Raw genomic sequence first — 72,089 nt, 5'->3', positions numbered from 1 at the left:
GCATGAAAACACCAAGGCCTCGGGGACCACAGAATATAATCAGGGACAAAGGGGAGGCAATATGCTGTGGCAGAACAAGGCTAGTCCATAAGTCAGGAGCAGTGGGGCCAGCTTGTTTCACCCATACTGAGCCTCTGTGGCATCAGAAAAAGATGTCCCTTTCTCCCGGCTGACACAGCTAGCACGCGGCTTAGTGAGCCTAGCACACAGCTTAGTGGCAGAGCACAGGCTGGATTTCAGGCCCTCCTCACCCTGTTGGCCGGGCACCTTTGTTTAATATACGAACTGTACTTCTGGACGCAGCCCTGCGGTGACCCCTTATCATTCTGGCCGGCTCGCCAAAGCCCTCTCTTTGAGGTTGCCGTCTCTGCTGGAAAGGAACACATGAGACTCTCTATCTACTTCCAGTAGCATCATTATAAGGATCAGTGTAACAAATATAAAAACATTTTGAGAATGGTAACTTCAGAAACTACAGAAGAAACATTTGAGAACTACACTTTTGAGTCCTACAGGGGGAAGTGTGCTATCACTCTCCGTGTGGAAACAAGACCTCCTTTCCGGGACTCAGTTTCCTCATCAGAGGACCAAATCCCATGTACCTTCTGGAGGTGGGAGAGGTAGCACTCCTGGCACCCAACGGGCCGCATGCTGTAAGCCCTGATTATAGACTTACTGCTGTGTGGTTTTTCCATATGGTTTTCCCAAACAAGAATCCTGAACATCCGATCTTCGTTCTCCCCATGTGCGTACTGAACAGCAGGGGTATAAGAAGTTGGGTTTAATGGTATTTAATCTAAGATTCCCGAGAGTCCTCTAAATCTGCCTCACCAGCCGGCACCCAAGTACAAAACGCATGGCCTCAATTAGCACCAGAACCTTCCACTACCCTCCAAGTGGGCCTCCTGTTCAGCCTGACCAAAAAAAAAAACCACACAACTCTGCAGTAAAAGAGAATGGCCTGAACCTTATCAAAGATATGGTGGGAATCTTCCCCCAAATCCCTATGTTGAGAAAGGCAGAGTGAGTACTGTGATGCTTCGGGGGCATGGGGAAGACAACATGAGAAGGGGTGGGATTCCAGCATGCTTGCTCGAGAGAATATTCGAGAACATCTCTATCTCAGGCAAACGGGGAGAACACAGCTCACTGAAAATCCTGGAATTTAAAAGTAGTAAAAACTGGAACACACTGGAGACAAACAGCCTCTCGGCTCCCCTTCCAAGCAGAGGCCGCCTGAATTCCTCCTCGGTGTCTCTGAGGCTGGCAAGAGTGCCTGTCTGTCTCCTTGAGGACATTTTAGAGTTGTGCCCCCTATATTTGACAGATACATCCGGGGTCCAGGGAGAGGAAAGAAGCATCACGGGGCTCTCAGCAACAATCCGCAGTCTGCAAGTTGGAGGCTCAGGTTTCCCTGGAGAGGCAGTGCTGAGATTCAGGTGCCCCCCACCCCAGACCACTGGCAGCAGGACATTAATGAAGGAAGCAGGCTTTCCTTCCTTCAGTGGAGGGAGGGAGAAGGTCACAGTGAAGGTGACCACAACCTGAGACAAGTGCTGCCTGGGATCACACCTGGGAATGAGGTTTACCTAATTCCTTCAGTAATATTTTCTGCTACCCTGATTAGAATCATAGTGGACAGAACAGAGTAGGGAAGAGGGGCCAGTCTTAAGCTGGGACTACCTTCTCTAAACTGGCTGGGCATCTTCTCCTGATACACAGCCACCTGGTGAGGAACCATCATGGAACAGGGAAATATAAGCTTTGAAGTCAGAAAAGTTAGGTTCATTTACACAAGCCTCAGTTTTATTTCTTCAATATGGGTAGAATTCTTACTTTGCAGAGTTACAATAAGGCATATGAGAAAGTAAAAGTCTATGTGCATGGCCAGGTATCTGGGGACATACACGTGTCCAATTAATGCTTCCTTTCCTTTCCTTCCTTCCTTCCTTGTAATGGTAAACCACTTCAGCTACCTTTTCTCTCTAAGAACTTTGTAAAAGAGCACTTTATCTTCTACTGGACATAAAAAACCTGCCCACTTGTCCCCAAATAATAATATTTGGGTCCGATTCTTACAGGAAACAGCTTCTGTTGCCTTAAATGGGAGAGGCAGAAGAGATGGGGTGTGCCTGCATCATTTCCATCAAGCCCCACCACAGTTCTGGGACCACGCTGCCACACTGCCCGTACAAACATAGAAGGAAGAGACAAAATGGCACATTCTAATGAATTCTGGGCTGTCACAAAGGTGGTTGTGTACTCTCTGGCCAGGTTCCTGCCACTGAGCAGGTTGGGAGCCCCAGGGAAGGTGCCAAGGACTGGACACAAAAGTGGCCAAGCCCTGGGGCCCAGCTGCACACGAAGCACAGTGGGGCACACTCCCAGTCCTGACCTCCCAGTCTCCAGGCTCTGCCTTCTCCACACCCCGGCAGGATGGGTCTTTGGAAAGCACAGCTCTGCTCCTGGCTCTCCCTCGCTCAGAAATCTTCCCTGGATCCCTGTGACCCACCAAAGGAAATGGAAGTTCTCCATCTGGCACCTGGGACCCTCTGCAACACCATCACATGGGTCTAATCGGCCTCTCCTCTGTGATCCCCAGACTGCAGTCAAGGGATTAGATCCACATTAACTGAAGTGCTCTCTGCCATCCCCCAAGGCCTGCTCCCCTCACCACCTCCTGCCTGACGCTTTCTCCCTGACCACTGGCTGCACCTCAATCAGATGAGATGACTGCGTCCTTGGTATTCCCACAGGAGAGGGTCTCTCGTGGCACTCCACAAACTTTTTAGGATAGTTATCTGTACGCTTACTCTCTTCTACCCCAAGCATGCATGCATGCACGCGCGCGCACACACACACACACACACACAAACACAACATCATTTGCCTTTTGAGGGCAGGGACTCCTATCTCTGTGCACACAGTAGAGACTCAATAAATACCTGCTGAGGCACACGCTCAGATACATAAGGACACCCAAAAAAACACTCAATTCTCTCCTATCAGTGGTAAACAGAACACTAAAAAAGTCAGGACATCTAAAGGAGGACATATGCCTCAACAGCGACTATAACTTAGTAATAATAACGGCCACCAACCACCAAGATAGCACTGATCCATAGTACTTCACAGGCACAATCCTATATACTTTCCCAATATTAACTTGCTTCATCCTCACGCAAACTAAATGAGGTTATCTATAATTACGGGCACCATATTACAGAAGGGGAAAATAGGCACAGAAATCTTAGGAACTGACCCAAGGTCGCATATCAAAGAATTGAGCTGGTACCAACCCTGGGCAGGCTGGCCCCAGAGCTGGCACACTGCACTGGCTGTTGTTAAGGCACTTGGTTACCAAATGGATACTAGTTAAAAATATCCCTTCTCTATATAAAACTCCTAAGTACCCTGCAGGCTCTTAAGGAGAAGGAAACATCACCAGGTAAAACCTCAAACTGTCCACACCCACTGCATAGCCAGTGAAGAATGGGACTGGTTTTTCCTGTTTAAACTCTTCTGGTAGAAATGGGGCAGCATCTTCCCTGGCCTAGGTCACTGCCTGCCTCAGATTTTCTCTTTGAAGATAATAGATCTGGTCAAGTTAAAAGGGCCAGAGGTGAGGTGAGAAACCAATAAACTCCTTAAAGTTTGGCTGCCTAACTAATCAGTGAATTATGTGCTCATCAATGAATCATAGAAATGAGAGATAACAGAGGCCCCCCTGGGTCACGTGCCCATCCCCCTGCATGAGGGATTTTCTCTGCAGCATTTTCTGTGAGTGCTTCTCCAGTCTAATTAGAAATGACCAAGCCATGGGGTTCCCACCACTGCCTCTTGGGGAACTGTTCAGCCGTCTTAGAGACCTAATTATTAGGAAATTGATCATTATATTCCTACTAAATTCTTCTCCGCACAGTTGTATCACATCACTTCTTAATTGTTCTCCTTTTGACCCTGCCTCTTCCTCCCGCAAACAAGTCCTCTTAAGCACTTCAATTACTTTTCCCTCTGCTGATTCCCAGCCAGCCCACAAGGGAATGAAGTTGAAAGAGAGAAATGAGCGATGGAGGAGGAAGGAAAAGAGGCCTGGCAGCCCAGGAGGGTCACTGAGTCCACTGGAAGGCCCTTCACATCACACACAGGCTTTCTCCTACCTGCCAGAAACCACAGCAGACAGCAGGATACTGAGCACTGGAATTCACTCCCATCTTTGACCACTTAGTGGATCCTCCCTTGGCCAGCTCCAGGCCTGCCAGTGTGTCCAGCACAGCAAAAGGCATGGCGCAGCATCTGGACCTTTTCTGGACATACTCCACTGCCACTACAGCAGCAGTAGGGTCCTAGACAGGCTGAGGTAAGTCAGGTAGAGCAAATGTATAGAGGGGAGGGGTAGCAGGAAGGAGGGTTCCATTACGAGATCATCCCCTTTGGCATAAGAATCCTGGCCTGAAATCAACAAGTCCCACAATCTCACTTAAGGCAGGAGGGAAGGAAAAGTCAAGAAAAAATGAACTAAGCTCCCAGCGACCCTTGCACAGGTTTGGCCAGCACAGTGTGATTAAATCAAGATCGTGGAGGCCAGCCCCCTGGCAAGTGATCCTCATGGAGCACCTGGGCATTACTGTGTCAATGGCTCTCATGTCCTCTCTCTAGACCCTGGCTTGGGTCTTCCCTGGAGAGGGAAGATAGGAGCAGCACCTCCACACAGTTTTGTTGGTTTTGCCCTGTACAGGCCTGGTCAGTGGGAGTGGAGATGGGAAGTCTAATCCACACTCCATTAACCAAGCCAGGGGAAGGGGCATGATTTTGTACTCCACACAAGAGGACTATATGTGCTACTGACTGCCCTGTCCATCTGTCCCCCAAAGACTGTGTTTCTTCTCACCTTAGATAATATCTTACACTCACTTATGCGTCCTTGTAATCATCATTTTATATACCTATAGCCCTCACAAACTTAAGCACAAGCTCACTGAGGGCAGCGATCATGTCTTAAACTTGTACTGTGCTCCTCACAGCAAACAGGACTATGGCCTTCACACACAGCAGATACATCAGAAATGTTTACCAATGAACAACAAGGTTCTGAAGGCGTGAGATTCGGCAGACCACTTATCCTTTCTTTCTGAATGCTTTTCTCATTTTATCTTCCCTTTTACTTGCCTTGCCTCTTCCTTGCTTTCCCCACAAGTTGCTTCTGTGTAGTGCTTCAACAGACTTTTGATATAAGCTTCATCTACATGTCCCCTAGCGGCCTCTCAGGCAGATCCAAAATCCAAGAGATGCCAGCACAGAATCACAGAAATGTCAGACCCTTTAGTCCAATTCATTTCTCTTACAGAGGAGCAAACTGGGGCCAAGCAAGAGAAGCAACTGACCGAAGTCACCCATTAAATTAGCTTCAGAGCAGGAACAATTATTTTTTCAAGAAACATGTTGGAATACCTACTATATGTAAAGTTCCATGTTAGACGCAGGGGTTACTAATGTGACTAAGGCTTGATTCCCAAAATTAAGTTCATAGCTTAGTGGAACAGACTGAGATATATGTACCACTACCTCCAATGCAATAAATACATGCTTTAATAGAAGATTGGGTAAAGTTATTATAAGACAGGGGAAAGAGAGAGAGAAAGACAAAGGAAGCCTCTTGAGAGAGGTGACACTTGAACCAGGTCTTGAAGAATAAATAGGAGTTGACCAGAAAGCGAAGGTTAGAGAGACATTCTAGGACATGAAAACATGTTCAGAAAGCAGCTAGTAAGCAGGATGGCTGGAGTCCCAGAGGGTATGTGGTTAAAAGGGAAGATGCAGAAAAGGAGCCTAGAGAGGTAAACTGTGAGAGATGTTGAATATCACATTGAGGAATCTGGATCTGAGTTTCACATGGTCAATGGGGAGTCACCAAAGGTTTTGATCAGGGGAATGACAACACCAAACTTGGTATTTCAGAACGATATAAAGGGAAGTGACTGAAGTCAAGGTCAAGGGACCAGTTAGGGCTTACTGAATTTGTTCACTCAAGAAATAATAGGGCTTCCCTGGTGGCGCAGTTGTTGAGAGTCCGCCTGCCGATGCAGGGGACGCGGGTTCGTGCCCCGGTCTGGGAAGATCCCACATGCCGCGGAGCGGCTGGGCCCGTGAGCCGTGGCCGCTGAGCCTGCGCGTCCGGAGCCTGTGCTCCGCAACGGGAGAGGCCACAACAGTGAGAGGCCCGCGTACCGAAAAAAAAAAAAAAAAAAAGAAATAATAAACTAAGATGTTAACAGAGGGTATAAAGAGGGTCAATGTGAAGGAACATTTTGATGATTGACTCAACTGATTTGCTATAAGGAGGATGAAAAAGAAAAATTCAAAACTGATTTTGAAACTTCTAACTTGGTTAACTAGGTGATAACTATGCCTTAATGAAGAAAAAAATAAAAAAGAGGACAGGTTTGGGGCAAAAGATAGTTTGGTTTTGGAAATACTGAGCTTGAAGAACTGGATCAGGAGTTCAATGGGGAAGTGTCAGTTAGAAACTATGATATGGGTTTCATCAAGGAATGTATAGGTGAGTAGCTGAAGCCACAGAGTGGGTAGTCACTCAGAGGAAGAGTGTGGTGTAAGCTGAGAAGAGCCAGTATGAGACTTAAGGATCAGACAAGTGAGAGATGCCAGAAAAGGGGACTGAGGAAGAGGCACCAGAGAGGTGAGCGGGGAACCAGAATGGAATGCCTCAGACACAGGGAGAGCAGGGTCAAGGTGACAGTACAGAGAGGATGGATAAGATGAAGACTCAGAAGAATCAATGAACCAATGGACACTGGGGGATCACCAGGAACTCCAAGAGAGTAGACGGTATAATGATGGGAGCAGAAGTCAGATAAAAAATTAGATTGTACTGCCTGGGTACTGCCTGAGGATAAGGAAGAGTGCAGAACATTTTTCACACCCACTGGAGATGAGGACTAACTCAAAAGGAAGGCAAGGTTGAGAAAAGAGGTTTACAAAAAATAGGTTTCCTCTATTTTTAGTAAAGGAGAGACTCAATATTTACAAGGTATCAATGCAAGAGAGGGAGAGGATAATTGATGGGTGAGGATTCTAGAGAGTTTAAGTGATGCGACCAAGAGCAAACGTGGGAGAACGTGGAACATCTCTTAAGGCAAAGAGAACGGAAGAAGGTAAAGCATTAGGTATGTTTGGTGGCAGGATGGAAGCTGAGGAAATTCAAATCTGATGACAAGTATTTTTTCACTGAAATAGATAAAGTCATCGTCTATGTATGGTTTACAGGTAGATTGAGGACAGGGATAAAGATGAGAATGGCTACCTCGAGCGACCCATGAAAGAGGCAACTAGAGATGAGTAAATGTCTGGGTCAAGCCCAGAGTGCGGCTAGTGGGGCACCTAGGGCACACAACTTAAGAAGGCACTCATTCTCAGGATCCAGCAAATGCAGAGTTGGCTCCAGGAGTGAGTGTCTCTTTAAATTTTGCATTCTTGGCACCTCACTCACCCCACCCTGGGCCCTGCCCTGGAACTACTAAACAGCTTCACCATTGAGATAAGGTTGAAAATCAAGGTTTTTAATGAGGTAGATCATTCTGGTTAGGAAATTGTCTTCCATAGTGCCTAGAAGCCTAGGACAAGAAATGAAGAGAGAGAGAGAGAGAGAGAGAGAGAAGAGAAGGAGAAAGGTAGATGGGGAGAAGGGGAGAAGGGGAGGATGAGGGAGGAGGGAGAGAGAAATCATTAGCCTGAGACTGGAATGAAAGATAAAACAAAAAGTCAAAGGAGTGAGAACTGAATGCTTGTGAGAGTACAGCTGAAATGGCTGTACAAACAGGGCAGGACTAGGGATGGAGTTGGGGAGGGAGGGAGGGACTGCTAACATAAGGAGAGGTCAAGAGACCAAGAGTCCCAATGAGACCAAAGAACATATTTCAAGGGCATGAAAGAGTGGGGACTGATAGAAGGATCAGAGGTTGTGGTCAGAAAGGAGGATTTCAGAGTTCAGGATTTCAAACATGGAGCAACTCCAGTTGACGACAAGGGCTAGGAGTTGCTATGAGAGCAGCTGCTAAAGTGAAGTTGTGGTGGAGATTGGTGGAGAAAGAGGCATCAGGAGCTGTGAGGCTGAAGCCCTGGATGAGGCACTCCATGAGAACGTAGCTGCAACAGCTGAAGGAAAAAAAAATCACTCGAATGTCCAAACACATTGTTTTAACATAACCAAAGGGGATAATGATAATTCTTCACATCCACCATCTGTCCTTTTTGCTTAAGTCAAAGTAGTTTTACTAGCATAAAATATAGTGGACTCCTCCTCCCATATTGGTTTGTGGCTTTCTAGATCAACTCTTCTATGTGATGCATTTACTGCACATCGTTATATATCTTGGGATGATGTTAGATGAAACCATGCAGTAAGGTAGGTATAATTAAGTGCTATTGTAATATCATCAAGAACAAAGCTTCTTCTATCTTCCATAGCTAAAAACTTTTTTTTGAGGCTGTGGTAGGTAAAACTTGTGTGTGGAAGAGGAACATTTCTATTTCCTATATTTTCTGCTCTAGTGTGTGAAAAGGTTTGCTTCTGTCTTGAGCCCTATTTCCTATCAATGAGTCAATTCACATTGAACTCCTTAATGAATAAAGAAAACCACCTGGTCTAGCAGAACTTAACTTTTAAAAAGATAACAGGTAAGTTCTAGCCATTTTTACTGGAACAAAAACACAGTCCAGCATTCAAAGACCTAAAGACCTGGGTCTGAAGCAAGCACACCTGACTTAAGAGTTTTGATGGAGGTCATTTTATTTAATGATGACCCAGCTGAAGCTAATGAACACTTTTACAAGACTACATCCATTAAGGAGCTGGTGTCAGTGCTGGCCCTATGCATTTTGGCTACTCTGCTCCAAGGGAAAAATCCCCTGGAACATCTCAAAATTAATTTCTATAGACTCCACAAAGCTCTTTACATAGAAGAACGCCAAAAGTTAAAAAGTACCACCAAACACTGGGGCACGCAGGCATGCAACTGCTGCCGCATAAAGGATACGCAACGTGTCCCAATCTCTACCACTGAAGTGTTCAGCAGACACTGAATAATTGTGACTATTGGTATGAGCTCAGTTGGCTCCCTCTCCCTCCATATAGAAAACACTAAGAATATTTTAACTAAATGTCGACATTTTGGAGGGTCTGGATTAAGGGAACACATCTTTGTAACAGTGGAGAAATCCATGATAGACTTCAAGTCTCCTAAGAACAATGACATTTAATAAGTCCTCTAGGACCCCATCTCTGAGCTAGTTTTTCCTACTATCTTTCCCAAAGAGACATACAAGAATCTTTCCTTTGCCCCAAACAAGCATCTGTCCTTCAAGTACCAAGACAAGTGCCACCTCCTCCAGGAAGCATTCCTCAAATATTTAAGCCCTCGACATTTCTCCTTTCTGTAGCAAAGGAGTTTGAATGGCTTGGGGACCCATGTCTGAAGTGAGCAGCATTTATTCAGACTGTTAACATACCCATGTAAATAATTTAACATTTCCCAATTCCAGCCTAGACCTGGATGTGAATAACGAGTCTATGAGAATCTATACTTCCTTTTGATTTTAGCCAAAAACTCTAACACTTGATTACATATTCTTTTTTATGATATTTACCTATATTAACCTTGAGGGAAAGACATCATATACATACTTCTCTGTATGTCCAACAGGACATAATGGTGTACATATAAAAGGTGGATTTTAGAAAATGGAAAGTCATGCCTAGCACCTAGATCCTAAAAACCAAAGTTTCTAACACCATTCTCTAATAAAAGGAACCAGGGTTCCTTGGAGAAATGGTTGATTGCAGGGCCAAGGCAGGGAATACACATGATGAGCCTAAAGCATCATGCAGTGACAGAAAGTATAGAAGTGCTCACAAAACAAAATGATGAGGGCATGTCTAAAGTTACACAGAATCCAACTTGAAAGAGCTCCTAACGTCCAAAACTGTTAACAATTTGAAGAACAAAATAAGGCACAACAGTTCCTTATTTTGGCTTATTTGGCTTATAATCTAACATTTAAAATATATATTCACATTACATGTTGTTTATATCTCAATAAAACTGGAAAAATAAAACATATATCCACAAGTCCACACTGATAATAAATAAATGATTGAATAAATACATGGGGAGAAGAGATCAAACTCCCTTACAGAAGTGTTCCAAATAATTTATGTAAATACTCTCCCACCGGGAGGTGGAACTTATCTCCTCTACCCACCCACCTTGCATGTGGGCTGCACTTAGTGACTTGTTTCCAAAGAGTAGAGTATGGAAGAAGAGTGGGGAGGCTTTACAGTGGAGAAATCTGGCAAACACTACCTTGGCCAGGTGATCAAGGATAACATTATCAGCTAAAAGCATGTACCACTCATATGATGTAATGAGAAAGGTACTTTACCTCTACGGTCTTCCCCCCCAAACCCAAAAACCCCTGTCTAACCATGAGAGAAACATCAGACAAACCCAAATTGAGACATTCTACCTGACAAGTATTCTTCAGAACTGTCAAAGTCAGCAGAAACAAGAAAAATCTGAGAAACTGTCACAGACCAGAGGAGGCTAAGGAAACAACTAAATGGTATCCTGGATGAGATTCTGAAACAGAAAAAGGACATTATAAGACTAGTAAAATCTGAGTAAAAAGTAGACTTTAGTTAATAGTAATGCATCAAAGCTGGTTCCTTAGTTATGACAAACGTAAAATGTTATTCATAGGGGAAAGCATGAGGGACTTACACGGACACTCTACTGTCTTTGCAAATTTTGTAAATCTACAGCTATTCTAAAATAGTTTGTTTTAAAATGGAAAGACTGGGAAAAGAATGGTACCAGAAAGGTTTGATGATGTGGTCAAGGTCATACAGCTAGAAGAAGAACTAGACTGAAGCCAGATCTCTTCAATCCAGTGCAAGATGCTCCTGGTTACCATGTTAAGAAAGGACAGGAGATGAACGTGACCTCTGGACGGCAAGGTCCCCCTCTGAATAGAATGGCATGTGTCTTAGGGAAGGCAAGGAGGAGGAAGAGCCTGCCCTTCACACTGCCAGGTGGTGTCGTGAGGAATCATCACAGGTAGAGGCAGATGCCTCCAAAATGGCTCCATGGACAGAACTGAGTCTGCATTTGTCATTAGCTTCAGAGGCTAAGGATATCTTCTTATTTTGCTTGTTGTGCCTGTTCTCCTCTGGTGGGGAAAAAACAGAACTTCGGTTCAAGAATTAGTTGACAGCCAGCAAAAATGAATAGTAATGAGGCTATTTCTATCAAAATAGCTTCATTACCATGCCAGTCTGATAAAACCAAATGCTCAATTCTCTCCAGCAAGAAAGGTGTTGAAGGCAACATCCTTGCACCTTTGAGGAGGAAAAGAATCCATGTTTAAATATTTTAAAGACCTCCTCATTCACACACACTCATTTCTGATTGAGGCAAATTGGGATACACATTTTTTCCAGTACCATCTTGAAATAATCTAAGGCGATAACAAAATAGCACTAGTCTTGGCCCTTTTTTTAATGCTTGATTTAAAAAAAAAAAAAAAAAAAGAGCACATGCACTTGAGAATGCTATAAAAATCTGCCCCGATTCTAGGAGGGAAAAATATTGTTGAAGATTTAGAAAACTATCAGGGATTGTGTAAAACTATTAAGAATTTCCTTGGTGTTTTTCATGCACAAGACAGCAGACACTGTTCATTCAGTGAGGTAGTGGAAGAGTCTGCCTGTTGAACTCTGCTGCCCTGGTGGACACTGGATCCTAAATGAAGTCAAAATCGGGTTCTTCCCTCTTATACTGTTGGTGGGAATGTAAATTGATACAGCCACTATGGAGAACAGTATGGAGGTTCCTTTAAAAACTAAAAATAGAACTACCATATGACCCAGCAATCCCACTATTGGGCATATACTCTGAGAAAACCATAATTCAAAAGGAGTCATGTACCACAATGTTCATTGCAGCTCTATTTACAATATCCAGGACATGGAAGCAACCTAAGTGTCCATCGACAGATGAATGGATAAAGAAGATGTGGCACATATATACAATGGAATGTTACTCAGCCATAAAAAGAAACAAAATTGAGTTACTTGTAGTGAGGTGGATGGATCTAGAGTCTGTTGTACAGAGTGAAGTAAGTCAGAAAGAGAAAAACAAATACTGTATGCTAACATATATATATGGAATCTTTAAAAAAAAAAAAAGGTTATGAAGAACCTAGGGGCAGGACAGGAATAAAGACACAGATATAGAGAATGGACTTGAGGACATGGGGAGGGGGAAGGGTAAGCTGGGACGAAGTGAGAGAGTGGCATGGACATATATACACTACCAAATGTAAAACAGATAGGTAGTGGGAAGCAGCTGCATAGCACAGGGAAATCAGCTCAGTGCTTTGTGACCACCAAGAGGGGTGGGATAGGGAGGGTGGGAGAGAGACGCAAGAGGGAGAAGATATGGGGATATATGTATATGTATAGCTGATTACTTTGTTATAAAGCAGAAACACACCATTGTAAAGCAATTATACTCCAATAAAGATGTTATAAATAAATAAATAAATAAATAAATAAATAAATAAATTAAATTAATAAATAAATGAATAAATGAATAAATACATACATACATACATACATACATACATACATACATACCCCCAAGAAAAGAATCCGGTTCTTGTCTCCAACCACAGAGGGGCGCCCATCCGATCTCTAGTATCTCTATCCCTAGAACCCACATGTGACAAGGCTAAATCTCCATGACAGAAGTTGGTTTCTATGCATTGGGCATTCTCCTTTCATTCTTCCTTTCCCCCCACTCATTATAACCTGTAATCAAGAAAGTGCAGAGGGCTTCCCTGGTGGCACAGTGGTTGAGAGTCCGCCTGCCGATGCAGGGGACATGGGTTCGTGCCCCAGTCCGGGAGGATCCCACATGCCGCAGAGCGGCTAGGCCCGTGAGCCATGGCCACTGAGCCTGTGTGTCCGGAGCCTGTGCTCCGCAATGGGAGAGGCCACAACAGTGAGAGGCCCATGTACCACAAAAAAAAAAAAAAAAGAAAGTGCAGAAAGAAATTATGCAAATGAAAAAATATCTCACAAACCATAGCGAACAAACTCCAATCCAAAGATCACTGTCATTTTAGCAGAATGTTATTTGTTTCCTTCAAAAAAGGAATGAATGGGCTGAACTCTGGATTGGTAAGTCACAAGTCCCTTATCTCCTGTTACCACCTTGCCCCTTTTTCTTGTGAAAGAGCCCCAGAAGTTTCTCACTTGGCCTCTTAGTCAGAGCAGTCCGTCTGCCTACTTTGCCAATCCACTAAAGAGTCAACTTCAAAGATCATTTTCCACTAGGTAGTAAAACCTTTCCCTTTACACATCTTGAGAGTTCTGACTATTCACTTTTAAGCCAGAAACTCCAGGCAGGGTGAGTAGAGCACGTCATTTGTAAACTCGAGTTGCCAGCTGAGCTGGAGGGAGGGTTGGAGGGCTCTCTGAAACGCCACCACGGAGCCCTTTAACACTGAACAGTGCCAATTGTCCACAAGGGATAACTTGAAACATCTCTGCAATGCATAGTGCCTGGTGCCTACAGCCTGGCTCCAGCTGAGTTTCTACCACTTTCCAAGGACTTCTACAAAACAGCCTCACGGATCCTCACTGGTTCTAGTACAAGAGGCAGCTTCAAATAAGTTAGAGAAAATTCAAGATGGAAGACAAAAGAATGGAAATCTTCTTGTAGAAATCTGAATCATTTGCCCCTGAGCCATATACTATTATCTTTCTAAACACACCACACACCCATACACACACACACACACATACACACACAGCTACTGAAAGCAAATCCACTTGTTAATGTTCAACTCTCCTATCTGGCTATGGAACAGGCTAGCAATAAAGGGCAGATAGATCAGTTCTTTTAGGCGAACACACCACCGATAAATCAGAAACAATAAAGCTGGAGACAGGCTTGCTGGGTCCCAGCTGGTATTGCTTATATCTGTCCTAAGCAATCAGGAATCATGAAGAAACTTCTTTTTGGAACGCCTAACCGCAAACTTCACAGTGACCGCTTCAATCCCACATGCCCATGTGCTGCAGGGGGGTGCTGGGGCCTGGATACCTTTATTCTTTTTGACAAGATCAATCAGTCTCTCTGGAATCTCCCCATGGCCCACTTCTGCCTGGCCTGCTCCCACCCTCCACTCCGGCCCATATCTAAGAAAGAAGTAATAAAACAATGAGGCATCAGCTCCTTCCTTGCCTTTGCCAGAGGCTAGCCAAACCTTGGTATGTCCTGACCCAGAGCATACCTCAAGCAGGGAAGCCCAGTCATCCCCAAGAGGGTAAACGGAGGCATTGTGCCCTGAAAACCAGAAATGGCAAAATCACACCCAGCAAACCCAAGACCTCGAACAGTGAAGGCTTGTAGTCCCACCAGGCCAACAAACTGGATTTCCACCTGGAATCTCTCTCACATCAAACTAAAACTACCAGCCAGGTACAGGGGTTTAGTGATGCAAGGCTAGCCAGGAGGATCTGCACACTCATTTTCCCACTGCAGCTCTGGGAATGATGATCGTTCTCTGGCCAGAACCAAGCCCTCCCTCCCACTGTGTCATTTCTCTCACACCTATTCACGCACAGAGACACGAGCCCAGCCAGTCGTGGTCTAGAAACACACTCTGGGCACATCACAGCCTTTGCAAATAGACTGGCCTCTTCTCCACCCTCTCATTGTGGGGGCCACAAATGGCTTCTCATTTTCATTAATTACTGCAGCCTCTACCTATTGTCATCAGAACCTGCCATATGGTTACCATCAGGTGCGCTCAAGTTCCTATTATGTGGCATTCCCGGATGCCCTAAATAGATATTGCAGAATCTGCTTGTGTTTTTACAGGGCCACTTATATTTCAAAGAAGCTCATTCGGCTCTGAGGGATTGCTAAGGGGGGGGGGGCCTCTCTGTTCAGTACTGTGCTCTATTGAAAACCCCAGTGCCTCCTAATGAATGCAGTTTCCCTTCTCTCCTACACCACTGCCGTGCAATGCGGGATGTCCTAGACACCACTACCTTTGGGGAAGAGAATTTAGAGAGTGTTTTTCTATAATTGCAGGCAAGTGAAACGCTGGGGAGGATTCCAGGATGATTAGTGAAAGGGTATTATCAACTCTCCCTCAAAACTAGACACATAAAGAACAAGAATAACCCAAAAGAGCCCCAAAGAAATCATTTCAATAAACTATTGGGTTGGCCAAAAAGTTCGTTCGGGTTTTCTGCAACATCTTATGGAAAAATCCAAACAAACTTTTTGGCTAACCCAATACATCACATCTTGCATGACCATGAAGAAATCATTTTAAAAAAATTTTTTATCTTCCACTGATCAAAATACAAGTGGCTCCCATCTTTTGCTTTTGAGGATACTACAAGAAGAACGTCACTTCATTAGAAACCCCCAAACCATATAGTGTGCTCATGAACGCCCAGCCCTTCCTGCCCCCATAAGTTCACTGCTGTCTGGTCCCTGAGTGTCTCCATTCTTTTTCTCCATCAGAGGTGTAACCAACTTGGGGCACTCCTCTGTGGACCTGACACTCTGAATGAGGTACAGGGTCATGTGGCCTGAGCAGATAATGTCTTGTTTTAAATCCTGAAATAAACGTGGCATCTTACAGGGCCTGATCTTCTGCCTACAGTTGCAGTGGCTTTTGGGTTACTGGCCCTGTTTCTACTGTTTGCACAGAGCCTTCAGGACAGGACTGATGTTGAACTTTATAATTTTGTGCTAGCATTACCATCCGTAGGACTTCTCTAGAAAATTACTCCAACATATAACTTTGTCAGTTGGTTTATATAGACACACATACTTAAATGCTGAACTTGGTTTATAGATATAAACATTTCCTCTTTCTGAGTTTAACCTGAACTCACACTTTTCAGAACCTGGGAGCTCTAAAGAGTGAACCACTAGCTCAGCATAAAGGTCCAGAAGTGCACATTCACACACATACACACACTTCTCCACTGTTATTAGGAAAATGGAAATTTGATGAAATGCAGAATTCTGGCTTAAATTCCAAGTTTCTCTGTTCCAAGTTATATCTTATCAGCCAAAGATTTTCAGAAATGCCCATAACTTCTCAGGATGGACTAAACTTAATTTTCTATACCAGGGGTCCCCAACCCCCAGGGCACGGACTGGTATTGGTCTGTGGCCTGTTAGGAACCAGGCCACACAGCAGGAGGTGAGCAGCGGGTGAGCCAAGCTTCACCTGTATTTACAGCCGCTCCCCATCGCTCGCATTACCGCCTAAGCTCCGCCTCCTGTCAGATCAGCGGCCACATTAGATTCTCATAGGAGTGCGAACCCTACTATGATCTGCACATGCAAGGGATCTACGTTCCGTGCTCCTTATAAGAATCTAATGCCTGATGATCTGAGGTGGAGCTGAGGCAGTGATGCTAGCGCTGGGGAGCGGCTGCAAATGCAGATTATCATTAGCAGAGACCATAATAAATCAATTGCTTGCAGACTCATATCAAAACCCTATCAGTGAGTGGCAAGTGAAAACAAGCTCAGGGCTCTCACTGATTCTGCATTATGGTGAGTTGTAATAATAATAGAAATAAAGTGCACAACAAATGGAATGCACTTGAATCATCCTGAAACCATCTCTCCCCCGCCCACCCCCGGTCCGTGGAAAAATTGTCTTCCACGAAACCAGTCCCTGGTGCCAAAAAGGTTGGGGACCGCTGTTCTATACTGATAACAGAAAAGTCATTGGAACAAGGCACCTTCTGGTTTCCTATAGGCATAAGCTGCTTTAAGGAAGCAAGTGTGACATCAGTATACTCTGCCATTTTTTTGTAGACAAACTTATGGGTGACAAGGGACCACTAAACCTCTGGCCAGAAGGTATGAAATGTACTCAGCAGTTTCTCTGCTTGGTGAGGGGAGTGCCTGCATATACAATGGTGATGTCCAGAATGGTCACTGTGGCCTCGCAACCCTTTCATAAAACAGAAACCAACCCCATTCAAGGAAAAATGAGTCACCAGAACAAAAGAGCAGGTCAGTATCCAGGGCTCAAGGTCACGTTTCTACAAACACCTGCTTGTTCTCGGATAACACCTGCTCAGAATCTCAAACATAAAAGGGGCGGGGCTGTATCGACAAAGTCCTCCGCTCTACGCTGCGAAGGGAGGCACAACTTTCCTGGTACGATTAAGCGGAGATAATGGGTGGGGAAAATTCCGGGGTGTCCCAAAGGATTAAGTTTCCTCCACTCTGCTTGAGCCCCGACATGAAGACTGGTTGGCAGGCAGTCCAGGCAGCTTTTAGGTGCTCCCACAGCCTGTGCTAACCTATACATTGAGAATGACCAGAGCACTAACCCAAAGCGTCAGCTGTGTCAGCTGGACAGAGTAAGTTCCTAGATGGGACAATATCTGGAGGAAATTACCATCCAGTATATGGTACTCTCTTTTCTCTGTTATTCTCACACACCAAACAGCTGTTGTTATAGCTGTCGGATTCAAATTACAGCTCCAAAGCTCTTCTACGAAGAGACTATGGGTTAGAAGAAGAGCCCAAAAGGAGTCTCTAAGTCTTCCACCTTCTGTTTTACATACTGGCCTTCTGAACATGACTTTATTCTCATCAAATTGCAATATACTAAAGATGGCCACAAATCTGGGCTACTCCTCCCACTGAGAGGTAAAAATCTAACCCCTTCCACTCTGAAACTGGCAGAGACTGTGACCCGTGGAGGCCAAGAGATTACGGCAAAAGGGACACTGAGCCAGTTTCCCAGGCCCGGGCCTTGAGAGACTGGAAACGTCCATTTCTTCTCTTGTAGTGCACTTGCTCCTTGAGTTTTGAGTCAGGTTTAGACTAGGGCATTGCCAGCTATTCCTCATGTGGCTGGCCCTATTTGGGCAACAGTATCTCTCAAGCTTCTCAAAGCTACAGCTACAATGAATGGGGTCTTCGGCATCAGAAACCCTCCAGGATGCACTAAAAACAGAACTTACCAAGCGTCTGAGAACGTCCCAGACCACAGGACATGGCACATCTACTCCTGGCAGCATGCCTGTTGTCCTTGAGCTGATTTCCATATTATTGTCGAGATGAAATGAACGAGACCACACTGAGAGGCTGAATTGAGTGATACATTAGGAAGATCATTAGGTAGCTGGGAAGGGACTGGAGTCCCATGGCCAGTGGTGTGGAAAGGTTTCTTGGAGGAATGGAATATGTGCATGGTCTTGGATAGAGTTGGGCAAGAGGGAAATAACAAAGGTAATAATATCAGCAAAGGCATGCCACTAAGAGTAGATGTGCCTTGCAAGCAATGTGACTTGAATCTGGAATTGGAATTGGAATTGAATTGGAATTGACCCCTACTCCATATATATTTTTTAAAAGCCTGAAATCCTGACCACAATTAAACAGAAGACTAGGTCTTCCTGCCAGTCCACGAGTGGCCTCCAGTCTGCCCTGTGAGCTACTTTTAATGGAGAAAATTGAGGTTGATTCCCTTGAACTCAGTGTCAGCCTCAGGCCAAGCTGGGGACATGGGTAAAGTGGTTCTTGGCATCCTCCCTTCCTACCCAGGCCTGGAAACTCCCCTTCCCAAAACTACCTTCTCTATCTGGACCCGTATGCCCTCCTCACCTGTCTTCCAAGGTATTGTTCTGTCCATGTTACCATTTCATTCTCACATCTAATTTACACCTCCCTTTCCCCTTCACTTCAGTCCCACACTGGAGCTCAAGGCCACTAATATAGGAAGTCTAGCCTGACCTTTAGAAACAGGCCCTGGCCCCTCCTCTTCTGGGTACTATTCTCCAGTGCCGGGGAATGAAGGGGGAAAGGGGCAGTCTCCTCCCAAGTTGGCTGCAAGAGTTTGCAGTCCCATTTTTTTTGTTCACAGCAGTTATTCTAACTCATCATCTCTGGGCTCCCTGTGATTGGATGGGGGCATCAACCTGCCCCATTAACAAGGGGTGGCCCCCAAAGGCTCCCCTGGGCGCTACTACCAGGTAATTTTGGCAATATTTTCTGAATAACAGCAACCACATTCCTCCAATGTAGCAGTACCTCCCTCAGTTACCAACCATCCCAGGACAGCCAGAAGACCCCTGGGTAAAGGCAGGATCCATCTTCTAAAGTGATCAGGGTGGCAAGGGGTGGGGGGAGGTACTTCATGCACACTACTCTCCCCCACAGCCATCTCTGCTGTCCTGGTTCTTACCCTGGGATGGGGAGTGGTCAGGCTGGTGCTCTGAGTCAGTATCTCCTTAAAAGCCCTGTGGAGAGGGAGCTGCTGTGGGTGCATTTGTCCTCAGACTTGAGCCTTAACTACTACACTAGGACCACAGGCAAAGGCACAATGGTCCTTCTCTGACATTTGTTTTACATACGGAACTTCCAAAATTTTATCTGAAGACTCCCTCAGCTTAAAAAGTTTGAAAACCATTGTTCTCCACCATAAAGCCCCACCCTTAATTCAATGGACTCTTGTGTTGTTTCTCATAGTTTTAGTTGTTTAAGTCATACTTTTCCATACTCTAGGGAAGGGAGGACTCATCCTGTCCCAGACCTTGTCTCTTGAACATGCCTGGCACATCAATGTCTAGGAATGAACCCACGGGTGGCCACACTGCTTTCTATCCAGGTTCGGCCCTGATGAATCTCTATATGCTCTATGGATTGCAGCAGGGTCTTGCTAACAGCATATTGGAAATGCAGCTTTCCTGGCCCACATGGACAGGTTTTTATCTATTTTCATCCTTTCCCTGCTCTGTTTAAATATGGTGTCTGTGACTGAGTTTCGTGTTCCGGAGGCATGCAGTCCAGAGAGAAGGAGCCAGAGTTGCTTCTCTGCCTTGGCACTTAGGAAAGAGCAAATGGGGCTGCCACCTGCCTGGTCTGGCGATGGTTCCAGAATGGCTCAGGTTATTCACAGCACAGATCCACCCCGGGGTAAAAATACCATCCCCAAAGGACTCTCCCTCTAACCACAAAAATACCTATGTGGGTATAGAGAGAGACTCAAAAAATGACACAAGGTTTAGGAGAAACCGTCCACTTGGAAAAGAACTAAAGTTATTAGTATCAGCCCTGCAAAAGAGAAGATAAAGAGATCCAGGAGAAAAGAATGAGGGCAGCTCAAGAAGGATATAAACTGGAGGAATAGCAAGAGAAGTCTGGTTTAGACTATAGGAAGAACTTCCTCACCATGAGACATAAGGAGATCTTCACAAGGTGTCTCCTTGGGGGATGTAGAAGAGAAAACAAGATCAGCCCTCCTTTGTGAGGCTTATTCTGAAGCAGAGGGTTAAACTGGGCAATTTTACTAAGTTTCCACCAGCCTTGGGAATTTACAATAAATTTTAGAGAAGGGCTGACTTTCTTGGTAGAAGAGTTTATTCTCTCCAAGAAATTTGGCTGTATGACCCCAAAAGGAGTTTCATCCTTTTGATTACAAACTCATTTACACAATCACTGTGCCCCACACATGAGGCCCAGAGATGTGGGAAGTGAAGATTCCTCCATCTTATGCTTCACCACTGGGGCCCAAAATACCCCTCTCCACCTTTCTCTGTCTTAGAACCAGTCTCACACTTCCTGAGCTGGCCTCGTTCTAGCCCTCGTGTGCCATGGGAGACAGTGTTTCCACATTTCACACCCAAACTTGGAAGTGGATATTCCTAAGAACTCATTACAAACTCCGCATTGCCTTTGACTTGAGCTTGTCTCCAGGGACTGAGAAGCACCCAGAGAATCTATCCTTAGGAGTCAAAGAGGGAGCTGTCACCAACGTGGCTGTTCTTCCAACTTCTTCAGGATGCTGGCTCATTGAGATGTTGTTCATCCTGTATCTCTTATCAGCAATAGAGCTTCTTCAGCTTTCCAAAGTTACTCTGAATATCCATATAAATCCAGGAAAAAAAATTGTCCAAATTCTCAAAAAGATAGTAAAAAAACAACCAATTTGCTAAGATCCAAAAACAAATTACTGTACCATTGGGTGGCTGAAGTTTAAAGTAAACTAAAGCATTCCCCTCCATGCCAGGCTGAGAAGCAGCTCTGGCTCCTTCCCTTGGACTGCATACCTCAGGGACATGGAACACAATCCAGAAACCATATTTAAGCAGAGCATGAAAAGGATGAACATAGACAAAAAACCTGCCCATGTAGGAAAGGTACACTGCATGGAACATGTAGAGTATGAACCTACTAATTATTCAGAAATGGTTCCATCATGCATTCCAAGGTGTGTTCATTTCTCAGCTTGGAGTTTTATGATATTTTCATTTCTTTTGAATACATGCTTGTCTCCTGATTAATGTTATACAATACAAAAAATCTGAATGTGAAACAACAGAAAAGGAAACCATTTAAGCCATCAAAATCTACAGTTGGAATTGTTCAGCCAGCAAGCACTCTTAGGCTCAAAACACCCTTGTTTCAAGAACACAGCCTTATAGTAGGTGACTCTGTGAGCTGCAGCTTAAGATGATGCAACAGCCCAAATGAAGGGGACAGGGAGGGAATAGCTCCAGCTCCTAAGGATGAATAAATGAAAACAGTGAAACACACTGGGTTCTCTTACTGAGGAAAACGCTGTGGTTCTTCCTCTTTTTGTTCCATCTGAGAAATTAATTCTAGAATAAAGTATCTTAAATAGCAAACTAACTAGAACAGCTTTTGCCACTTCCTCTGCTTTGGTAGCCCCCCATCAAATTCCAGTTCCAAATCAACACAAGGCAACTTTCTGTCAACATCTTAGGATGGTGCTCATGAGCCTTAGTAAATAAAAACAATGATAATAATAAAACTAATAAAAGCTAATACTATGGTGTTTGCCACAGGCCAGATGCTCTTCTAAGTGCCTTACACTTGATTCTCACCACAAAGTGATGATGTAGGTACTATCATCAGTCCCATCTCCCAGACAGGGAAGCAGGCTACTCTTCTTGGCTGAAGGAAGCTGTGAGCTCCAAGAGAGTGCATATCTCTTCCTACCTTCTGTCCTTCTATAACAATAATAGCTGAAATTTATCAAACATCAAATGCGTATCAGACACTGTACAAAATGTTTCAGTGCTTTATCTCAATCAATCCTTAAAATAAACATAAAAGCTACACATGGTCCGCATTTTACCTAGTAGACAACTGAGGCTCAGAGACGTTTCCAAAAAATAGCCCGAAGTATCAAAGCTAGAATGTGGCAGAGTGTGGACCTGAACCCAATCTGTCTCCATCCCAAAATCTTGGTTCCCAAACCCTACTCTGTTCTCCTTTCTGGGTACCTCCCATCTCAAGGACACTTGCAGTTACCACCGAAACCCAGCCTCTTGGGTTATTTTCATCAAGTTTAAAAGCCCTTCCTGAGGCTGAAGACGGCCAAGCGGATTGCTCCCGGAGAGCCCAGTGGCACCGTTGCTATCCGTTGGCCTCAGCCACAGCTGTGGTTTCCAAAGGAAATAACTCATGCAGCCGTTGGTCGCACCTGTCACTCACTGGAGCCAGGACTTGCATCAGAACACTGGGGCCCCACAGGGAAAGAACGGCAGCTACATCAAACTGATGGGCATCGATGCAGGTCACTTTGAGATTTGTGTGCCCACTTCCCTAGATCTGAGATCAGCCCCACTGTGATCCATTCCCCCTGCTTCAGAAGGTCACGAAGAATAGCACTAGACCTTGGACATTCTAGTTCTGTGGAAACAGTCCATCCCAGTGCCCTGGACAGGCTGAGGCATGGTAAAATCAGTAGGCATGAATAAATTAGGTTAAGTACCTCTAAGCTTCCTTTGATTAAAAAAGAAAAGAAAAATGGGAGCTAATGTCAAAGAGAAGACTATAAATAAGAAAGGCCAACAACTGGCTGTAAGAACTGGGGTCTTTTCCACAGTCCCAGAAGGAGGAAAGGGCAAGTTTACCTTCAGCCTGATGAGGCAACAGGATTTTGATGAGGACACAAGAAAAGGGAAATTTTTAGGGTACTTTGTCATGGTGGCAAATTCAGAGGAAACTAGAATGAGTAGTGTCAACTTGATTCAGTTGAATGCAAAATTCTGTAAACATTAATGGAGCATCAACTAAGCACTAACACCAAAATGTAAGGACCACATACAAGAGTTATTGTACCTGCATCTTCTTATACTCTTATCAAGGAGCCAAGACATATGTGCTTGGCACCCTTAAATAACAGGAAAATCTGGCATGTGAGTTAAGTACTAGGATGAGTGGTGAGTTCCGTGAAAATAGGAAGATGAAGGTATGTGTGTGTTTAGATCGGCAGAAAACTCTTTGTGAGTGATGTAAGGTTTGGTCTAGGTCCCAGAACAGGTTCTGTAGGATCTAGACTCAAATCTTTTCTCCCTAACCACAGCCTCCAAATTTACCCACATAGGCATCTAGGAGAACCAATAATTGTGCTCTAATCCTGAATTATTTCTGTTCTGTGACAGGTGGTTTCCAATACCACCTTCTTATGGATCTTTGAATCCCTCCCAGGATTCAGCCTTCCCCTGTGGATACAGAAAATCTTTAGTCGTGCACCCTATAAGCTGTATCAGCTGCTTTGCCATGTGATGGTTTTCTGGGGGTCAGAACTCAGAAGGAGGGGGAAAAGGCCTGGGTAATTAAGTTGCCAGGATGTCAATTCTTTACAGTTAGCAAATTTTCCAAAACCAAAGTAAAACTACATATGAAAAGGGGAAACTTCATTTTTTATCTTGAAAATATAACTATTGAGATGGATTTGGCCAAGGAACCAATGCAAAAAGGTCTGGTCTACTTTTGTGCTATTCAAACTATAGAGAAGACAATGTAATTTTTAAACGCTTCATAGGAAAACATGGCACAGGGATGCCTGTAATCCAATATCTTCCTGTCGTTGTGCACATTACTTGCAGCTGAAAATGTCCAATGACTTTGGAAACACTAGTTTAGGATGCTTCCCCAATAATCTCTTCTTTGTTCTACACATTTTAAAAGTATCTCTTCACTCTACTAGATTACTTACATATGAATCCAAAGAACCTAAAAACAATCTCATGCATCTGATGCAGAAGTGTTTTCTTGAGATGCTCTGAAGCTACCTGAGGACAGCAACACACCTCTGACTGAAAAATCCAAAGTGCTGGTTTCTTCCATATGGCACTGAGGCTCATTATCCTCTCCTGAGCATGTGACAACCTTTTCCTTGGAAGAGAATGGTGGTCTGATTGCCTTAGTAGAATATCAGCTTCTCAAGAACAAACTCATCCTCAAGGTCTTCTCCTTTTGTGTCTTCCAGCACAAGTGGAATGCCGGGCATCCTATCAGTGTTCCAAAAATTTATGTTGAACTAACAAACAAGTCAAAGCAAGTCAAGCACAAATCATCATAGCAGAACCAGAAGGCAAGATTCGGGTTCTAGGAGACAGTCTAGTCAGGAAATGGGCAAGACGCTGGGAGACAGTCTATGTCAGGAAATGGGCATGACGCTGGGAGACAGTCTAGTCAGGAAATGGGCAAGACGCTGGGAGACAGTCTAGGTCAGGAAATGGGCATGACGCTGGGAGACAGTCTAGGTCAGGAAATGGGCATGACGCTGGGAGACAGTCTAGGTCAGGAAATGGGCATGACGCTGGGAGACAGTCTAGTCAGGAAATGGGCTGATGCAGGCAGACAGTCTAGATCAGGAAATGGGCTGATGCAGGATCAGATATGCTGGGGGTCCTGCTAACTTTGAGTTCTCTGTTTCCCTGTCAAGCCCTCCCTGATCAATAATCCAACCCTGGGACTCAGTCAAGATGAACTAAAATGTCAGCAAGCTAACAGAAGGAGACTGTGATCTGCTTCCTGTTTCCCTAGAGCAGGTACTTTGTAGGGAGTCAGCAATGTTTATTGAACAGAACTGAAAAAAAATGAAAAAAATTCACTTAAAAATTTCAGAGGCATAAAAGTCAAGGAGAATAACATGGATTAAAGAATAAGTGGACCTTTACCACTAGATGTTCTGTGGCCTTTTCTGGGAGGGAGAAAGTCAGTGTGAAGAAGCCAAAGCCTTACACTCAAAGGCCCTTCACAAACCACAGTGATGCACAGCCACCAAATCCTATGAACAGACTGGATCTAAGTACACAAGTGAAGAGCCAACTACAGTGCAACTTCTCATCCTTCACTTTTACTACTATCTCAGGTCTGGACTTTCTTTCTGAAAGGCCTGATGCCAGAGAGGGAGTTCTAACGGTGACTCCTGGGGGTCTCCTAAAGAGGAAAGCAAGATCCACAGGGGGCCTCTCCTTTAGGGCACTTTGCCCAGGGGGTCTTTCCCTGGAGGCCATCATCATGCTTTAGAACACCCATGAACTCTCTGAAATCATTTTATGTGTACGTGCCTTTTCCTAGGAAAAGCCATACCTTGCGTGGGTTTCTCAAAGGGATCCATGACCTGTATAAAAGGTTAAGAATCAGTAATTAAGTAGCTTTGGTACTTCAAGTTTGGTCAAAATCATTTGCTGGGTAATAAGCTTAAAAATGTTCTACATCAGAAAGGCAGCATGGGATGACAGAAAGAGCACAGAGTTTAGAGTCAGACCCACTTGAGGTGGACTTCCAGTTCCACCACTTAGCGGCTGCCTGATGTGGGAAAGTTACATAAACCATGTGAGCTCCTGTATATTGGGGACAATGATACCTACCTCCCAAAAGCCACTAACACAGAGAAAGCACTAAATAAACACCAATTCCCTTCCTCTCTTCATTAGAAGGCTTCCTTCCTTCCCTCCCTCTCTCCCTTTCTTCCTTCCTTCCTTCCTTCCTTTCTGGCAAAAGCAAGCACCAATGCTTTGAACAAATGCCCCCTTTTCAAAGAGTACACATCTGTCATCTGACATAAATAACAAGTTGACATGCCATTGCATGGCCTGACCAACATTATCCTTTTACTGAAAAATAGGGAGCACATTAATGGGCTTTTGCACCATAAACAATATTGAGCAATGAAACCTTTCCTTCTCTCTGTTGTTTGTTGTTATTTTATATATGCCAACCCCAATAACCTACAAATTACATGTAGGAGATTATAATCACTAGTGGCAAACAGTGGGATACAGCCCAAGAAGATGGAAGGGATGAGAAGAGCTTATTACAATTTTTAAAAATTTGAGCACCAAAATCTCATGTTTTCACAAAGATGCTATATAATCAACGCTAATAATATCACTTAACACATCCCAGAGCCATGGTCTATGTGTGCCTTCACAACCCACTTTTGCGTAACAGAGTTGCTTGGAATACTTCCTGTAGTTTTTATTTGGGGGTTGGGGAGGAATTTGGCCTTATGGATGCTTCAAAGTTGCACTACATGAGGCATGTAAGACTCTCTCTCTCGTGTGTCCCCTCCATCTGTGGAGAGAGGAGGAGAGAACAGCACAGGGGATGGAGCCAGGGTAACCAGGGGTTGGGGGCGGGAGAGGGGGAGGGGAGGAATGGTGAGATTTCATAGCATACCAAAGATTATAAAAGTCCAAAGGTTGATTTTTTGGCATCAGCTTTACCCAAGTGGAAAATTCCCAATTTTCTCTACTTGGTCCTTTCTCTCAGAGGAAATGCACAGTTTTGTTGGACTCAAGCAAATGCATCTCCTTTCCTAATTTTCCTGTGCTGGATGCAATACTAATTTACATCCACATCTGTGCTGGAGATCTTACAGACCTGCTGTTGTTTCCTTCCCAAGTTGTAACGTAGGGGCTTGGGGTGGGGATGGGGAGGAGTGGAGTTGAGCATGAGGGAAAGAAGAGAGGAAATGTGGTCAGAAACATAAGGAGGGAGAAGAAGAAAGCAAAACTTCACCCAGTAAGCATTTTCCATACCTAATAATTTGATTTTGAAGGCTAGTCATATCAAAGAGCAAAATATTCAATATTGTTAATTCAGTTTTGCAAAATATATTCTTAATTTAAAAATGATTTTGCTCCGGGTGGTAGTGCAGTAATAAAGCAGTTATTGACCAGATCTTATTGATTGTAGAGTCTGCGGGCAAAGAGCACTGACCTTGCTCACACTCTTATTGCTTCCTCCCTCCCTGGCCTTCTTCATCTATGCTCGCTCAATAATATATTATTAATATATATTTTTAGCAAAAACTGTATGTTACAAGGTTAAGGGCTTCTTAGTGATTTTTTTCAAGCTACTCTCTGCCTTTGGGGTGTTAGGGGAGAATGAACTCGGTAACCGAGTGTCTGGATAGAAATGGCTTTCCATGAAAATACTTCACCCACCACTGGGAAGCACATTGTCACCATCCACTGTTTCCTGTCACGTAAGACGGAAAGAAAAGACTCCCTAAGCCAAAGGGGGTTGCAGCAGCTTGGGCAATGGTGTGCCTATGGAGAGGAAACCACACCATGGCTGTAAAGACCAAATTCAGGACACATCTGTGTCCTTCCCAGGCAAGTAACTCTGAGCCCAAAGGAGGGAAATCTGTGGTCATATCAAAGCCAATGACAAGAGTGTCCAAATCCTTCCACTCCTTCTAATAGCTCTTTCATGAGGCTTTCCCCAACACCTTCATGACCATCTTCCCTACACTATAACCGTGTATGATATGCAGCAATTGTTTACTTTCAGCATTTGCACATAAACTATCTTGTATATCCATCTGGTTTTTTTCCCAGATTGACCTTATTTCCTTAATAAATGTATAAGTCTTTTGAAGGCAAACATTACGCCATATGTTCCTTCAATATCCTTTCAAGGACCTGTCATGTGCCAGGTTCATAGTAAGCATGCAGTTAATAATTATCACATTGGAATGTAAATAATGCACAGCTCTGTATTAAACTTCCTTCCAAAGAAAGCAAAGATACAGAGCATTATAGTGCAGTTTGCTTCTGCCCTCTGCACTGGGAGCCCCCTGTAATCATGTGGTTTGCCTGTCTCCACATATGCACCAGGTGAGGGAAGGAAAAGTGAGAGACTACAGAGTCTGAGAAGCAACTTACACTGTTGTATCATGAGGCAGAATGTTCGGGTAGTTTGCTTTCATGTCATGTATGAAGAAAGAAGAAAGAACGACGATTATGCCTCCGCAACACTGAACTCAGAGAGGCTAGCAAATCCATACGCTCATGAAGACATGAGGACTGGAAGTGCATGGGCACAACTGTCACCTGCTCCTTCTGACTGTACGACCCCACCCACATCTCCTTGTATTGCGCCGATGAAACTGGTACTTCCTCAGACGGCAGAAGAGACAGGTCTAAAAAATAAATCTGGATCTCTCTGATTCCTCTCACACTGTCTATCCCCATACCTGAGCTCCTGCTTTTACAATGAAAAGTCTGCTCCAGAAATCCAATATTCATAAAGGATATGAAAGATGGAACAGGATCTATCTAGATCCCTTAGCTGCTGCTGGTTTCACTGCCCATTAAGAAGGGACAAAGAAAAGGATACCAGTGATGCAATAATGGGAGATCATGGCCTAACAGAAACATCCAGATGAGCAAGGAGGAAGGCTGGGCTCTACCTCCTAGCTGTGTAGTCACTGGCAACCTACTCAACCGGCCAAGGTCTCAGCAGGTACTGGCTGTTCAAAGAGTTTAACAGAAAAGAATGTGCGAAAGTACTTTTTACAAAGATGTGGGGAGGGTAATGGGACCAACAAGGAACAGCAAAGGGGCTAGCATCAGCAGGAGGTCTCTGACATTGACAGGTCTGAATGCGGCTTGTTAGAGCAAAGGGGTTGCTGGAAAGTGGCAGAAAGTGTAGGTGTGGAAAAGAGGTCGCCTGTAGCCCATAGCAATGTGGCCATAGAGGAACAGAGGCACCATCAACACCACACAGGCAGTAATAAACCCCAACCTCTGTCTCCTGGTGTCTCCAAATCTCATGTCAGAGCCAGAAGACAAGGGAGACTAGATGATATGGGTCTTTGAGGTCAGCCAACCAGGGCAAAGAGCCAGGCAAAGCAGCATGGGGAATGATCTGGAAGAGCAAATGGATGAATAGCCCCCATCTTTGCGCCTCATCTTCTCCTTTGTCACACAGGAATAATTATGCAACCCCACCTACCACACAGGGTCCTCTTAAGGATTGCACGTAATCACAGCTGCGAATGCACTTTATTAAAGTTTCCAACCCACTGCAGATGCTGTGTTGGTGAGGCACCCCCTCTGCTCTCTGTGGAGTCCTCTCCCCGTGCCCAGGCCCCGGCCAGGGGAGGCACCCCCACTCCCAACCAGAGCCAGAATGATGTGAACAGAGCAGCACAGGGCTCTGCAGGTGGCAGGGAGAGGGGGGAGCTGCACACGCAAGGAAATAATAGAGACTGGATTGTTTATGCTTGTGGGACAGGGCGCATGAATATGGATAAAACCCTGTGCGCATTTTGCTAATTACCCAGCATCAGTGTTAAAGGAGAAAAGAGCCCACTGCAGATTTTCAAGCCAATTCCATCCCGTGGAGCCCGCCTCCACCTATGTACACACACACAAATCACCGCTGCCACCATCACACCACCATTTTCTCTCCTCTCGTGTACATAACTGACAATGCCCCCCTGAATATGAACCACGTCGACCCATTTGAGTTAAATCTGAATTGACGGAAGATTCCAATTCTGCATCACAACAGAGATCTCAAGGAAGAAAGTCTCATTCCATGATTCTAGTTGACAGGAGCTTCTTTCCTACAATATCTGGAGTCAAAGCAACCTTATAAGCCACACAGGCAAAGACATGAGGTGAATCAAGGAGGGGAAGGCAGTGGAGAGACAAAGAATCACAGTTAGGTGGAAAGCCAAAATTATGGAAGAAAAAGCAAAACAACAACAACAACAACAACAACAACAACAAATCCCAGTCTTCAGTTCCCAATCTCAATTAAAGCTTCTTTCCTTCCTCTGCTTGAAATGGCCAAACGTACTGGCCAGATGTTTGGAGTTGGGTAGACCCAACTTTAAGGAAAGAAAAGATGGTGAATTCTAGCCTTTGTTTCCTGCCAGCTCCTGGGCTTTTCCCAGACAGCCAGTCCCAGGAGGATGTCTGCTAACTCATCCTTGAAAATCAGCAGGGATGGGGCAGTGGGAAGGGCCTGCTCAGGATGGACACTTGGAGGGAGGAACTCAAACCAGTTGGCTTGGTACCTGGAGTCCATCACCAAAGGCTGCCAGGCGACATGCTCCTTTTAGCTCAAGATCAACCAAGCTAAAGGGCCAGCCATAAGCACCACTGTCCTGATTTACATGCTTCAGAGCAATAACAAAGACATGACCCTTTTTTTTTTTAACATTTTATTTATTTATTTGGCTGCCTCAGGTCTTAGTTGTGGCATGTGGGTTCTTCGCTGCAGCGTGCAGGCTTCTCTCTAGTTGTGGCGCGCGGGCTCTAGAGCACGCAGGCTCAGTAGTTGCAGTGCGCAGGCTCTCTAATTGTGGCAAGCAGGCTCCAGAGCACCCGGGCTCAGTAGTTGCAGCATGCGGGCTTAGTTGCCCCACAGCATGTGGGATCTTAGTTCCCCGACCAGGGATTGAACCCACATCCCCTGCACTGGAAGGCAGGTTCTTAACCACTGGACCACCAGCGAAGTCCCAAGACATGGCCTTTTTAATTCATTCCTTACATTTGTTCTCCTCTACAAGAAAGTCAGCACTAGACTGACTTTCAGCAGACTAGTCAGCAGAGGCACTAGAAAGATGTCTGCGAGTCTGGAGACCTAGATTCTTATACTGGCTCATCCCATGCAGCTATGTGATTATGAGTGAAGCATTTAGCACTTCTGAACCTCATTCTTACAGTTATCTTTACCTAAAAAAATTAAAAATTTGGCCTAAAAACTCCCATAGTTCTCAACTTCAAAACTCTGAACGCCAGAAGCTAACATGGATTGAGCTCTTCCTTAATTGCCAGACACTATTGTGCATACTTTAGCTCAATATTTCTCAACAGCCTTGTGAGACAAGTGTTATTATCCTCATTTAACAGATAAGAAAACCGAGACCCATGGTAGTTAAGTCATTTTCCTGAGTTGGTAAGTGGTAAGGTGGGGATTTGAACCCTACGACAGCATATTGATGGTATAGCATATCAATGAAAAGCATGGGCTATTCATCCATATGCTATTCTACCTAGGCTCAAGACTTTCTAATCTAGTGCATCTTCCATTACATCAAACAGCTTCTTGTCAGTTTCCTGGAGGAATTCTTCCATCTCCAGATCAGCCTCAGAAAAACCAAGGAGCAATCGTCCATCAGAATTTGTTTGGACCCCAAATTTCCAAATAAATTCTGATGGATGTTCCATCTTCAGTGGGTTGATATGGGCAAAACAGAACTTCTGGTCTCCGGTTCAGGCACACACATTCTATACAACAGATACTCAGGAAACACGGCATACACATTGTACACAGCAGATGCTTAATAAAGGCTTAGCATGAAGCCATACATACAATAAGTGCTCTATAGAGTCCTGGCACTGAGATTAGGAAACATGGCAGAGACTATGAGTTGGAATGGATGGGAAAGTAATCTAAATAGCATCAAAAAATAAAATAAAATAGTAAAACGAAGCCTACAAAGACATTATCAACACTGGTAGCTTCAACCCACAGGGTCCCTCTCCCATGCCAGCTCCACCACTGCCCCTACCAGAACTACCCACCAAAACCCACAATGCCTCCAAGTGCCTGAGGGGAAAAGCATCTTCTAAAAGCAAAGTGTCCTTGGGCCCAGGCTTCCTGCCATATTTCTGCCTTGGACTTTGCATCTAACTTTTTAGCAGGGGAGGCAGGAGCTGATTGGATTATAGGAATACAAATGGATTAATTTGGGGTGGATTAGATACATCACAAAACATAAGTCTGACTTGCATTAACATAAAAATGTCATAAAAATGTAGATGCTGAGGCAGAGCTTATTTGTGATGCTGCTAATGCATTGTTACTCCAGCAAAAGATGTACACAATATTTACACTGTATCTGACCACATAAAACACGTCGTATACATATGCCATTTTTCATTATGTAGAGGGAAAAGAGCCAGAGGGCCCTTCAGAATTCCAATTCTTGAGCTTCTGATTTTCCCTTCTTTTTGTAAATCTTTTTTTCCCTTTATTTTCAAGAAACAAATACAGTTTTAAACCATCATTACTGTATTTTGAACAGTTAATATTTCAAATCGTGACGTCTCTACTCAGAGGTAACAGGTTTAGTTGATTACTATTTGTTTATAGAGCTGGAGAAACCTGCAATCACAGGGAACACAGAAGGATTGCAATTAGATCTATTGGCTGAGAGCTGCACCTCGCTGACCCACAGTTAAGTGGTTAGCGCTATCAGAGAGAAAATGCCTACTGGCAGCTGGCACATCTGCACCTGATAATACGGGCAAAACTGACACGGCTACTAAAGGCTGCTGCTCTCCTCTTTACCCAGAAGCCGAAAACAGATCATGCTTTTTAATAGCGCATCAACACATTTCTTCTGAATTAGCATAATCATGTGAGTTCTGGGAGGAATTGGGCACATCTTGACTGAGCTGCTGTGAATTCTTCAAATTATCCAGATAAAAAGGGATTTTCTTTCCCCCACAAACCTGAGTCTATACTCAATTTCTAGTTTATTAAAAAGGGAAAGGACAGGAAGACAGCGATTGAAGAAAAAGGATGAATCTAAGTGTTTTTAATAAAACACATAATGTCCCACGTGGGACAGCATGGACACACATCACCTGAGGCGGGATGGGGGGTGGGGAGGGTGAGGAGGAGTGGCTAGCATAAATACACAAACAGGATTCTATCAAAGTGGAAATGATGATGACAAGTAAGAGTTCATTATGTACCTGGCGCGGCATAAAGAATCTACAGAATCTACCACCTCTTCAGGCCAACACTTCTATTCCCAGGCATCCAGCTCTTCTTTCTCCACCAATCATTTTATAGATCCAAAAACAAACAGGGTTGAGCAACTCAACTCGGAACTCTCTATCAGATATAGTGGGATGACCACCAGAGAGCAAGCCAACAAATCCCCATGCTGCCCTGGGACAAGAAAGGGTGTCCAGGGTCCTGGTGGCCTCTACTCCTAAGTAGGGGCACACAGTTCCCAGGAATCACAGCTTCCCTTCCTGCAGCTAACTTCTGTGAGACTCAGGCCATGTACAGCTCCTTTCTGAGAATTAGAAAAAAGGCACTCACTCTTGGCAGACTAATTAGACTAATTAGAACAAGGCAGCTCAGTTAGAGACAAAAACAAAACAAAACAAAACAAAAACATAAGTAAACTAAATAACCAAATGAAGAATAAGAAGAAAATATTTAAAGAATGTAAGAACTCTGTGTGTGTGTGTGATTGAATAAATTTCAAAACATACACACAGTGAAGTACTATGCAACTATTAAGAAACAAGCAAGCAAAAAAGGAAAATCTAGATAAACTGATACGGAGTGATTTCCAACATATACTATTCAGTGAGAAAGCAAAATACAAAAGACATTGTTCTATATGCTATCTTTTATGTAAAAAGGGGGAGGGAGATAGTGCATACACAAATATGTTTTTCTTTTTTCACATAAAGAAACACAGGGAAAACAAATCAGAAAACAATAGAATTGGTAACCCATCATTCCCCACTAAAAGGAATCAGGGAGTTCCTTGGAGAAATGGAAGATAACAGAGTTGAGACAGAGAAGAGACAAAATGAGCCTAGAACACCCTCTTAATCCAGAAAGTAAGAAAGTGTTTTAAAAACTGATGGTGGGGGCTTCCCTGGTGGCGCAGTGGTTGAGAGTCCGCCTGCCGATGCAGGGAACACGGGTTCATGCCCCGGTCCAGGAAGATCCCACATGCCGCGGAGCGGCTGGGCCCATGAGCCATGGCCACCGAGCCTGCGCGTCCGGAGCCTGTGCTCCGCAACGGGAGAGGCCACAACAGTGAGAGGCCCGCGTACCGCAAAAAACAAAACAAAACAAAACAAAAAAACTGATGGTGGCATTTTCAAAAAACACAGGAGCAGCTTGAAGCATAGAAGCAGCCCCCCACTAGCCAATGTCTGATAATTTGAGCACCAAAATAAATAACAAAATTTAACCCATTGTAAAAAAAAAAAAAGAATTAATCCATGAGTCCATATTGATTATAAATAGGTGAATAAGCAAATGAAGGAAAATTGAGGGCTCCTCCTTGCAAGAGAATGCTGACTGATAAATTTAGAGGAAATGGTAGATTGGAAAATCGCCATATTCAATCAACCATAAACAAGAACCATCAATAGATGTGAAATCCTGAGGTCAAAATATGATGAGTTACTAGATATTTACATGCCTAAAGTGGGTCCCAAGATTGTTTATTAGTTACAAGGGTAAAAAACAGTAACTATGCAGTGGAGAAACCAGACAATACCTTGATCAGGTATTAAAATTAACATCAACAATAAGGGTCAAACATCATGTGTCTCTGGATGTGTTAATCTGAGAAGTACATGTACACAACATCCTCTGTAGAATTCTGGCCAAGAATACATAACCTGAATCTAATCATGAGGAAATATCCAATAAGCTCAATGAGGAATGTTGTATAAAATAAATGGTCTATATTCTTCAAAAATGTCAGTGTAATGAAAGACAAAGAAACACCAAAGTACTGTTTTCAATTAAAAGAGAAAAAAAAAGAGACATGACAACTAAACACAATTCATGAGACTGGACTGGATACTGTAGTTGAGGTGAAAACAATGCTATACAGAACACTGTTGATATAATTGACAAGAGTTGAATATGGACTGTAGATCGGATAAAAGCATTACTTTGCTTTCCTATTAGTTGATTAAATTTCCTATTATTTGATAACCATATTCTGGTTACATACAAGAATAATTTTGTTCTTAAAAAATATACATTGAAATATTAAGGCACAGAGTATGACACCTACTCTCAAATGATTCAGGAAGCGCTACAAATGACAGATTGATATACAACAAATGTGCCAAAATGTTAAAAACTGATGAATCTTGATAAAAGGCATAAGATTTTTCTCTGTATTATTCTCTCATCTTTTCTCTAAGTTTGAAATTATTTGAAATTATTTCAAAGTAAGATGTTTTACGGAATTCCCTAGCGGTCCAGTGGTTAGGGCTCTGAGCTTCCAATGCCGGTGGCCCAGCTTCAATCCCTGGTGAGGGAACAAAGATCCCACAAGCTGTGTGGCCAAAAAATTAAAAAATAAAAAATAAGATGTTTTAAAAATAAAATAGGAAAGTGAGGGGAAAGAGCGCCCTCTATAGCCCCCATGCCAGCGTCAGCACTGCTGAATTTCAGCACCACACACTCCTTTAGCCAAGAGCCCTCTCCCAGAGCAAATCTTACACAGCCATACACAGCAGCTCCGATGAAGGACACCTCCATCCTTCCAATAAACCCCTTACTTGAGCTTCTCTGAGTGTTTCTGTCCTTTTCAATGAAATGATTCCTGACCGGTTAATCCTCACCCTACCAGAGGGAGGGAGCAGCATCCTAGAGCCAGATTTGCATCTCCTCCTGCAAGGCCTTGATCTCATGGCTGTACATTTCTCCTCTACACTGGGAACTTCTGATGGCTGCAACCATGTCTTATTCATCCTTACAGCCCAAGTGACTGACACACAGAAGATGCTTAATAAACACTTCAGTACTGAGTGGAGCTGGAATATGTTGACTGTGGGGATTTATACTACCATCGGTGTTAACAAGTCAAGGGTACACACCCCCACAGAAGCCTTCTCAACCGTGCTTATGCCAGCGCTCTCTTCCCAGACATGTGCCAGGAAAATGCTGGCATGACACACATCAGCATTATGTCTCCACCTGATGGCTTAGACACTCCTTTGGTGGGTCTGCTGTATTTTAAACTAAGCGTGGGGGTGGAGCAGAGGTAGAGAGGAACTTTAGCCCCACTGTAACTATCTACCCTAAACCTGGGGAGCAAGCACATCAACAAAATGGTTTAAGCTTTCCAGGAACTGGAGAAGAGAAGCAGGTTAGCATCTCTGCAGATCCCTCTACCCAAAGAATTACTGCCCCATAATTACAAGGAGGGAGAGCTCCAGTTCCCACAAACTATCAGAAATTCCTGAGCTCTAATTCCAAGCATTAAGAATTTGCAAGTCTTTCAGATTCTCACTCTGACCAGGCCTGACCAGTATATGTAACCACCATACCTACAACTGCTCTCTTTGTCTTTTAGGAGGCTTGCCTCAAAAGAGAGTAGAAAAAAACCAGTAATGGGCCACAGAAGTAAGTTTCTCCATCCAACTGAGGCCTTTCCTTGGGATTCCTTTACAAGTTCCTAGTCCTAAGCTTTGCAGGAGTTAATAAAAACAATCAGAGGTTGGATAGAAGGAATGGTTCTTGGAGAAGAATCTGGAATTAACAAGACCAAAAATAACATGAGTCTACCCTATTTCAACAAGGATATGTCACTACAAATTTGACTGGACCAAAGGCAACTAATTCCACTGCCTACCCAGAGACAAGAAACAAGCAAGTCTTGAGTCAAAATTCTCTTAGTTGAAGCCAAAATGCTTTTTCTATCACTATTTTAATAATTTTGAGGTTACACAGTAGTTACTACTTTTGCAAGTAGATAAAGAAACTTCCTAAGACAGTTTTGTAATCCATCTGCATGATAAGTGGATGTTTTCCAAAGCCTAGAACCCAGGAAGTGAATCCAAATGAGAGGGACAGTATAGTGGTCTTGAAAAGTTGAGTTATTCAGAGAGCTCTGTCAAAACACCTAGATCCTACTGGGATAGTTTTAGGGGAAATTCTTAATTGGATGGAGGAAAAGATACGTCCATGGAGCCTTTAATAGAGCAAAAACCTCCTTGGAATACCTCTGCCACCAACTCTGGCTTGTCACCTGAGGGGGAGGAAAGCCTCAACAGAATAAAGGAATGAATAGACCCTAACAGTGATTTTGATGAAAAACTAATTAGGAATATAACAAGGAGATTATTAATTCCTGCCAGAATCAAAATTACAGGCCTTATCATGTTGGAAACATGAGCATTAGAAAAGAACAACTCTCAGACCACGCTTTGAAAACTGCCACCTGGAAGGGAGTGAATGATGAATTTGAATGCCCTGAAGGGAAACAGAGGCAAACAGGGAGGTTTAACGCTAAAGAAAATATGCTGCCTAGACTTTGGAGAGGTTGCGGGAGTGAAAGGTCATTAAGCTGTTTAGGTGATTTGGAGAGAGTCAGAGTGGGTGATAAAGGGTAAAACCAGAGCTGGCGTGAGGCAAATGCTGACCCAGGGCAGAACCCTGAGAAGAGGGATGGGGGAAGGGACACATTAGGAGTATGGGATTATCAGATCCCAATAACCATCTATAAAATAGAGAAGCAACAAGGATTTACCAGAGAGCACAGGGAATTATAACCAATATCTTAAAATAACCTCTAATGGAATATAATCTGCAAAAAAAATCACAAATCACTATGCTGTACACCTGAAACTAACAGAATAGTGTCAATCAACTACACTTCAACTTAAAAAACAAAAGAAACGAAACACATGTGGAAGGCAAGTGGGCAGAGGAACCCCAATAGTGAAAGGAAAAGGAACTGTACTCCTCTTCCGGGTATCAGGAAAAGTATGCTTTTAATTCTGTCTTAATGTTTTCCCAGAGTTAAACTGAATAGGTTTTAGGGTTTTTTCCTATTTTCTTTTCTTTTCTTTTCTTTTTAACTATAAGGGACTTTTGCAATTATATGCCATATGAGACCTGAAATAAATTTTATGGACTTTATTTCTAAGATGATAAAAACTTGAGCTGATTTGATTTAGTCCTTAGCTCCAGAGACATGAACAATAAGAGAATTTCCATTTTGCAGATGGGCCTGATATGTTCTCAGACCAAATTAGAGGGCCACTTCATTTGCCACAGAAAGCCAGCCTCCTTCGAAGTTGGACTGGACACCGAGGAATCCTACATTGATGTTGGGTTCAGACCCCTAGAAGGAAGCAGCCCCTTCTCTCTACTCTGTCCTCACGTGCCTCAGAAACTGTATCTCTATTTTTTAAGATCATTTGTAGTCTCCTCTCCTCCCTTGTCCCCCATCAAGAGCTGGACGATGTTATAATTTTCTGTTACTAAAATTTTTATTTCTCTAAAGTGGTCATAAATGCTGGCTTGATGACAATCCAGAAATACTCCATATACTAAACACAAAAACTCGCTATGAAAATTGCTTGGTTTATTTTTGTTTATGTTATTGAGTTCTTGCAAATGACACAGCTGAATGTTTATCCTACCATAAGGAAATGCATTTTGGTATTTGTATTTTTGTTTTTTGTTTCTTGGGGATTCTTTTTTTTTTTTTTTTTAGTTTTGCTTTAAAAGATAAGGGCAATAAAGAAGGAACTTAAACATGTGCATACCCATATCACACACAAACACACACACATAATTCTAAATTTGGATAAAAATTATTCTACAACCTTCCAACATATTATTTTCTTCTCTTCCATCAAGATTAAAATACCTTGAATTTAGCAATATTAAAACACAAACTAAGATAGACTAGACCTTCCCCATTTTTTCTATATTACACTCACTCATACCTTTTCCTAGTATGGCTGTAGGAGAGCCCTGGGTCCTTACCCCACCCTCATGTAAGAGCTCTCCTAGCAAATAGCTGCCAGGGCAGGCTGGACCAGAATGGATGAAGCCAAAGAGTCCCAGTGAGGAGCAAAACAAAGGGACCACAAGAGAAGGGCAGCTTTCGTTAATACCATTAAGTCATATAAGACTCCTAAAATTATACTGGCAATAGGCAATTTAACCACAATTCATGGAGACTTCTGTTAAATGGCAATTAAATCTAGATGAATGAGTAAAGCAAATAATGGAGAAATAAGATATGAGAAAGACATATGCATGTAAGATCCCTTATTTTGCAATCAGATATAATATATGAGAGCTTCGGGAGTTGGATTAATAATTTGAATTACACAATTCTCAGCCACTGTTGGAAGGCCTGTCTGCCCTAGACCTCAACTGAACCATTGTTAGGGCCTCACTTCATCTTCTCCTTGATGAGAAAGAGAAAAGAATGAGTGCCCACATCATCGTTTTATTCTCCTCTCTTTAAAACTCTGCAGGGTAAACAGGTGTTACATCAGGTTGTGTTTTCTTAAAAGATGTCCATTAGGGCTTCCCTGGTGGCACAGTGGTTGGGAGTCCGCCTGCTGATGCAGGGGACACGGGTTCGTGCCCCGGTCCGGGAAGATCCCACATGCTGCGGAGCGGCTGGGCCCGTGAGCCATGGCTGCTGGGCCTGCGCGTCCGGAGCCTGTGCTCCGCAACGGGAGAGGCCGCAACGGTGAGAGGCCCGCGTATCGCAAAAAAAAAAAAAAAATGTCCGTTAGTCTCCAGCCCTCCAAAGCTCACAACGCTGAGTGTTATAAAGAGATGGCTGATGGACTTCCAAAAGTTGACAAAACCCATGGGAAAAAAATCCCAGCTGGATGTTTCTTTATGGGGAGCAACATGTAATCACAGCATGGAGGGCCCTTTTGAACATTTTCTGAGTAATAAAAATGTGTCATATCATGAAAACAAACAGACTTGGAAAGAAAAAAATCTTAACAGACCACAGAACTCAAAGAAAAAGCATCAGCAACGGATGGCCCCGCACACCCCCTGAGCAGTTTCTATTTTTGTGATTCCTGAGATTTTGATCACGTGCCATTTTGGTAACGTTAAGTCTAATGAGGCCATAACTATTGAACAGCATCATGTGGATCACAAAGAGCATGGGCTTTGGGTAAAATTAGGTTCAAATCCTGGCTCCTCCTTTCTGTAGCGGGCATTACCTCTCCCTAGTTTCTATCTCTGAAGTAGAGAAAATAGTATCTACATCACAAAGTTGTTGTGAGGATTAAATGAAATCATGTATGCAGTAGGCAGTCAATAAACACCTTCCCTTTATGTTAGGTGAAGAGAGCTTGTTTCTGGGAGGATCCTACGCTTCTCAGATGCCTTTGATGCAAACACTCAAGTCAGCACTAGCTAACTAAGAAAAGGCACCAGGGATCGTCCCACAAAATAGAAACTGATGCACTAATTGTGGAATCAAGACCCAGACACTGAATCCTTTCCAACCATGGGACTGTGCCAGCCCCCTCAAATGAAACTTGTGCTCAGAGTTTGATGCTGGGGCAAGACATGGAATGTTGCATAGTTGGTTGGTTTGTTTCTCCTCAAATTTTTTTGTAATGCTATATTATATTTAAAATAAAAGCAGAATAATCTCATGTTTAAAGTAGTTAACTTATACAATATGCTAAATCAGCACCATAGCTTTCTCCTATACAGCAATCTGGTAGCTTACCTAACAGCAGATTACGCTTGTGACAATTTCAGAACAGGCCCCTGTGGTTTCAAAGTGTGTTCAACGGAGCCAGAGAGTTCTGTAAGGCCGAGTCAGGGGTGTGATCTTCAGATCACCAGACAGGCTGACCAGTGGTAACCAGCTGTGTCCCTGGTAATGTATTTAGCCAATCTTGGCCTATGTTTCCTCATCTGTAAGTGAGGAAGGTGGTCTACCATCTCTAAGGCTCATGCAGTCTTCTAGCCATACTATTTTTTTTTTTTTAACAAACTCAATTTTAACCTCTTCTCTCAGGAACACAGGTTTGAATTGATAAATGAATCCAGAAAACGATAATGCTTCTAAACTTCCAAAGTGTTAGAATCATAAGGTAAACTATTTTTTCCTGGTTGATTAAAGAGTTAAAAATAAACTGCGAGTGCCAGACACTGGACTGGGTACTTTATCCATAGCCCTTCTTTTAATATGAGCACCTGAAGGAAGAGAGGTAGGAAACCAACACATGACAAGGGCTATAGATTCCATGTACTGGGATGCGTGCATTATATATATTGATATTACCTTACTAGGGGGGTATCATCATCCAGTGCTTACAGATGCCTAAAATGCCAAGTATGAAGCACAGTCACAATTCAAATATAGGTCTGACAGCCTCCAAAGCCCAGAGTCTTTCCTGGGCTGCCCGCATGGAGTCAGAATAGCTGCAGAAGCTACATAATGTGAAGCAGAAACTTACCCTCTCTGGCTGGGCCTTAACAACTGCACAGCAAAATTCTCCAGGTTAAGCCTCAAAGTTCTCCAAAGACCTTACAGCTATAAAATGCAGTGATTCTCTGGTCCACTCAACAACCACAGAAAGTAAATGTATTACGTATCTGAGAAGCAAGGTTCATCTCTATGTCTAATTGGATTTCATTGCTATCTGAATCCTGTTCATCCCCTAGCTCTTCCCTTTCGTTTACCACCCCTCCGAAATAACAGCTAACCTCCAAGGATTCAGATACTGAAGAATAATTCAAATTAATGGAATATATATTGCATGGTAATATATTTCACCATAAAAAAGGCAGGACAATCAGCCTACGAGAGCTTCTAACTCAAGTGACTTCTTATTTCTCTTACAGCTCATCAACCGGGGCTCAAAGGACAGCTATTTGTTGATCTTTGAGTGTAAGACGGTGTCCTCTCTGGCCCTTTCAATTCAGACATCAACCAAAAGACCTAAGAAGTTATTGTATTTCTGGGACTTTCCTTTGTTTAAAAAAAAAGTGCAAGAAGATATTCAGTGGAATAAAAGAGAAGCATCAACGTTTCCATTGGTAATCTGGTCCATGTGTTCCCTGCTACTGAGCATTTTCAGAAGGCCTGACTGTCTGGGTTAATTGTTTAATGCTTTTAGTTAGAATTAAACTTTGCACCTGCTCTGACAGTGACAAATTAAATGTGCTCCTTTTCCAATACTGTTGCCCTCTTTAAGTAGAGACCAAGAAGTGTATCTCCCTTCTTCCCCAGCGTTTGAGGAATCTCTGCTACACTGGAGTGTAAACCAGCATAATTTGTCACCAGAGCTAGCGCCAATTAAATTGATTGCGTTGGACTGAACTCTGGGACCCCTAATGCAAGCACTAAGGGAAAAATGGGCTCTTTGCTGCCCATTCCCCCATGTGGCACTTAGGCATAGCTCAACAGTGGAAGGCTTTCAAGGTTCAAAAGGGTTTTATTTTCAAAAGAAATGGGCATTGATCAGCGGCATTTAAAGGCAAAGATAATTCCAGAGCTTGAAGGCTGGATTTGTGTTTAAGGTCTAAATCTCTTTCTTTAACCTTGGGGGGCCAGTATAACATAAAAGCAACAAAGAGATTAAGATTACAAAGGGTTTGCAAGTGTAAATGATGCGGTGGTATTCTCCAAACATAACACAGTCCCCATTCACAAGCCCAGGCACAGGCCAGCATTTGATCTGTTGGTTTTACACCTGTAAAAACAACTTGTGTTTATTTGTCACTCAGCAAACCGTTTCGGGCAAGAGGGGATTAAAAAAAAAAAAGGAAAGTGGAGGAGGAGTGAACTTGTTCATACCGCAGAGTTCAAACGGGCCTTCCCCAAACCGACTGAAAAGTAAACACGCTAAAGGTCAGCATGGTAGAGACAATCAGAAAATTCCCTCTCTCTGTCGGTGTAGCACACACCACGCAGGAATACAAGGAGCAGGACGCTCTGTTCCAGCCCTTGGTCATTCCCCTCATTATCCCAGCCTCTCATGCTTGGGTTTGTTATGTCACGTCCCACCAAGGGAGGCTGTAAATAAGCTTGAAGCTAATACGAGCCCCTTCTTGATCCTTTATTTATGAGCTACCAATTATGTGTTCCTCCATCTTGCCTTTTAGCTCAACTTCCCACAATCAGTCCTAGAGAACAGCACCATTTGAGTAAGATCAGACGTAAATCCAGGCTACAAAGTTAAGAGACTCAGACTCCAAATTAGCTTATTCTATCACTGCACAAGGTGAGACCAGTGGTAAGTGTGCCAGTTCCCTCAAGTTCAGATCTCTTTTCTCATCCGTCCTCTTTCTCCCTCAGCAACATATACCTTCTCACTTTATCTCCTGGTTCTTCACGTGACAAACTGAGGCCTTCTCAGGGACATCAAGCCTTATTGCTAAGCCAATGGAGTAACAATGGAGTCTTCCTGCTTCACAGAAAGGGAAAAACTGATGCTTGTTGAGGCTTTCAAGGTCAGATCACATGTCTGGGCACCCTGAGAAGGTTAATAATTTGCTGTGAACTTAGGTGGCTAATCATTCAGTGCTCCTTTAAAACAAGCAAGCAAACAAGAGTTCGCCATTACTTAGGAGAGAGACTATGTGCCAGTCAGAAGAAAAGTGGAAAGGGATAATTCAGGTGGCAGCTCTCTATCTCCCTAACCCCCTGAGCAATTCAGCTCTGGCCCCAAACATGCATAATCTACCCAGAAAATAAAAGCCACATCCCTCTGACCAGAAGAAATGTTGAACCTAATTACTGCTGCCTGATTATCTCTCCCAAAATACTGCTTTCAACCAGTCACTCTCTTATTCAAGGACCACCAAAGGCAACCCATGTCCTACCGCATTCAAGCCAAATTGCCATATCAGTTGTATTGGTCTCAGTCTGGTACTCAAATCCTTCTATCACCTGGTCCTACTACCTAACAAACCAGATTTCCTAAAACTGCTCACCACAATTCCTGTAACTCTGTGCAGTCCTACAAACAAAAACACTCATTCTTCTGGCCACAGTCAGCCTATCATGCCTTTACTTGCCCTTCTTACCCATCAACTCTTAATTCTCTTATTTTATTCACCATCTACTGTGTCCCAGTAGGCCCAGATTCATTCTTACCTCCTCCAGGAAAACCTAAGACACTGACTTGAACCTCTTATCTTCCTCCTCTAAACTACGGATTTCATAATCTGAATTGAATTTAGCTCTCATTGGAGATCTTCTCTAGTTTGCTGCTCCACATATCTTGTTTTCTGAGATGGTTCTTTGCACACTTCAGAATAGGGTTTTTAAATCTATAGGGGCAGTAAGATGTGAAATCAAGTTATTAGGTTGCAACCAGAATTTTTTATTGAAATGGTTGGATAGAAAAGAAATGGAAAGGAAAGATCAGTATACTGTAAACAGCAAGGGCATTTGCTTTTATGAAAACTTTGTTTCTGACATGTACCTGTGTGCATATGTATAAACTGAAACCTAAGTGTGTGGTATTGTGCAATGATGTAAAATATATTGATAATTCTGGATTTAAAAACAGGTTTTAAAGCACTAGAATGCATTGAAAAAAGCACAATGTACATAGCTGAAGTTCATGCAAAAATCAGAGTAGGTCAAAGGATGTCACAGGAAATCAGACAACCAACAGCCCTAAGAAATGGAGTAAACTGCCTTTGCAATCATGGAAGCAGATCATGCATCCTCCCTACAGATAAGGGGAGTGTTAAGAAGTAATATTTATACATGATTTTACCATTTGCAAGAGGTTTCACATCCTTCATGTCATCAGCATTCCATAACGAAAGCCAAGCAGACTTTTTTCAGGATTCCCATTTTTAAAAATATGAGGCTGGAGAGGTTAGGTGGCTTGTCCATGGCCTAGAGCAGGTCAGTTTTAGAAAAAAAAACAAATCTTCTGACACAAATTCCAAGTTCTTTCCTCTGCCTGCTTAGAATAGATTGGTTCGTCAGAATCCTTCCCATTGTTAAGGCACTAAGGGAAATTCTCCCTCCTCCAGAAAGACCTCTCTGATAGTCCCTGTGACCTCACCCACAACTTCTAGCACTGTCCAGCAGGCATGGTTCTTAGTTGCTCCAGGTGGGTAATGTTTTCTTAGTAGCTCCATTACAAGTCCCTCGAAGTTGGGGGCCATGACATTTCTCTTGCTGACTTCTCATTTATTGTTTAATCAATGGACTGCCTCAGCTTCCCATACCAGGCTAGGTATTAGGAGCAGAAAATAAACTTAGTGTGGGACCAGGAATGGCCAAAGCAATTGGCAAAGTTGGAGTACCCCAGTACCATGGAGCCCCGTCCTTTTATTTCAAACCACCAGGTATTTAATGGGCACCTACACCAGGCCAGCACAGTGACGAGTGCTGCAGAGTTTACAGCTTAGGGGTACAGACAGGCAGGCAGGCAATTAACCGAAACACACAGCAGAATGGAATGAGGTCTAACTCAAGGTCTGAAACATAGTCTATGGAGACAGGAAAGAGTGGGGAAGGGAGGATGAGAGAGGGCTTCACAGTGAAAGCAGTATCTGAGCTGAGCCTTGAAAGTCGACAAGATGTCCCCAGCAAAGGCTTCCGAGACTCGTCATTGGCTCCATTTGCAAGACTCATTTCAGATTCCCTGGAGCAGTAGGATCAAGAGCAACAGTGATTAAAGCAGGAGGTCACATGCAGTCCAGAAGGACATGCCCTGCTCACCTTCAAGACTTCTACCAATGCCTAGGCTGCAGAGGAAGTCAATCAGCTAAAGGTCAAAGATTTATCCCAGAGGCTGGCTGCCCAGGTCATCCTGGTGGTCAGCTCTGAGTTGCAACAGAGAAAGCTTCATCGTTGGCACCAAGGAGCCTATAAAAACAATTGCAATCACATTGCTCTTTTCCATGGTGTAGGCTGTATCAACCAGCGGCTCTAATCTGTAACTGTCTGGAATAGGAATGAGCGGATTAGCCTTTCAAACCCTCCCAGAGCAGGTCGAAGTCTGCAGGGCCAGTGCTCAGAGTCAGGTGGGAGCCACACCCTAGAGAAAAGAAAGGCTTGTGCTTTCACACCACTGGGTTGGTGGGAAGGAGGTCCCTCCTCCTCCTGCCCTCGATTTGGCAGTTTTTCTGGTTGCAAGACAAAATATTTGCACATTTCTCAGGTGGCCCTGAGGGGCAGGGAGAATAATCCATCAACTGATTTGTGGTCTGCATGGACCCACCATCCGGGGCTCTCAGGCTCTCTTGTTCGTCTGTGAGTGCAGACAAAGGGGCATCCAAATACTCTTTCTCTGAGGAAGGCCAATGTGTCTCTGGGAAGGATCTGCAGGCGTAAAGGCCATGGTGACAGAAACCTCAGCCTCCCCCGAAGTCCCCTGATCAGTTTTTGAAGGAGAAGCCGGTACAGCTAAGGATTACTCGGTGCAAATTTGCCAAATACCGGCTGAGATGATTTCCACGCCTCACTTCCAACACAGCAGGAGAATCCTGAGCAGCAGGATCCAGTCTTGTCTTTCCTTCACATTCCGGAAGCCTGAGCTGAGTTTCTGTGGGTCCCTTCTGTCACTACCACCCACTCACTTTGGCCTCTTTATGGCCAAGGATTTAAGACTTCCAAGGTGCTTATGATACGTACAGCTCCTTCCCACATAGATCTCCCTCCCCTTCCCCAGGAAAGGCAGAAGGATTATACCCATAAGAGAGTCCAGAAGACTGAGAACAGAGAGAGATCAAATGATTCTGGCCCGGAACCAATAAAGGAAAGAAAACTCAAATTCTGAATTCACCTTTCCTAGCCTTTCACCAGAGGTTCTGTTGCCAGGAGCCAGTTTGACAAGCCACATTTAGATCTGAATTTGTATTGTAGGATAGCATGCATTCCCACGAGGCTTTTTGGGAGGACTGTATATAAATCTTCCCAACTCAGACTTTTTTTGGGGGGCTGCATTGGGTCTTCCCTGCTGTGAGCGGGCTTTCTCTAGTTGCGGCGAGTGGGCGCTACTCTTCGTTGCAGTGCGCAGGCTTCTCATTGCGGTGGCTTCTGTTGTTGCAGAGCATGGGCTCTAGGCGCACAGGCTTCAGTAGTTGTGGCATGCGGGCTCTAGAGCGCAGGCTCAGTAGTCGTGGCTCACGGACTTAGTTGCTCCACAGCATGTGGGATCTTCCCGGACCAGGGCTCAAATCCATGTCCCCTGCATTGGCAGGCGGATTCTTAACCACTGCGCCACCAGGGAAGTCCCAGACTTCTTTTTTTTAAATAGCATCTTTTGTTTCTCCCTGACATAAAAGTAATAAATCTCATAGAAAACAGAAACTGGAAATATAGAAAAGAAGGAGGTAAAGATCACTCCATAATCCAATATCCAGATACAACAACTGTTAACATTTTGGTATCCCTTTTTTGTGCACATGAATTTATTTTTTTTTCCAAACTAAGGTTATACTCCTATATACATAAGTATTCTGCTGCTTTACACCTAACATTCTACTGTATTTCTCCGTGTTGATAGCTATTATTCTACAGCATCATTTTAAATAACTAAAAGATAATGCATTCTGGGCATGTGCATAATTTACTTTACCAATCTCCCTTTTGGACAGTTGAGTTGCTTTCAAATATTCTCAAATATAAAGAAGGCTGTGGTGGAAATGTCAGCTATATTAAGGAAGGAATGGGCAAGGCAATATGGTAGAACTCTCAAGGAGACTTCATCCGTATTTTTAATTCATTCTTTCTTTTATGGACATGGCGCCCGGGTGAGGTTTGGTATCTGCTTCCCTGGGTCCTTTTATGAACAGGATATATGGCCAACATGCCATAATGACACAGATGGCATCACAAAGGGGAGAGAGCACTAGAGTAAGAGTTGAAAGACCAGATTCCATTACCAGCTCACAATTCACTGTGTGACCTTGAGTGAATGACCTACCTCTCTGAACACTTTCCTCATCCATTAAATAAGGGGATTGAACTAGATGACTTTAATATTCCTTCCAGCCCTAACACCATTGTCCTACAATATTGTTAGGGAGATAACACTCAAACCCCAAATGGTGAACAGTATAGGACTGTCTATTATCAAAGGTAGACTGTGCATGTCAGAAACACAGTTCAACTGTGCTGGAAAGCAACCGTGTGTCTCTAACAGATATGACCTAAGTCACAGGCAAATTGTTCCCATAACAATTTATGGTTTGAAAATAATTTGTTTTGTTTTAATAATTGAGAAGAGATTCAAGATTTCCCCCATGATAAGGTCACTGTCACCTCCATCCCAACATGCTCTTGAGAGTGAGAGAAAAGTTAGGGGATTTAGAGTTCATGTGCCTAGAAAAGCACAGAACTCTGTATTATTTAGGAGACTCCTCAAGACTGAGTCCTGTGGTTTCCGAAGTGCCCTAAAAGGACGTTATTGCTCTTCCTCAGACCCTTCTTGTTCCTTCCCCAGGGGAAAGCAGACTAACTGCATCCATTTGAGAGATGAGGAGTCTGAAATTAAAACGCTCCTTCTCGAGACAGTGGAGGAGCCTCCCATCATTCCAGGCCCTGGTCCTAGGCCTACCGGCACCAGTCTGACATCAACTATTCACTGCCTGATGTGGGCGTGTCTGTGACAATGCCCCAGGCATCCTCAAGTGCATGGCCATGAGATCCACCAGACAACATGACCAATGCTCCCCTGCCAAGACAGGGGTTTCTCAGCAGAACTGGGGTGTAGAACTGGACCCAGAGGAAGCAGGATGTGGATAGGCAGAGAGGAGGAGACGAGAAAGGAAATTCTCTACAGGGCAGGCCAAGGCCCGGAGGCTCTGTGCACCTTCCTCACAGGCCTTCACCTGGGTCTCAGGAGCTGCCCCTGGATCCGCCCTGATGTCCTAGGGTGGACAGAGCCAAAGTAGCCACTTGGCTCACATTCAAACTGGTCTCTGCTCCTGGCATCCACGTTCACTGAAGTGAGCAAAAGCATGCCCTGCGTTGAACAGGGGAGGGGAGTCGCCATCATAAAGCTCTCCAGGAGGCTGGTGTGTGCATGAGGGGCTGGCTCCACCCTGTCTTTGAAACATGCAGGGTATGCTGAGGTGGACCCAACTCATCTTAATTCCTGCATAAGTATACTATTCCTGAGGGGTTCAACCTCTAGTGAATCATTCCCTCCAAGCCAGCGAGGATAAACCATATTTTATCCCTAACTGAGAATACAGAACAGAGCAAACCAAAGAGAGCTGGCAGTAACAACCAAGAGAAAGAAAAAAGCCTCTGGTGTGGGATGACATAGACTGATTCAAACACTCCAAAATTACCACCAGGGCCATGTTCCCAAAGGGAGCTCAGCTGAGGAGGGAGGAAAATTCAGTCAGTCCCAAAGCAGCCATAACATACGTGTGTATACAGATATAGATATAAGTATAGATATATAGATATAGACATATATAGATACATACAGATATATAAATATAGATATACATATCTGGTATACATATATATATTTATTTTGTGTGTATGTCTGTGTGTGTGTGTGTGTGTCTGTCTGTCTGTCTGTAGGGAGGAAGGGGCAACAGCAAGATTTTCCTGCCCCTCATTCAAAGCCGGGCTCTGGTTGAGGGGCCCACAAAACTTGAGATTCTGTGAGACTACACTCCTCCTCCCCTCCCCCTCCTCCCCTCCCCCTCCTCCTCCTCCTTCTCCTCCTCCTTCTCCTCTTCCAGGACGTCTCTACCCCATCGCAGGCATGATTTTCCCAAATCTCAGAGACCAGAAGCTGGGCAGTCTCAGGAAGTTTCCTGATCATTTTGGAAGGACCTGGATATCTGAGAAAGAATCATGGCTGGTCAGCCAAAAATTAGGAGGGCCTGGAGGCAACTGCAAGGAAAAGGATGGTCCTAATTTTCCATCCCACTGACCCACTCACGGGCAGATGACGTGAACAGGAGCGTAGAATACTGGGCTCTTGGTGAAGTTCTACCAGGAACTCACTGTGGGAGCGTGGGCCACCCCAAGGCTAAGCCTGGCTCAGCCCTCTTACTGTCTGGTCCAGGGATTGTAATACCTGCCCAGCTCACCTATCCAGGTTCTGATAATGCTGTATGTGCACATCCAGTTCAGCCAGCACCCCTCCACATGATACTCCTGGGAGTACAGACATGGGGGTACAGTGGGGTCCCTGCCTGACAATTCAGTACAGACTACATACAGGTGTGTGAGCCAACACGTTACAATGTAAAGCAACAAAATCTGAATGAGATCTAAAAAAAGAAGAAAAAGAAAATACATGTACACAGACCACAGGTGTATTAAGGAGGGTGCTCAAGACTCTGTAAGAGCAGGACCTGGCCAGCTGTGGAGGTAACATGGCAGAGCATCTCAGCTGGAGGGGAAAGCACCCGCAGAAGCACAGTGTCTGTGAAAACGCTTTGGAGACAACAAATCCATTCTTCCGATGGCATCATCCAGCCCTTCACAGTCTCAAAGGGCTTTAATACGTATTTCTCATTTTGGCCTTCAAAAATCTACGCAAGAAGTGATTCCCCATGTCACAGGTAGGGAAACTAAACTTGTCAGAACTTCAGCATTCATTGAGCACCAACTACACATCAGGCAGAATAGCGTAATGGTTAATAGCTCATTCTCTGGCCACACTGCCTGGCTCCTCACTTACCATGTGACTGAGGCAATTTATTTACCTATCAGAGCCTCAGTTTTAATACCTGCAAAATGAGTACAATAATTGTACTGACTCATAGGGTTACTCTGAGAATTAAATGATAATACAGGGAGATCCTACAAAGAACTAAATGAGAACTTACAGTGTTTAGCCAGGTTTCCAGCACATGGTGAACAACTGCTCGATAAACCTTGGAAATAATTAGGGCACTTAACTGAAGTATACAACTGGCTAGCTGTGTGATCCTGGGCAATCTTGTGTGATCTTGTGACCTGGGTCTTTCTGAACTTCAGTTTCTCTGTTTGTAGAACAACTTGGTTGGATTGGGTCAGCTCTAAATTCCCATAACATTCTATGGTTCTAAAACACATCAAAGCCTGTGATACAGCATCTCAAAAATCACCCTTCAACAAAATCGTTCTGAACACTCTCGACCTGCCAAGCTCTGCCCTAGAAACAAAGAAACTCTCTCGAGGACCGCAGAACTTGAAAAAGCAGGCAGACATGTGGGAGGATACTACAGCACACTGGGATCACAGCTATCTACAGAGGTCACATATGGAGTCAGGCAGTGGGCCAGGGCACGCCCTGAGCTTCAGGGGGTCTCTAAGTGCCGTCCCCAGACCTGCGGGACCAGCATCACCTGGGAGCTTGTTAGAGACACACATTCTCAGGCCCACCTCAGACCTACTGAATCAGAAACTCTGGGAGTGGGACCCAGATATCTGAGTCTAAACAAACTCAACTCTCTAGGAGATTTGGACATGCGCTAACATTTCAGAACCGCTGCTCTAGGATAAGAGGAAGTCTCTGTGGTTGGGAGTTAGTCCTTGTTATTACTCAGCTTTCCTCTTCTCAAATCATGGAAATCTAAGCTGGGACAGCAAAGGGAGGCTCTCTCCCGGCTCCCCTGCGCCCTATTTCCTTGCCCTGTGATCTCAAGAATAAAAAGTTACTGGGACTTCCCTGCTGGTCCAGTGGTAAAGAATCCACCTTACAACACAGGGGATGCGGGTTCAATCCCTGGTGAGGGAACTAAGATCTCACGTGCTGCGGGTAACTAAGCCTGCGTGCCACAACTACTGAGCTCGCGCACCTCAACTAAAGAGACTGCGTGCTGCAAACTACAGAGCCCACACACCCTGGAACCCGCGCACCATAGAGCCCACACGCCCTGGAGCCCATGCACAACTAAAGAAGAGAAAACCCGCACGCCACAACTAGAGAGAAGCCCGCATGCCGCAAAAAAAGATCTCACATGCCTCAACAAAGATCCTGCATGCTGCAACTAAGACCCTGTGCAGTCAAAAATAAATAAGATAAATAAATAAATAATAAATAAATCTTAAAAAAAAAAAGAAGAATGAAGAGTTACAACCAATGTGGGGCTGTGGCCAGACCTAACCCCGGGAGAGGGTGACCTTCTGCATTCCCACCCTCCATCCTTTTGCCAAATGGTTCTCACTGCCAAAGCCGTGTCCCCAGAATGTTACCCAGAAACCCCACAGGAAGGACCTGAAAAGCAGACAAATTTCTGCAGGGACCGGAGGAAATGTGAGGTCACCTGAGGGAAAGGCCCGGGGAGGAGGAAACTGCTCGTGAGGAGCTAACAGGAGGCCCCTTCTTCAACCTCTGGTATTTGGTGTCTCCTGGTCTCATAACTCAACGGCACACGGCGTCTGTCAGCCTGGCCCTGTACCTCCTCCCTGGTTTCTCAAAACACCACTTGAGAACAGTTGCATTACCACTCTCCTCCATTTCAGCACTCACCATCCCCTTTGTGTGTCACAAGGAGAAGGAAAGCAGAGGTGTGTTTTGGTTCTGTTTTTTAAGATCAGGCAGGGCTTTTTTTTTCTAACTTAGGAGAATCCTTTTCTACATCTGGATAAATTGCCAACAGGCCACAAACCCTATCAGGAATGTCAAGCAAATTACAAGAACCCCAGACCCAGATAGCACCCTGTGCAGAGCAGGACTAAAGGGCTTCAAAGCAGAATCATCTTCCATCCCAGCTCCCAATCTCTCCTGCTAATTCACTGCCCCTTCTGTCCCACAGTCTTCAATGAAAGCTGGTGAGCTAGTTTCAGGCCCCTTTCTGGGCACAAGGTGGGCACCCTGGCTGATGGTGGGCTCAGGTTCTTACACAGCAAGGCCAGGGTCATCTTCCTGACTTCCAGGCACTTCTAAATACGGTACCATGGAAGCACCATGGACCCACTGACTCTCATCTACCCACACACTTAGTTCCCCTATCTATGATTCAGGAGAAGAGAGATCAAGTAGGAAGGATAACAAAAGAGTGAATACTGCGATGACAAGACGGTAAACATAACAGAAAGAGAGAACATCTAGGTACTCAGAACTGAAAGGTGGTCCAGGTAAGAAGAGAAGTTCAACTCGGCTTCATATCCTCTGGCTAAATGGCATGGCCATCCCATTTTGCTTTTGAAAAACTGATGAGCATATCTTTGGATTTAGAGACAAACTGATTATTAATACAGAGGAGCAGCCAATGCAAAACTCTCCACCACCTACTGGAAGTTCCTCCTTTACCACTTCAGCTCTCCTCTGTGTTCTGGACAGCTGTCTTATGAGTGGATCTCAGCCTCAGGAGAGCAAAAGTAGACACGGACTTCAGACTTGTGACTAAATGATAAGCTTAGGCCATGAATAACCCATGACTCCAGCCCCACAGACTGTTAAAGCCACTTCTCTATCACCTCTCATCTGATCTCATCTTAATTCCTTTCAAATGTTTAAAAACATCTGAACTAAAATTAAGACGACCATTCAGTCCTGATCCACACAAGGACAAAGTTTTCTCCACAGACAGTAAAAGAACTGTTGTTTACTAACACTGTGCTCTGAATGTGAGCTATTTATTTATAAGAGTTGTTAAACTTGGAAGGGAATGTGGTTGAACGTGGAGGGGAAGGTCTGAGAAATCATCTCAGCCTCATGGCACAATATTGTCACCTCAGTGCCGTACTTTTTCAAAAGAAAATGTGTCCCAAGTTTTCTTTCTCTTCCTCTCTTTCCTCTTCTTTCCCTCTCTTCTTCCTTCCCTTCCACTATTCCTTCCTTTCTTTATAGTCTTCCTTCCTTCTTTTCTTTCTCATACTAAAGAAATACAAGACTTTTGCTAGAAGAGTGATTGCTCACAGATTCAAGTGGCTGAATTTTTATGCATTCCTTTCTCTTAAAAAAAAAAAGGGGTGGGGGGCATTCCTATAAGAGAAGAGCTTATAAAGTCCCGTATCTTTGATGATAGTGATGCAGCAGTACAAATTATAGTGTTCAGAAAGTTTGAGAGACTGAAAAGAAATGCACAACGTGAAACACCAAATTTGCCTGTCAAGGTTTTTTTTATTATTATTACTGCTTGTTTCATTTTATTTTATTCTTAAAGCTGAGGTTTGCAGCTATTTGCTTCACTATAGGAAATTCCAGATCTAAGAATACTGATTTACAGCTTCAATCATCACCTGACAAATACAGCCCTTGCTAAGTGAGAGCTGATCCATAACAGGTATTTCAAATTCTCATAAGTCACAACATATCACCCCTAAAGTGAAGAGTTTCATTCACAGGAAACAATTTTCCAAAATCACCAAATATTTTTTTGTAAAGAAAAAAAAATTAAAAAGTAAAGAATAAAGGGGGAAAACCCTCCTATAAAGATAACTTCTTACCTGAATGTAAGACTCTATGTTGAAATATGGTGAGTTCTATGGTTTTTATTATTTTTATTATACCTGTCTCCCATATGCCAGATTTAACTCTTATCTTCCCTTTCCCAGGTAGTTTTCCAGGAACTGATATAGATGGGCTAGTAGCCTTAACAGAACACCCAGAGTTAACCCGTAAGTTCCAGAGTTTCTGCTGAGGGCTGCTGGCTGCTTACTGTCACAAAACATTGTATCTGAGCTATTTTGACATCCTACTTCAAGTTTTCATGGAACATGAGACCATTTCAGCATTGAATTATTGCCTCAGATCAATTATGTATGTACCCCACACCCCCCCAAAAAATAGCTGTTGCTGCCACAACTGTTAATCCCTAGTCTGTTGCAGAAGTACAAAGATAAGAAATGCCACTCTGTCAGTAAAAGTCCTTTCTTCTTTGGAATTCTTTCTACTACCTTTTTAAAAAACAGAAAAGCATATTTTCACTTCTTTCAAAAAATTCAATTACACCTGCAAAATTTATGCAGTTGTCAGTGAAATCAAAATATCTAGGTAATTTCTAGCTTACTCAGAAAAAAGAGACTAAACATTCAAACAATAAAAAAATTTATTTCAAAGATAGTTCCCAAGTTATTCATTTTGAATGTATTTAATATATTTTCTTGTAAGAAAGATCTTTCTGTACTTAAAAAAAAAAAGCGTTCTGTAAAAGTGAAACCTGATAGCCTTCCTAGAATAGCTCACTAATTTATTTTACAAAAACTTAAATGTCAAACTTGGAAATTTTTCAGGTTAGGGCTGTGGCTTCCGATTTATTTAGAAGAAACAATATTTCTTCAAGAAAAAAGATACCAAAAATTTTTTAAACTATGGGGTGCTTTTGTGTCCTCAACTTAGTTGGGGCGGGGCACGGGGGAGGGGAATCACTGTACTACATGTTGAATGTTAAGGAGCAGCACCTAATGGTAAAATCAGGTATTGCAGGCTAGCTCTCTTAGGCATTGGAAATAAGTCTGACAAAGGAATATTAAGAAGGGCTGAGTTCTGAGTGCTTTCTATACAGAAAATGGACAATTATCCAAAGTAAAATGTGTTCCTTGGTCTCAAGTAAGTACAGATAAAGGAGGTGATAAATAGTGTCTTGTATTTCTAAAGTAACTGCAAAAGCACACCCAATACAGTTCCAGGAGCCCGCAGACCTGGCCACCATGTTAACATTGTCTTCATGTAACAGCCTCAACTCATTATTTGGTGACTTTTTTATGGATATCCAAGTAACAATCTATGGAATCAGTTGGAAAAATGAGATTTGATATAAAGCCAATTTTGTTAAACAGCAGCGATTTTGTAAAGTAAAAGATACTGATATCTCTGATTACTCTTGAAATAAAGAGGTAGGACAAGGACAATGCAAAATTATGCATAGTCTATTTTATTTCTATTTGGCTTTGAAATGCAAAGGCACAGTTTCACCGCACACAGAAACTGCCAACCCCACAAAATTCAGTGATAAAAATAATTAAGATTATTTAGACTCATAAAAAATTATTTGACTCCGTTTTTTTTAAAGGGGCTTCATCAACCTTTACTAACATACAAAGTCTACACAGACAAACCATTTTAAATGAAAGGACCTTTTTAGAGAATGGCATCTTTGGTTACTCACCTACAGGCTGATTTGAAATACATTCAAAATGTAGAGAACCATTTTTAGAAATAAACAAAGATACCCAGATATGCTCCCACCCTGACTCCATGCCCAGCTTATCTTGTGAATTAGTTTGAATGTTGGCAACCAAGTGAGTAGAAGTAAAGGAAAGAGAGCTCTTACTTCTATGAATAAACCATGATTAAACACCAGTAGATTATAAAAGAGCTGAATCTGTGGCCCTGTGAATTCAACAGAGCCCAAACCAGAAACTAAGCCTTTTCACTTTCAAAAGAGAGCTTCATTTTCCCCTAGATTATGGTGTTGGATTTAGAGTACACATGCCACCCTCAGTTCCTTGCCAAGTGACCCTCTTCATAGGCAGTTCACAACATGGCAACTTGCTTCTTCAAAACCAGCAAGAAGGAATGTCTCTTAGAAAGACCGGTGTTATAATCTTATGTAATAAAAATCACACGCATGTAATCACACACATTCTTTTACCTTTGCTGCATTCCATTGGTAGAAGCAAGTCACAGATCATTTCCTCTCTCAAGGGAGAACTGATTACATAAGGGTGTGAACACCAAGAGGAGAGGATCATGGGGGTGACCTTGGAGTCTGTCCAGCACAGGTTACTAGAAAGCTAACTGCAATCAATTTGTGGCAGCTATCTGGAGTATGAGATTAGCAAAGATTCTGAGCCTCATCTCAGCTCATTTATTCAGTAGCATCTGTTTTTTGAACATGTACTATATCCTCAATAAATGAGGAGGATACAATAGGGAAATAGTAGAGAACAAAACAGACACAGACTTAGTCCTCAAGGAGTTTACATTCTAGTAGGTGGAGACAGAAAATAAACAAATAAATATGTATTATCAGGGAGTTCATGAGGGGTTAGAAAGAAACATCATACCTTACAGTTGGAGAGATAGTGAAATCCACTTATTTTATGCCATCACTAAAGAGGCTGTGCTATATGGATGGAATGGCCAACTAAGACTGCAGCAATTTCACTAGCCCCACTGCTATCATTTATGAGCTTTGTGAACTTATATGAATCAGCTCCCCAATCTGAGCCTTACTTCTGGCAATAATAAAATGGAGAGAAGGTGGGAATAAGTGGTCTCAACAGTCCTTTCTAGTTTTAATTTTCTATATATTTTATGGGTATATTTTGCATAAAAACAGGAGTCAATCTGTTGAATATTCTTAGTCTAAAAAATGTTAACTAAAAATAAATTTTTAATTCTTATATATTCCTCTTATATTCAAAACATTTAATAGCAATCCATGACAACTTACATAAAAGAGCAAATGTTTTCCTTATAACTCCCCTCAAGTGAGTCTAATTTACTGTCTTTAGCCAACAAGTAAGTTATTGATTTATCAAGGCAAATTCCTATCTGTTGTTAGTTATACAGTTCTCTCTCATGGGTGATAATTTTGATCTCTTTTAATTTTGTCAATCTCCAGCTCCTTTGCAAACCCAAAACAATGACTCAGGGAGAAAATGTGCCATGATAAATGTCTGCTGTAGGTGAGGAAAGGGTAGAATGTCACATGGCACATACTTCCATTCCTGTTGTATCAATAGATGTTTCTCTTTTCAGACCCTAAACAGTTAACTATTTTAACAGAAGAATGACTAACTCCAAATACATGCAGAAAACTGAGAAATTTACACTTGGAAATATGCATCTACGCTACCTGAACTAGGACTAATAGAACTCATCTTACATTACCACCATCACAAAGGTAAACTATATAAAGTTGCAAAGTATTCATACCAGGTTATCACTGTGATCAGTATTCTAATTCTAACCTTTCTATCCTTAACTGTAGTTGTTCAACAAACATCTTTCTTTAACTCTTTTATCTATGTCTTACCATAATCTGATCCCTTTGTGAGCTTATGCTAATAGCCATACTATCATAAACCTGATAATCTACTTATTTTGCAGACAAGACTTGATAAGGAATCATTCCAAAGAAGCATCTGTTCACCTTCCCTTACAAAGTCTTTACAAACAGCAATAGTGTTCAAATCAGAAAACAATGGACCCCCTGGCTATTAAAAAAGAAAAATCTGCCAAGAATCTCTTCAAGTCTTTGACCAATTAGAGTGCAACACGTTTTTTTTAAACTTTAATTCTTCAGTATTTTTTTCCAGTAGAAAAAATTTTATTCAGATTTAGGATAATAGTTTGGTTGGTTAATTGAGTCTAATAATAAACACCATTCCATTTACCTACATGTTCTGAAAACAGATCTCTTATCCATTCTTTAGATGAGATTTTTCTTTTTACCCTTTTCTTTGTTTTCATTAAACATCTGTCAATTTTTCAACCTCAAAACTCAGCAGGGATAAAAAATTTCACAACATGTTATATCAGGCCAATACTAATATCTAAATAAGTTTTAGGTAGTCTAGTAATATAAAGCTCAGTAGGGATCAGACTCTTAGCTATAAAATAAGAATAAATGTATTTTTAAAACAATGTGTCAACTTTTCATATACAAAAAAGATTCTTAAGAAATTGTAATTACAGATATTTTGCCATAACCATTCTTTTACTTAATAAACTTTTGTTGAAAGCTTCCTCTGGGCTGGGTGCCAAGGTTGGTACTGAAGATACACCTGACTCTATCCCTGCCTTCAAGAAATTCACAATCTAATATAACTGAGTGCTTCCAACACACATTTTAAAATTATATTTCTCATTACCTAACAAATGCATCCCCAAAAGTCACATTAAAACTCATCTTTGATAAACTGAGTCATTTTGAATATGCCATTTAAATAATCCTGTGGTATGGTGAATGCTTTTATAATGCAAGCAATACTTCTAATTTGGTATTTCGATGTTTTACCTTGAGTTTTCTAAGAGCTATATGTAATTTATTTAGTTAACCATATAGCTATGATATGTTGGAAAGAACACTTAGAGGGGAATAAACTTGGATTTAAGTATTGAGTTTAATCTTAGGCAACTCACTGTCAGCCTTACTGGGTCATTCACCACGTTCTCTTATACCACTCATTCTGGGGAAAGCCAGCTGCCACATCATTGAGACCCTGAAGCAGTCCTATGGAGAGGCCCATGTGAAAAGTAGCTGAGGCCTTCCAACAACAGAGCAGTAAGGGAGTCAACCTGGAAGTGGATCCTCTAGCCTGAGTCAAGCCTTCAGATAACTGCAGCCCTAGCTGACATCTGACTCCGACCTCATGAAAGACCTTGAGTCAGAGCCACCCAGCTAAGTCATTCCTGAATTTCTGACCCACAGAAATTATAAGAGTTAATACATATTTATTGTTTAAGCCACTGAGTTTTTTTGTAATTTGTTATACTGCAATAGATATCTAATACAGTTTGCAAAAGTTCTGTGTAAATAACAAGTAGAAAAATAAGTTAGTAAGAATATCTTTTTTCAATCATTCTCTCAACAACTATCCACAAACAGACCTCTCTGTGCCCAGTTCTGTGCTGGGTCTATAGTTACAGTGGTGAGCAAAACACAGGCCCTGCCATTGCAGAGCTTACAGTGTCTTACAGTGTAGCCAGGAAGATGGCCAACTACATAAATAATGACAATAAAGTGTGAAAAGTGCCATGTCAAGGAAATGCAGGATACTTTTGGACCCTATTTCAAAAGCAGCTAATCTATTCCAAGAAGTCAGGGGAGGCACTTAGAAGAAAAACTTTTGAAGCTAAGAGACTGTTCAGATAAACAGAAGAGAGAGAAGGAGTTGCCTTTTTCGCTTAATCAGCAAATTTGGAAAAGATGAATTTAGCATTGAAAAAGTCAGAACTGCCAATATCAACTTCCATTCATTCTTCCAGCCAAAATGCACTGAGTGCCTATTATGGGCCAGGGACTGTTCTAGGCTCTGGAGGTTCATCAGTGACTAAAAAGAGACCAAAATCTCTGCCCTCAATATTGTTCTTAAAGGAAGTATGAAACTATACTTGGAGAGGTGGTAAAATAACAATGGTTAGGGATACAGGTTTTGAATTTAGACCTGCCTCTTACTGGCTTTGTGAACTTGGGCAAGACTTTTAACCTCTCTGTGCCTCAGTTTCCTCAACTGTAATAAGAGCAACTAACTCCTGGGTTGCAGTAAGAAAATAAATGAGTTAATGCACATCAAACCCTTAGAACAACATCTAGCACATAGTAAGAGCTCAATTTATTTTACCTAATTTTTGTTTCCTTGTGATCATATTTACAAAGCCCAGGACTTCACCATTCTTCATTCACTTTCTCCTGTTCCCAGATGAAGAAAAGGCACAAGGTTAAATTTAAAATACATGAGATCCTCGCAAAGTAGGTCATTTCTGTTTCAGCATAAGGTTGACATCCTGAGTAATTTATTGTGTGAATAATTCTGAAACACAGAAATGCAAATGTACAAAAGTTCTAACCATGTTGCAGATGGAACAATGCTGCTTATCCAAGAATTTGTTTCATCTGTTAACCCCTAAAACAGGCTCTTTCTATACAATACTAAAACAACCTGCTGAGAAATAAGAAATTTAGTATGGTCTAGTCCCAAAGAAACTGCCTTTATATTCAAAATACAACCTTTAAGAATAGTTTTGCATTTGATCAAATATTTTGAATGATTAAATACAGACTAAAATAATAATACCAGCTTTGAGAACAATAAACTCTGATTTCTTGTTTCCTTTATCCTGTTCATTTCTCTCCAGCCCAGTTTTGAATGGAAAAAGATGGCCAAGAACGAATGGTTCCTCAAAAATGTTTCATCGCTGGATTTCTTACTAACAATTATTTCATATGTTTCAAGCCCCAGAGAGTAGCTGTAGTTGGAACGCTTCAGTGAAGAGCCGACGATCACAAAATCGTAGACACAAAAGATGGAAAAACCTTTGAGGTCATCTTGTCCACTCCTGTCAACTCAGTCCTGTTCCCCACAGCATATTCTCAGGGGCTTTCAACAGCGACTTGTAAATGATTCCAGCACCACTGGCCCTGCCACTGTTCCCCTGGAGAGACCATGCCACTCTTTAATAGACTTATGTGTTAGGTTAATTTTTTTCCTTGATATTCAGCCCAATTTTACCTTCTATTAGCTTCATCCCATTATTCATTGACATACTCCTTTGGACCAAGCTAAGTATCTCTTCTCCTCTTTCAGTGTAGATACCTTGTCGGATTAATTATGGCACGTGCAGCTTCAGCAAGCCACGTTCACAAGGTCTGGCACAGTAGCATTTAGGCAGAGAGATCCTGGCTCAAAGGCCTCATTGAGAAATCTACAGAAACAATGCCACGGATGCAAGGAGATCTTTTCTTCTTTGTCCCTCATTATCTATTTCCACAGCTTGCTCAAGGTTCATGTTTGTAAAAGGCAGCAATGTTTGATACCCTCAGTTTTCCCTAAAATCCTTCTCTTTCTCTCCATTCCTTTTTCTGAGTCTAGGACGATCAGAAGGGGCTGCAAGAATGCCCCCCTTCAGATGGCAGTTTACCAAGCCATGGTCTTTTACATCGCAATAATAGATCCCAATATTGACTCCAGCCTTTTGCCCTAGGACAGAACATCCCTATTCTAACTCCCTAGATTGCCTTGGATTTATAAAACTGAGGAAAAACTGGTTTCAACTGGGCTTTATTCATATTTCCAATGTAAGATGCCAAGTCTGTGTGTTGCTTTGGGGGAAAGCAGTTAACTCTGTGTGTGTGCGCACTTGTGTGTGTGTGTGTGTGTGTGTGTTCACGTGTGTATGTGATATGCATCTGTCTTTGTAAAATCACTTGTGGTTTGTGAATTTTGTAATTGTCTTTTGGTCATCAAAATTAGTAGTGACTGTGGAACACATTTTGCCACGTGCTACATCCTAAGAAATTTTGCCACATCCTAAAAGAGAAACATTTTCTATCACAACTCAATGCAGAATATGTATGTGTATACACATATGAGTATATAAATTTTAAATATATATATATATGTATAACTAAAATAAAATGTCAGGAAACAATATTTATCCTCACCTAATAGTAAATCCTCTATTTGCTATTCTCATCTTTTTCAATTATTTAAAACTGATGGGGGACTCCCCTGGAGGTCCAGTGGTTAAGACTCTACACTTCCACTGCAAGGGGCGTGGATTCAATCCCTGGTCGGTGAATTAAGATCCTGCAAGCCGTGCAGCACGCCAAAAATAAATAAATAAAAATAAAGGGACTTCCCTGGTGGCGCAATGGTTAAGAATCCACCTGCCAATGCAGGGAACATGGGTTCGAGACCTGGTCTGGGAAGATCCCACATGCCGCGAAGCAACTAAGCCCGTGCACCACAACTGCTGAGCCCACGTGCCACAGCTACTGAAGCCCGCGTGCCTAGAGCCCGTGCTCCAGAACACAACAAAAAGTAGCCCCCACTCAACACAACTAGAGAAAGCCTGCATGCAGCAATGGAGACCCAATGCAGCCAACAATAAATAAATAAATACATTTATTTTAAAAGTAAAATAAAGTGAAATTAGGCTATCAGCACTGGTCTCAGCATTGGTAATAATCAACACGGTGATGAGAACGGACAAAGTTCTCTGCCCCTTGAAGTTTATCACTGAAGCTTAACCTGGAAGGCAGACCCCTTGCAAATAGTAAGCAGTGCTCCCTCTGGACATGAGGTGGTCCTCACTCGCTTCCTTCCAAAAGGATCCTTAAACCCTGTTTTTTCCACGGTTATAAGTGCTGCATAGGAGAAACTTCAGTCCAACCTTGACCTTTCTGCTGAGGCCAACATGCAATGTGTTTATACATTCAAAAAGCCTCGTAAATCATTTTGGCTTCAATGGAAACCTAGCTGAAGAGACAAACTAAGGATAGTGAAGAGGAAAAAGAGTAGCCAAGGTAATCTGAGATTGAACACGTAGACATTTCAATTGACGATTTGGAGTCCATCTCCAGCCAAAGATATTGACTTGCAATTTTCACCACATCAGGCCTCTGGATCATTTTAAAATAATGTTGACCTCCCTCCCTGAATCTTTTAAGCCTTAGGATATATGTGGGGTAATAAAAAATGTGAATAGATTGAGAGCTTGGTTCTTATGAAGTAAGATGGTTCACTTCAAGTTAACCTGTCTAGACATGTGAATAAAGTCTTTTAAAAGTAGAAGGCCCAACAGGGCCAAGATAGGTTTTTCCAGGGCTGTCCTGTGGCTGAATAATGTTCCATGAGCTCAACTCACTTCATGGAACAACTTTAAAAATAAGAAGGAAATAATAAATCCCACCGTATGGAAATCTCTTTGGCCTCCACTTCATCTTCTGCCTCCTCTCTGTATCATAGCTTTCCACAGGTGGAACTAAATGAGCTAATATATGTAAGGCGCTTAAAGTAGTACCTGGGACAAGAGCAGTGCTATATCACTGTGTGTTATTGACCAGACGGAGACCCCACAGGAGGCAAAGCCAGACTAGAGCCATTTTAAGTCCTGCTCAAGAGGACTGGGGTCCTGTGTGGACTGGATCCCTGGAGAATAGGGGACTAGTGGGGAGCACTTGGCCAAAAAGGGTATGACCATGTCAGAGGCCATGCTTGCCACAGGGTCTGGAGCCTCTGGAGGCCCCAGGAAGGTGTACACAAGGGAAAGTATCAGCTGAAACATCAGCTGGATCCAGAGATCCTGAAGCTGGCTTACAAGAGTGCAATTCCCACCAGGACTCTTTATGCTCTGTTCCCTCATCACTCCCCATGCACTAACCATGGGGGGTCAATTACAGCAGCCAGCCAGAGGGCAGAGAAAATTACCAAGAAAGAGAGAAGATGGGAATTCCCCCCACCTCCCACCCAACCACAAACATGCAACCCACAAGGGGTTCTCACCCCACACGGAGAGATGTGACCTTCTCTCATACTGGGACTCTAGGTTACTATAGAGGATTGGGTATTCTAAGGACAGTGAGAGAAGGACAGGTTCTCCAGAGATCCAATAAGATGTATTTAGAGATATATATACATATATTGTGTATATGTGTGTGTATATATAGATAGATTGCATATATATGTGCACATATCTATATATACATATATATTTATAGAGATAGAAAGAGAGATTTATTTTAAGAAATTGTGGAGGCTGTCAAGTCCAAAATCTGCAGGGTAGGCCAGCAGGCTAGAAACCCAGGGAAGAGTTGTTGTTGCAGCTCAAATTCAAAGGCAGTCTGCTAGCAGAGTCCCCTCTTCCTATTTTCTATTGTCTTTTTCTATTAAGGCCTTCAACTGACTGAATGAGGCCCACCCACATTATGGAGGGTAATATGTTTACTCAAAGTCATCCATTTAAATATTAATCTCATCTTAAAAATACCTTCACAGAAACATCTAGAATAATGTTTGACCAAATATCTGGGTACTGTGGCCTCCCCAAGTTGACACATAAAAGTAACCATCAGAGATAAAAATGTTTCATGTTGATGTTGATCATATCCCAAAAAATAGGCTTTTTTGATGTATCTTTTACACACACACACACACACACACACAAAATTCATTATGTGCTTTATGTGTTAAATACATTTACATAGATATGGACTTTGTTTTCATATTTTGTTACTAATGTTGGATAGTTTTCTACTCACCAGTAGTAGAAAGTAGCATGAACACACCTTGTCTCCCCCAAAAGATCAAAAGTTGTGTGTGGGAAAAAAAAGGTCCATCTTCCATGTCTTTGTAGCACCACCCTGGTGCCAACACGTACGTACTCTATGTTCAACGTGTATGTACTAGCTGATTAGCCCTCCTTTTGTAACAGGATTGCCAGACCTCCATCCTAAATCACATGACTGTATTTTTAGGTAATGAAGAGTCCCTGAGTAGAGAATTTCCCCTTTACTTGTAGGCAAAGCCAGGAGCGGAAAAAGGAGGGATGGAGGGAGGGAAAGAGGGAGGGAGGGAGGGAGGAAGGGAGGGAGGGAGGAAGGAAGGAAGGAAGGAAGGGAGGAAGGAAGGAAAAGGCCAAGAAGAAAAGCAGATGTATTTACCACATTAGCCATTGGGTCGCATTTGCCATCAGTCACCCTTTTCCCTTCCTCTGCTAAACAGGATGGCAATTATAATGACTTAACTACTCGTGGACATGTTATAAAGATCAGTGAGGTAATGCACGTGAGAGCATTCTTTAAAAAATAAAAGTGAATACAAATATCAGGCATTTCTAGACTCTGCCCTGGAGAGTTTTCCTACTAGCCTCCGTTTAGGAGGAGCCAACAGAGCTGATTGGCAAGAATGTAAGGCAACAGCCATGTTAGGGTGAGACTATGGAACTTTCTATCTGCTTGGTACCCCCACCAGGGTCCCTCAAAGGGAACATGCCAGCAAGGCCTGCTCCCAAATAATCCTCTCATTAGCCTACTGTACATACCTAATACTCACCCACTGAAGTGTCATTCCTTTGGGTTAATTTTCCTCCAAAGAATCAGCATATTAAGTTATAATTTACAGCATTTTCTATTTTAATGTGCCTTGGTTTACTGAGCCCCATTCTAACATCGCAGCCCGAAGAAAGACCATAGTTGGAGAGTGTAGGAAAGAGGGATCTGTGAAAAACCTTATTTTACAGATTGGGAAACTGAGACTCAAAGGAATGAATATAATTGTCTAGCATCACATAGCTAATCAGTGACATAACTGCAGCAATCTCTCAAACTGCAGCAATCTCTCAAGCCACTGTCTTCTCTCCTATACATACTCCCTGTTGACAATTTCTCTGTACCAGATGAATTAGAAAAACTACTTTGTTATTAGAAATCTACTAGACTAATGGACTCTATTTAGCACCTAGCCAAATTACAGGCACACAACAGATACTCAATAAATGCTTTTTGATTAATTATTAATACAACTTTATGGTAGGGCACTAGTGTTATTTTTCCAATTGCTTTCACATTTATAATCTCATTTTTATCTGCATAACTAATAGGGCAGGTGTTACCAATTCAAGAACAGGAAGCTAAGGCTCTGAAAGGTTACACGCCTTCCAAAGTAGGCAAAGAGCCTAGTTAGAACTCAGGTGCCCTGACTTGCTGCCAGTGTTCTTCTATGGCCCAGACTCAACAACACGGCAGGAGCCCAAAGAGTTAATATGGGTGCAGCAGCAGATGGCTGTTTGCCCACTGATGGAGGTGACTTTGTATCCTCAGGAACCTTTCTCCACCCTCATGATAAGGGAGGGGACAGGCAGGCACTGGCTTTATGAGCTCGATTTATAATGGGGAAACACCGGGCTTGCCAACAGGGCTCAAGAGGCATCTGGCCTCTTCCTTTAGGATTCTCGGGGTTTCACCATCAGAGATTCAGCCCAAGTAGTCACATCATTTCTCCCTGTGTCCTCTAAAAGTTCTTTGGGGAAAATGGATACTTTTTTCTTTTAGGGTGCACACACACATACTTTTTACATAGTTTTGAAATTAATTATGTACATATGACTATTTTTTCCAGCTAGACTCTTGGACAATAGTGTCAAACCTTTTGTCTTGTTTTTATCTTTGTATCTCTAGCACCCCAATTGAGTAACATAGAACTTTGACAAATGTTTGTTGAAATGAAGTTAAGGTGGCTGAAATACTCCTTGGGAGGGGTAAAACATTAAGTCACAAACTCTTCAGACTGAATTAGCTTGTCCTGGGTCTTTGGTGAGGACAGGTGCTCCGGGACAAATGGAGCCCCAGTCTCTTGAGGGCATGAAGCAATGAGAGGTGGAAGGAGGAGCTGGCTGAGGATGAGTCCCCAGTGGACAAGTCCTGACCCCAGAATCCCAGACTCCAAAACTGAGGTGCATCTTACTGTTAAGTCCCTTCAGTTCCATTTGAAGAGCAAGACTGTTCAAACATTAGGATTCAGGACAGAAAAGTTGCAAAACCTGATGCCAACTAAGCTCATGGAGGACTATCAAGGCATTAAGTCCCAGAGAGGGTCCTACAAGGTCTGCCCAGGCCTCACCCTCCCCTCCCACAAACAGGGGTTCAAGGAGCAGGTCTGGCCAGTATTGTTGTTCAAAGAAAAGAAGTGAGGCAGAAATGACTGGAGCTACCTGGGTGGACCACTGATGTCTTCTCCAGGGATAACTGGGGTGCTCATTACCTTCTTACTTCCAGGTCAGCTTTCCCCAAAGGAGTACAAAAATGTGCCTCTCCTGGGATGAGGCCAAATGTTCACTGATCTGGACACAGGGCTTGGTGGGGTCTGATGGGATTACTCAGTAAGTGGAAAAGTGGAAGAAGGAATTTCCCTGGGCAACATATGGAAACAAGATTGAGTTCTGAATAAATCAAAACTGTCAACTGTTTGTTTTATAGTCACGGGCCACATTTTTGAGAAAGGGGAATATAGGGTTGCTGTTCTTATCTCTATGGCTCACTGTGGCATTCTTGGATTCTGTTTCTGTTCATCTGTTTGTTCATTTTAGTAGTCTAGTTCTTACTATGTGCCCAACACTACTCATATATCATCCTATTAAATCTTCCCATTAGATCTATATGTTAGACATTATTATGTCCACTTCCTGGGTAGGAAAACTGAAAGAGACAAATTAACCCAAGATCACACATCTAACAGCCAGCACAGCAAAGTTATCCATAATCAGTCTCAGTTGACTCCAAAACCCTTGCATTCTCCAGTATTCAAGGCCATTTCTTTGTCCCACCATCTACCTCCCCTGCTTCAATGAGCCTTTTCTAAGGACCAGTTAGGTGCAGAACATTGTGTTGGTTCAGGTGGGAGTGACAAAAGTAGTAGAAGGCCTGGTCCCCTACCCTCAAGGGCATCATCAATAATGAATAAAGAAAGTATTCAACAAATGTTCATTACTTGAATTATAGTGCATGATTAAGGGATCTAACTCCCTTTGTATGATCTGAGATATGAAGATAAGTCAAATGCATGGGCCCCCGCAAGATGAAGACTGAAAGGGCCTTATGCCACCTGGAAGAACTTGGAAATTACTCAGTGTACACAAAATTACCATCCATGGCTAAACATTTTGGGTTCGACCATTTTTTTTTTCCTGTAGAATTTTAAAATCCAGGAATTAGGAAAGCCTTCTTCCATTTGTTTGGGAAATCAAGGTACACAAGTAGTCAATTTAAGCTAGGTCAATTTTTCCTCTTTAGGTTATTAATGTTAGGATCTTAGAATAAAATTGGAAAAAAACAAAACACACATTGAAAGAAAAATAGTTACAGGAAGGAACTTACACCAAGAATGAATCTGTATACGAAGTAGAGCCTGAATCATAGTACGCAGCCAGGCATTTTAAATCCAACAAATATTTACTGACTGCTTTGCCATAAAGCCCACACTTACAGAGTCCCAATGCCTTACAATGGACTATAAGACCCTTTATGGGTATGGTTGCAGTCTAACCTCCCAGCCTACTTCCTCTTCCTAAAACACACCCTGTTCCCCAGACATGAGCTACTTCACTCCATGCTCTTCCAGGCTGTTGTACCTTTGAGCACGCTGCTCCTTCTCCTGAGTGGATTTCCCCCCACTCACCATCTAGTGATTCATCTTTCTAAACCTTCTCTGGTACCTCCTCATTGATGTCTTCCTCCACCCCCATATAATACTTGGGACATAAACAAAGTAGCAAGGAGTTCTGGATTGAGGCCAGGGTGAGTGCACTGCTGAGAATCAGAGGTGTTTGGGGCTAGCTGGTGAGCTGGTAGGGCAGGAGCTTCCTGGGTCAAAACTTTTCCTACAGGAGATGCAGTCAGGTAGGAGTTCATCATTGGGGCAGGAGTCATCAAGCAGGGTGGGATGTCTCAACTGCAACCCCCAATGACCTTGTGTCTGGTTCCCAGGGTCAGAGATGGCTATCAGTAAACCCTAAAAGCTCTATTCCCTCCAAAACCTCTGCAGGATGTTGGAGGCAGTTCCCTTGGGTTCCTCTATCGGTGTATGTCGGGTGGTGTTCGCACCACAAGGAGGCTACAGTCGAAGCAGCGTTTGTGGCCAAAGAAGGGAGGGGTGGGGAGGGCATTTGCAGAAGGGTAGCATCCAACAGCAAGGACAGCTGAGCCCAGAGGTTGGGGTCCAGAGAGTGGCCATGACAGAATCAGAGGAAGGAGAAGAATGGGTAGATGTCCTTCAGCTGCTCAGACTTGGGTGTGAGCACACAGGAGACAGCTGGGGAGCCCAACGCCAGGACGGGCTTCCCACAGAGCTGCGGCAGGAACAGAGAACGGTGACACATGACATACAACACTATCAACTTGTTTGGTGTTGAATGAATATCCATCTCCCACCCTGCCCTTTCTAGAAAGAAAAAGCCACAGAGGCCAAAAAAGGAAGTGATCTTGCCTAAGTCTTTTGTACCCCTCCAATGGAAACTTGCATAACATCTGACACATAGTGCCTGGTATTCAAGACATGAATGAATGAATGAATGAATGAATGAATGAATGGCTAGGGACAACGTTAGGGACATTGTGTTCATCTCAGGAAAAATAAACAACATAAACAAGAACACAGAGATGGGATTGAGGAGGACATGGAGAGAAAACACCAGCCTGACTCAAGTTAAAAGTGAGTATTAGGGAGTGGTGAGAAGTTAAATTAGAGGGGGAGGTTGGGGCTAGGGATGGAGAGCCTGGAAACGAGAAGGAGAGGAGTTTAGACTTGGGGCAACAAGGCATACAAAAGTATTTGGAGCCAAGGCTTATTCTATACACCAACCAGTTTGTGGTCAGTGAGAAAAAAAAAATGTAACTTCAGTCAAACATTTGGTTTGTTAGGTTCTCTATGAGGTTAAACGATCAGTTGAAAAGTTGTTCTCTCAACCAGTTAATTTACTTAGTTTTCAGATTTTCAGGTTTGGTTGTGGGGCAGGGGGGTGTATTTTTATTTATTTATTTTTTATTGAAGTATAGTTGATTTACAATATTGTGTTAGTTTCAGGTGTACAGAAAAGTGATTAGTTTATACATATAAATATGTATATATCTATATTCTTTTTTCAATTCTTTTCCATTATAGTTTGTTACAAGATATGGAATATAGTTCCCTGTGCTATACAATAAATCCTTTTTATCTATTTTATATATGGTAGTGTGCATCTGTTAATCCCATACTCCCAGTTTATCCCTCCCCACCCATTCCCCTTCGGTAGTTTGTTTTCTATGTCTGTGAGTCTGTTTCCGTTTTATACATAAGTTCACTTGTACTGTTTTTTAGATTCCACATATAAGTGATATCATATAATATTTGTCTTTCTCTTTCTGACTTACTTCAGCTAGTATGATAATCTCTAGGTCCATCCATGTTGCTGCAAATGGCATTACTTCATTCTTTTTTTTGGCTGAGCAATATTTCATTGTATATATAAACCACATCTTCTTTATCCATTCATCTCTTCATGGACATCTGGGTTGCTTCCATGTCTTGGCTATTGTAAATAATGCTGCTATGAACATTGGGGATGCAGGTATCTTTTTGAATTAGAGGTTTGGTCTTTTCCGGATTTATGCCCAGGAGTAGGATTGTTGGAGTTATCGTATGGTAACTCTACTTTTAGTTTTTTAAGGAACCTCCATACTGTTTCTCCATAGTGGCCACACCAATTTACATTCTGGGGGGATATTTTGAGGACAAGGTGCAAGTTTGTTTTTTGTTGATTTAATTGTACAGACATAATGTTCATGTTAAGCCTGTTTCGTAGACAAGAACAATGAAGATCAGAGAAATGAAAAGAGCTTCCAATGAGACTTGGCATCAAATAGACTCCCACATACCTGGTCTGATTGCTGGGCCAAGAGTCTTCTCCAACTCTGCTCCCTTCATGTGGGTATTTGAGTGAGTAGCCTATCTCCACTACATGTCTGTGCAGTTCTCAGAGCCTTTTATAACTGAATTGCTCCATTTCTGGCTTCACTCACCTCACAAGCCCCCAGTTACTGAAATCACCAGTGAGACATTAATTAAGATTTTTCAGAATTACCACACTTCATCAGAATCTGCTTTAAGTTCCAAAAGATTCCTCTGCAATCTGCTTTATTCTGTTTCTTCTTTGGCTTGTGAGCAAAGTCTGGTAGGGCTGAAGGAGACGGAAGAGGAGGGAGGGAGAGAGGAGCAGGACAGTTTGTTTCATGTTAGGCAGCCCTCTTATCCTGGGTTTCCCCAACCTGAGAGGGAGCAGATTTCATGATGCTTACTGGGAGATTTCCCTTCCAAATTTCTTTAAAACCCTCTGAAAATCAATTAAAACGGCAGAAAGAAAAAGGGAAGAAGGGACAGAGGGAAGGAAAACAAACAGTCCCCCCGGTGTTAGGTCTTCTCTCTGCCCCTATGGAGATGGCTTCCAAGTAATTCGTGACCACTTAACACATCTGCCCCAACTGTTACACATGCCCTTCAAATTGGCTTAGAATTTTACTACATTTTTAGCTAATAAAATTCTCCTGATTCACAGAAAATGCTCTCCAGGTAGAGCATGCATTGCCCCAACTCCCCTTCTGAAACTTGCTCATTGTAGGTAGGTGTGCCATTATTGGCTGATTACATTTTATAGATGATTTCCCTTTTCCAAAACAGATGTTTCCAAAGTCTTGTCTCCATGACCAAGTGCCAAAGGCCCAGTCCTCATAAACCATTTAAAAGGAGCCAGTGAGGGCTTCCCTGGTGGCGCAGTGGTTGCGAGTCCGCCTGCCTATGCAGGGGACACGGGTTCGTGCCCCGGTCCGGGAAGATCCCACATGTCGCGGAGCGGCTGGGCCCGTGAGCCATGGCCACTGAGCCTGCGCATCCGGAGCCTGCGCGTCCGGAGCCTGTGCTCCGCAACGGGAGAGGCCACAACAATGAGAGGCCACCGTACCACAAAAGAAAAATAAATAAATAAATAAAAGGAGCCAGTGAGAACATTCACTGTGGAAAAGGTAGTACATACCCCTATGCAGATCCAGGATAGTTTTTTAAGGTGATTTAATTATAATGATACTAACTTGATGGTCATATTTCTAATAGGGGAAAATATTAAGACTTTTAGGTACTTTTATGGTCATGTATTATTACACCACTGAGAAATGGCTTTTTATCCAGGTATCCATACCTGATTATAATAATGAAAATAATGTTATATATTTATAGGCCCCAAATTGCAAAGGCCCTTCAGTGCTTCATATCATCATCATTATTACTGTAACAGTTAATTATACACAGACAGTCTGGGCATGCAAGTAAGAACACTTGTCTATAATCTGACTCATTCACAATGGTAAGGCCAGTGGTTCGAATCCTGGGAAGGTGGCTGCTGCTTCACAAACGTCTCATGTCAGCAGGAATGGAGGTGATGGTCTCACAGGGAAGGGAAGGTTGAACTTTCAACGCTGCTGCCAGAGCTCTGACCTGGGGATGAGCCT

Source organism: Mesoplodon bidens (assembly GCF_964165515.1).
Source record: "Mesoplodon bidens genome assembly, chromosome: 14".
NCBI lineage: Eukaryota > Metazoa > Chordata > Mammalia > Artiodactyla > Ziphiidae > Mesoplodon > Mesoplodon bidens.
This window is presented reverse-complemented; position numbering follows the sequence as displayed.